This window comes from Setaria viridis, chromosome 1, assembly GCF_005286985.2.
Source record: "Setaria viridis chromosome 1, Setaria_viridis_v4.0, whole genome shotgun sequence".
NCBI classification, from domain to species: domain Eukaryota; kingdom Viridiplantae; phylum Streptophyta; class Magnoliopsida; order Poales; family Poaceae; genus Setaria; species Setaria viridis.
In genome coordinates, this window is record NC_048263.2 from 24,995,463 (window position 1) to 25,066,592 (window position 71,130).

Sequence of the window (71,130 nt, forward strand, 5' to 3'; positions counted from 1 at the left end):
CCGACTGGAATATGTTAAAAGGAGATGATCCATGGAGTTGCGGCCCCAGAAGATCCGGACATTTCTTGCCCCTACCGAAGAAGGGTGGAAGGAGACGACTCCGTGTGTGAGTCTCACTGTCTCAGCATGATTCACCACAAGTGCAGGACAGCAACGCAAAGCTTAAAAGAGTTTCACGCTTTGGGAAAGCGCCATGCATTAGCACTCACGTCCCTGCAGGAGCCCCATCCTCAAAAAGGAAACAGCAGATCAAGCGGGAATCTGATTGTTTACGGACGATCCGGCCCCTCCAAATGGGTTATCCATCACCCACCACCATCCAATGCGGAATGCGGTGCGCGCTGAAATAGCGGGAATGTCGTCTTCCAGACATCAGAGAGACCCATATCCTATTCTCAGTGTCCAAGCTTACACCGAACTCTATCCGAATCGAAAGGCGAAGCTTTCCACTGGGTGGGGTTGATTGATGTGCTTGTCCTAAGTAATGGCCTTATCACCTCCTAATTGCCTTCAACTTGCGTGAAATGGACATCATTATTACCACTTTCTCATCCTCACGCCTGCCTTTTCCTCAAGGGGATATGGTAATTTATGCAGCTAAAGGACAGGCCATGGTCTGGAGATAAGAGCTGATGGGTACGGTGTGACCTTGGAAGTGCCTTGTTGGTTATCATCGATCTCTACTTTATTTTCGCTAAAGATGAGCAAATGCATAGTGTCTATAGTCTACTCCTTTCTCAAGAAATGGAAGGAGACTTGATAGTGGTACTATGTCATCGCAAGTCTCCAAATAGTTCTTGTCTTCACTCGAAGGTTAAGTAGTAGAATTAGTTTAAACAATAACTTCAATTTGGATTGAATAATTGTTTAAAACAGTAACGGTTTTCATGAGCATGATACATAATTTTTCTGAAACTGTATCATTTTATTTTTCATGCATTTATCTGATTTTGATAAAGATGGAAACGTTTTAATCCATTAAACCACCATTCAATTGGGTTTTCTGATGTGAACTACTATTTTTATAAGTTCATTCTAATTTGAAGAGAAGGACAAGTAGCACTGTATTTTCGCGAAAGATGCAGGAAATATATAGTGTCTACTACTTCAAGAAATGAAAGGAGACCTAGTGCTGGCCCTATGTCATCGGAGGTCTTATGATGATTATAATTTCATTGAAAGGTTGAGTGGTAAAATTAGTTTTACTAATAAATTACACTGGATTGCGTATTTGTCTAAAACAGTAACAGTTGTATGAGCATATATGTATGTAATTTTTTGACAATCCATTATCTAATCTTTCATTATTTTAATTATCTCACGTTAAGAAAGATGAAAACATTTTAATTGGTGAAGCACCATTCAGATAAGTTTTATTCCCGTCTCATTGTTTTGAGGCCGAGAGAGCTTGTGACGCTGTGGACAGAGTTTGATGCCTCTGCAGATGCTGTCTTCTTTTTTGATGTGCTACAACCATCTGCATATTCTTCAGAACTTAAAGTCTCCCTTTTTCCCCCTTCTTCTTTTTGGAGGGAAGAAAAATTTCTGGCAGCATAGGCATCTGCATTTTTTTAAGGGAAATAGCATGACTGTGGACAGAGTTATGAATGAACTACAAATAGCATGACTGATTCCTTCACGCATCGATGGCGTCCAGGACGCGTGCGCCCGTGGCGTCGGATTCGGAAGTCGCAAACCATTGTGTAATCGAGAATTTTTTTATTTTTTATATTAGTATTTTGCAAAAATATATATCCTAATAAAAAATTATAAATCAATACCTATACCGTCGTTTGAAACGGCTATAGCCAAATAAAACAGCTGAAGGTGCACTGTAGCAACCTTACCGTCGGTTAAACCGGTGGAATCTCCCTCCTCGAGGCAAGGCAGTACACTTTCAAAAAATCATAACTAATTCATATGAACTCGGATGGAGATAAATATAAAAATTGTAGATCTCGAATAGATCTATAACTTTTTAATTCAAACTTTTGTCCTTTGGTGTAATCTTGGAGTTCAAATATCAACAAAAATTTCAGATCTCAAATTCAAATTTTAGATTGAAACTGGACAGCACACTTTTAAAAAATTATAACTAATTCATATGAACTTGGATAGAGATAAGTTTTATATGCAAATTATAGCTCTTGATGAGATTTATAATTTTTTAGTTCAAACTATTTTCATTTGGAGTCATCTTGATCTTCAAATAATCGACACAATTTTAACATCTAAAATTGAATTTTAGATCTAAAACTTTTATCAATTATTTGAGCATGAAAAATCTTGAACCAAAAAACTCGTCGAGACCTACAGTTTTCATATAAAGTTTATCTCTATTCAAGTTCATCTAAATTAGTTATGATTTTTTGAAAATGTGCTGCCTAGAGGAGGGAGATTCCACCGGTTCAACCGGCGTTAAGATTGCTACAGTGCACCTTCCGTTGTTTCATTTGGCTATAGCCGTTTCAAATGATGTTATAGGTATAGATTTGTAATTTTTTTTATTATGAGATATATTTTGCAAAATACTAAAATAAAATATAAAAAGATTCCGTAATCGATGAGAAAACCTGGGCTATCTACATGGACCGAGTTGTTCCGGGAAACGCGCGTCCGACTCCGACCAAGCTCAACCAAAAGCCTGGCACCAATTCAACAACCCCACGCTCCAGCGGCCCGGCCTATATATGTTAGGGACGTGGCACCCGGCCCATTAAACACACAAGCTGACAAGCACGCGCCAGAGTTTCTCCAAGCTCTCTCTCGCGCGCACGGATTTGCTGAAGGGAAACATGTAGGCTCCTCTAGCATTACATCGGAAACTTGCGAGTAGAGGGGTCATAGATTGTTACCACTAGACGTGTAGTGCAGCGGAAGAAGAGTTGGAGCAGAGCCGGTCCAATGTAGCCGCGCGTCGGTGTAGAGGAAGTAGTCGATCTCGTCCCACGAACCGATCTCCTCATCCTCGTCCCAACAGCAGCCTTGCGCCGCTGTAGCTGATCAGCACAGCAGCAACAGCAGCAGTGCCTCCACAAAGTCCACACGTACGGGGAAGGAACGCCATGCGCCAGTGTGCTAGCACTACACGCGCAGCAGGGGTCTCGGGCTCAGGTCGAGAGGAAGTGGCGGCTAGGGTTGCGGCGTGGTGGAATCTAGCACCCCTAGCCCCACCCCTCATATTTATAGAGCATACTAACGGGCTTCCAGGCTGAAGGCCCATTAGTTACCCTAATCTCTCATGGATCAATTATCATGTATGTCTTTAGTCCAAATTGTTATGATTGCCTCTTGGGTACATCACCAACAATCTCCCACTTGCACTAGAGACAATCATATAGGCAAGCTTTTCCAATATTCAAACCCCTTAAGTGTGTGACCCATTAGGTTCATGTGCAAACAGCCATGAACGAAAACTGTTTCCAAACCACAAGTCCGCAGCGATACCTAGCAGGACATACTGACTCCTGAAGGTACATAAAGATTTTATCGGCTGAACCTAGGTACATTCGTTCACATACTAATCCCTTTACCCCATGATACCAGTCAAGCTCAAGGCAAGATACGTGCCACCCTTGTAATAGTTCGACCATTCACTCGATCAAATAGTGGATTCAATTCATGACTAACCTTTAGTCATGGTGATTAACTCTTTAATCATATTGGCATGGCCATGCACTTTCCAATCCAACTATCTCAAGGGGCCCAGAGATATCTCTCTTGTTATTTAGGAAGGGCAAATTCCATCTTGATCCACTCACATCCCATTCTATGTTTCATGATGCACCCAAAGACTATTTTTATAACTACCTAGTTACGGAGTAGCGTTTGGTAGTCCCAAAGTGCACCACTACACATAGTGAGAAAAAATAGCGATCTCAGGTCTAAGAATCTAGTAGGTGTACCACTCGAGGCCAACTAATGGCATGTATAAAATAACAATCTCAGCAATGTCTTGGGTGGGTCAATCCAACACTATGTTCACTAACATGTGTTCACATTATTAATATGATATCTCCATATCTATGATCCGTGAAACGTGATCATCAATTAATACATGTGCTAGTCTGTGTCATTATTGTCCCACATAATGATATAGACTAGGGATCATTTAGAATAACATCATAATCAACAAAGAGTTCCACGAACCAAGTCACGTACTTGTTAATCAATGTAAATGATAGTTACTCAAGGAACGAATAACACTTTATTCAATAGTACATAAACATATTCATGACACAAGTCTCCCACTCCCACTAGGATCACTGATGTAAGTATCTAATTCTCATAGATTTGGTGTGCGCCTCATGCTTTGGTTGTGGAAGAAGTTTCATCAACGGATCAATAATATTCAAATCTGTGTGCATTTTGCAAATCCTCACTTCACATCAATCAATGATCTCGCGGATGAGGTGATAGCGCCGCAATACATGTTTGGACTTTTGGTGTAACCTAGGCTCCTTTGCTTGTGCAATGCCTCCGCTATTATCACAATAGAGATCCACTAGACTAGACACACTAGGAACAACACCCAAGTTAGAAACAAACTTTCTGATCCAAACAGCTTCTTTTGCAGCTTTAGAAGCTGCAATATACTCAGCCTCCATTGTCGAATTAGCTACCGTCTCTTGCTTGGAACTTTTCCAGCTCACTGCCCCTCCATTGAGGTAGAACACAAAATCGGACTGCAATTTGGAATCATCCTTATCTATTTGGAAGCTAACATTGGTGTAACCTATTACAATGAGCTCTTCTTCACCTCCAAACACTAGAAACGCATCCTTAGTTCTTCCAAAGTACTTAATGATGCTCTTCACAACTATCTAATGAGCCTCACCATAATCTGATTAGTACCTGCTCGTAATAGTTAGAGCATAGGAGAAATCTGGACGCGTGCATATCATAGCATACATGATGGATCCAATAACCGAAGTATAAGGAATCGCTCTCAACCTCTCTTGCTCATCAGGTGTCTAAGGACACTGATCCTGGATAAGAGTAATGCCATGTGACATTGGCTAGAAACCTTTCTTAGAATCTTGCATATTGAACCGATTCAATATCTTGTTAATGTACGTGTCTTGGCTTAATCCAATTAGCCTTTTTGATCTATCCCTATAGATCTTTATGCCCAGAATATATGCCACCTCTCATAAACCTTTCATTGAGAAACTCTTTCTTAATGAAGATTTAATGGCCTCAAGCATTGGAATATTATTTCCAATGAGCAATATGTCATCTACATGTAGGACTAGAAAAACAAATGTGCTCCCACTGACCTTCTTGTAAATACAAGGTTCTTCTAAGTTCTTGATGAAACTAAACCCTTTGACCACTTCATCAAAACGAAGATTCCAACTCTGAGATGCTTGCTTCAATCCAAACTGGACTTTTGAAGTTTGCATATCTTCCCAGCATTTTTTAGGATCGGCAAAACCCTCAAGCTGTGTCATGTACACATCCTCACTTAGGTTTCCATTAAGAAAAGTCATTTTTACATCCATTTTCCATATCTCATAATCGAGATATGCAGCAATTGCTAGGAGAATCCGAACAGACTTTAGTATCGCGACAGGTGAAAAAGTTTCATCATAGTCAACACCTTGAATTTGCTTGAAACCTTTCGCCACTAATCGCGCCTTATAAACATGAACATTTCCATCCATGTCTGTCTTTTTTCTTAAAAACCCATTTGCAATCGATAGGTCTCACACCATCGATTGGATGAACTAAGCATTCCATGGCTCCAAGCCATTTCTCAAAGTTAAGTCCCATCATTGCTTCCTTGTAGGTCATGGGCTCATCATTGTCCAATAATAATATGTCACGCTGCTCCGTAGTAAGGAGTGTCAACTTTTGAGTTGCGCAACGTGCCCTCGTAGACCTTCGTGGGGTTGGTGCTTAACAACAGGTTCAGGATGCACAACATCTTGTACATCCTGTGTAGGTTCAGTGGGTGCTGAAACGTTTTTAGGTGTTTCTTGAATTTCTTCAAGTTGCACCTTACTCCCACTAACTCCTTTTAAGAGAACCTCTTTCTCCAAGAAGACACCATTGCAAGAGACAAACATTTTGCCTTCCGCTCTATTATAAAAATAATATCCTTTAGTTTCCCTCGGATACCCCACAAAGAAGCATTTGCCTGATTTTGGAGTGAGTTTATCTGACATCAAACGTTTGACATAAGGCTCACATCCCCAAACTTTGAGGAAAGATAATCCGGAATGCTTCCCGGTCCACATCTCATATGGTGTCTTCTCAACATACTTAGTTGGGACCCTGTTCAGTGTAAACGCAGTAGTTTCTAGAGCATAACCCCAAAAAGACAGTGGAAGATCAGTCTAGTTCATCATCAACCTAACCATGTCTAACAAGGTTCGGTTCCTCCGCTCAGAGACCTATTCCATTGATGCGTTCCAGGCGGAGTCAACTGTGGAACAATTCCACATTGTTTTAGATGATCACCGAATTCATGGCTCAAATATTCACCTCCACGATCATATCACAGAAATTTAATTGTCTTGCCTAGTTGATTCTGTACTTCATTCTGAATTTATTTGAACTTTCCAAATGATTCAGACTTGTTCCTCATTAGGTAGATATACCCATATCTACTAAAGTCATCAGTGAAAGTGATGAAGTACTAAAAACCACCTCTGGCTTCAGAACTCATTGGTCCACATACATCAGTATGTACAAGTACCAACAAGTCACTTGCCCTCTCACTTTGACTAGTGAAAGGAGCTTTAGTCATCTTCCCAAGAAAACATGACTCACACGTGTCAAGTGATTCAAAATCAAATAAGCTCAACAAACCATCTTTATGGAGTTTTTCAATGCGTTTCTCATTTATATGACCTAAGCAACAATGCCAAATAAAAGTGGGATTCAAATCATTCGATCGAGCCCTTTTTTATTAATGTTACAAATAGATTTGTTTTCAAGATTAAGAACATATAATCCATTCACCAATGGACAATGAGCATAGAAAATATCATTATAATAAATTGAACAACGTTTGTTCTTTATTATAATCTCATAACTATCAACTTCTTCCAAACATGAAAAATAGATAATGTTCTTACTCAAAGAAGGAATGCTATAATAATTATTCAATTTCAAAACTAATCTTGAGGGTAACCACAAGTGGTAAGTGCCGACCACTATGATAGCAACCTTTGCTCCATTGCCGACACGAATATCCAACTTGCCTCTTGCCAACCTTCTAGTTTTACTTAGTCCTTGCAATGATTGCAAGTGTGCATCATTGATCCAGTATCAAATACCCAAGATTCACTAGAAGATGTAGCAATATTAATTTTTATAACATTTATACCTGAAGTGGAAGTCTCACTTCCCTTCTTATCCTCCAAGTACTTGCAGTTTCTAGACCAATGTCCCTTGAGATGACAGTGGAAACATTCATCATCAAGAGAAGGGCCAGATTTGCCCTTTGGCTTTGGCTTAGAGCTTGGGGACTCATTGGGAACGACCTTTACCTTGCCTTTGCCTTTGGGAGGCATCCAATGATTCCTCTTTTTGTTCCCCTTTTCAACCATCATCACATGAATGGGGTTTTTCATAATGCTTTCCTCGGCTGTTTTAAACATCCCATGCAACTCAGCCAACATTTTCTCCATGCCATTTATATGATAGTTCAGAATGAACGGCTCATAGCTCGCCGAGATCGGTTGGAGAATAACGTCTATAGCCAGGTCATCCTTAAATTCAGAACCAAGTTTGTCAAGAGTCTCAATGTAACCAATCATCTTGATCACATGGGAACTGATCGGGCTACCCTCCACCAGCTTGCACGCAAACAAGGACTTTGACATGTTGTACTTCTTAGCCCTAACTTGGTTCTCAAACATTCCACGCAGCCCCTCAATCATAGTGTGAGCATCTACATGCTCATACTATTTCTGCAGATTAGGGGACATGGTGGCAAGCATGAGACAGCTGCAGATCAGGGGACATGATGGCAAGCATGAGACAGCTCACATTAAGTGCATCATCACAGTGCTTCTAATAAGCTCTGCGAGCTGTGGCATTCGCATCAGCAGGGGAATCATCAGGGTATGGTTGCTCAAGAACATACTCAGTTTTCTCTTGCCTAAGAACAATTCTCAAGTTGCAATACCAATCAATAAAGTTAGATCCATTGAGCTTTTCCTTCAGAAGCACAGATCGCAAATTGAAATCAAAATTGTTACTATAAGACATGATCTACAACATAGGATAAAAATGTAAAGTTTTAGCACTAAGTTATGTACAATCTTCTATTAACCAATTTAATAAAAGACACTTCCACTATATCAACATCGTCTTCCCTCTAACGACATATAGTGGTCCAAGATCCATATTCACTAAAAGCCTAGTGAGCTTTGGCTTCACTACTAGAAACTTAGTGACATAGGTAAACAACTATTTGTTAATCATATCTCTATATCACTGTTATTTGGTGGGTGGCATCAATGCCCCAGCTCCCAACGCCATGCCATAAAGCCCAAAACCGTTTTGATAGCTTTGCTAAGTAAACCAATACTATGCTTGTGGATGTCTAACATCCAACCTATTCATAGTGATAGATGATGGTACTTTGCTTTGGCAAACCTATCACACCACGATCAAAATTTTATAGGTGCAGCTATTGGTAAATGGCATCAAAACTCAACTTTTCTGAGGGAAGCTATTCTATCATGACAAAAACATCCACCACATGTAAAGCATGAAAACAATAGTAAGACATGAAAGTAAACATCACAGGCATATAATCATATTATATTGTAAATAGTATGGCCTTTGGAATCATAGTGGTCTCCATCTCCATGGTTCCACCATGATCTCCATCACCATGCCTCCTGTCTTGTGGTGATCACCATCGCCACCATGCTTGAAAAGGCCTCCATGAATATATGTAAAGCTACTACATCTAATAGCTGATAAATAAATTACATGAGGGATGAAGCATCACAAGTCAACACGCAGCTCGATACAATAATGGAACAACCTTAACCTGGTTGTGTTAACTTGCAGCAACGCAAGCTGCACAAATGTTACATACAGATCATCACATGACATTGAGGCCATACCATTCACATCATACCCTGCAAAAATGAGTTAAGCGTAGAACTTTCTACTGAAACACTATGAGGATATCAACCCAATTTTTGAGCCATTCAGAATGTCTCAATTTCCACTAGATCAATCATATTGATCAGTGTGACAGGTGTATATGAGAAGACCGCAATATATGACCTTGATCTGTTGGCTCAATCTACTGACTGCGCGTATGACTAGCCCCGATGGTGATTCCAGCCGATGGGGACAAGTCACGCGCGCAACAAAGAAGCATCACGAACTAATCTTTTTGTCAAATAATGCAATCTACTTGAACCTATTCCATCCCCTTATGACCAATTGATCTAATCAATTCGTGCATCATAAGATCCATCACATGAACTTAACCATAATAGATCACATCTACTGCCATCACATATCACCTATATGTGCAAGATCCAGACCAAAAACTATGCAAGGCGACTTTGATACCACTGAAGGGAAACGGGTAGGCCACTCTAGCATTACATCTATCGTATCACCTATGAAACTTGCGACTAAAGGGGTCATGGATCGTTACCACTAGACGCGCAGCGCAGCGAAAGAAGAGTTGGAGCAGAGCCGGTCCAAAGTAGTCGCGTGTCGGTGTAGAGGAAGTAGTCAATCTCGTCCCACGAACTGATCTCCTCATCCTCGTCCTAGCAGCAGCGTTGTGCCACTGTAGCCGATCAGCACAGCAGCAACAGTAGCAGTGCCTCCATAGAGTCCACACGTACAGGGATGGAACGCCCTGCGCCGGTGTGCTAGCACCGCGCGCGTGTCAGGGGTCTCGGGCTCAGGCTGAGAGGAAGTGGCAGCTAGGGTTGCGGCGTGGTAGAATCTAGCGCCCCTAGTCCCACCCCTCGTATTTATAGAGCACACTAATGGGCTTCCATGCTGAAGGCCCATTAGTTACCCTAATCCCTAATGGATCAATTATCATGTGAGCCTTTAGTCCGAATTGTTATGATTGTCTCTTGGTCATATCACCAACATTTGCCCCGGTTCTGACGAACCGGGCGAGAAGTGACCAGAAGTCTAGCTATCAGTGTCGTGCCATGGACCTTGCCGGCGGCGGCGTCAATGTTGCGCCGGTGTGCTTCTGCATGACGTACGTTGATGGCATCCGGGTGCCCATCCTGGACAACGTGGGCCCGTGGCGCACGCCGGTGGCTTCACCTTCCTGCGCACGAGGGCCACTGCGCGGCGGTCAAGGCCGCGAGGTAGATGAACCACTACCGGCGGGTGCGAAGCTGGGTTAGGTGAATGCTGGAGCTGGCCGCGGCCGTCAGCGGCAAGGACGTGCTTGTCGACCTGGGGTACAGCGACATCGATGAGTTTGGCCGGGTGCTCGAGGGCGCACCGATCGCGTCGGGCATGTACGCCACCTACGTGCCCAACTGATCGACGGTAGGTGCTATGTTTAGCGTCGCCCTTCAGGTAGCAGCTAGCAGCTAGCAGCGATGTGCGCTACTGTTTGTCGATCGATTTATCGGGTGTAGCCCTGATAATCAGTTTGGGTTTATTAGTTTTAATGGTTAGGGTTCTGTTTTGGATTCATTTTGGTTGGTTTACAGTGGCTGGCCCATCAGATGGTCTGATTCAAACTGGATTGCTAGAGCAAGTAGTTTGGACAGTTATTAGAGTGTATGTACTGATATTAGGTTGATATGCCTTTCGGCCCATGCGTTACACACCGTTAGTGGACCAAAGCAGTCGGCGGTAGACAGGCAAACCAACCCAACCCTCGTCACTGCGCCAAGGGATCGAGGGCCTCGCCTCGCCTCCCTCCCACCCCCTCCTGAGATCCCGCCTCTGCCACCACGCCTCCACCTCCACCTCGCCCATGCCACGGCTACCTCACCCAATACAACACCAGGCCACACCTCCCACCCGACCCGACCTCCTCCACGGCCATCGCCGGCTGTCCGAGCTTTCCAAGAAGCCGGCGGCCAAGCTCTCCAAGAAGCTGGCGAGGGCGCGAGGCTAGCCAGCGCTGAGCCACCACCTCTCCGCCTCCGTCCTCCGTCAAGGTGTCGCCACTCTACCTCGCTGTCTAGGCGCTTCGCTTGGACACCTCGATCTGTAGCGGGCACCTCCACATTGGCCGCCTCCTCCGCATCCGCCCTGACGCACTGAACAAAGCAGGGGTATGGTCTCTTTGCAGTACATGTGTGATGTCTACTGCCTAATTCTTTCTTGATGGAGGATTGCTCTGTAGTTTGAGCAATCCTACTTCTACCACTTGATGGAGGATTTGTATTTGAGTATGTATACTCTAAACTGCTCTGTAGTTTGTACCTTGTACTACCAGATATAGCTAATGCAACTGGTTAGATCTTAATCTATTCCTTTTCTGGTTCCTCATTTAGGATTCAACACAATTTTGTCACTTTTGTCTTTTGCATTGTCCTTACTAATTCCACAAGTTGCATCTAGGTGTAAACCATTAGAAATTTAAGGTGGTACTGCCCTACAGGAACAATGGGAAGCAGCTCATGCAAGAGTTGGTAGCTAGTTGATTCTTTTTTTTCCTTTAACAAATAGCCAGCTGATTCATGGAAGCATACGAGAGAGTAACAAACATTGGAAGTTGCAACTAGGACAAAGGATACAGCTGCCTATTTGTGTAATTCCATTTTCCCCCCTTTCCCTGTCAACTTTTGATTTATGGGTGCTTGTTGAAAGATAGATAGCTGTAAATTGCATTCTTATTTCTTTCTTTCTAATCATGTATCTGCTGTATCTAGTTCTACGTATGGAATCCACTTACCGTGCAGATATTTTATCTTTAAAGGTTTCTAAAGTTCATAAATAAGTTAATTCTCAAATGTATTTAGTTGTACCTGCCAAAAATGTCAATGAGATATAGAAGTCCAATAATTAATCCCTTCCTGTTACTTCTATTTGAATCAAAACACTAGCTAGTCTTGGATAAATTAACAAATACTATGATGAACAATGCACTAGGGCGATGTATTTTACCTTTTTTTACATATGAATCAAAATGTGAGCTGCACTATTTATGGTTGTAACAGCTCATTATATCACTCCTAATTTCAAGATCAAGGAGAAGATAATAAGCTTCAAAGAGGTCAAGTATCCACACTCAGGGTTTGCTATCGAAGAAGCACTTATGAGCTACTTGACTGAATGGGCCATACGAAACAAGGTGTTTACTCTAACAGTGGACAATGCTAGTAACAACAACACTGCATGTGACCTGTTGGTAGATGCTCACAAGTATGAGTTGATGTTTGAGGGTGCACATTTGCATGTGAGATGTTGTGCGCATATCCTGAATATTTTGGTTCAAGATGGGATGAAAATTTTTCATGAGGGGATAAAGAAGATTCAGGAGCTCTTAAAGCACATTGTTGCTTCACCCTCAAGAATTCAAGTTTTTAATGAAATTGCAGTGGTGAATGGTCTTCCAACAAAATGTGGTATTGCTCTTGACATACCAAACCATTGGAATTCCACCTTCAAGATGGTTAAAGAAGCAATCAAGTGCAAGATCGTCCTGAATAGCTATGCAAATCAACATGCAGAAATTTCTCTAAATGAACAAGAATGGAGCATAGCTGATTCAAATCTATAAGTTTCTTTAAACTTTTGAAGAGGCTACAAAAGTGATATCAGCGGATAGGAAACCAACTTCATACATGTTCTTGCCTTTGATTGTTTCAATTTGGGATACCTTGGATAACCCTTCTTGGCAGACAAGTGTGGCACTACAAGATCTGGCTGCAGCCATGAGGATCAAGTTTGAAAAATACTGGGGTAGAGATTTTGATGAGTCAAACCAGCCTATTGCTCGCAGAAACAAAAAAGATTATGAAGTCAACCTTGGAATTGTTATTGCAACAATGTTAGATCCGAGGGGGAAAGCAGAATATGCAGAGTTCTTCTACCAGAAGATTTGTAGCAATACAGATTAGATTCATTCAATTGTTAATGTTGCTCTAGTTTGGATAAAAAAAATACTTCCTGGAGTATGAGCAATGCTTGAGGAGAGTTAGTGCATACTTTGTTACATATTCAAGTGAGGGCAGCAGTTCTATGAGCTCACCGGTGCTTGCGAAAAGGTAGATGGGATCAGAATTTGCAAACTTCAAGTCAAGTCAGAGAAAGACTCGTGCACCAAAGTCTGAATTTGACATCTACTTTGAAAAAGATTGTGTGGAAGACATTGAAAACTTTGACATTTTGGCTTGGTGGAAGGCACATGTTGAGATGTTCTCGGTCTTATCAGTTATGGCATGCGATTTCCTCGCCATTCCTCTCAGTACTGTTTTTTTCGAATCAGCCTTTAGTCTTGGAGGTAGGATTCTTGGGGAGTCAAGAAGCTCACTCACTCCGGAGATGTTAGAAGCCCTTGTGTGTGGGAAAGACTGGTTATTCAAGGAAAAAGATGCAAACAATGAAGGTATACCCTCATTCTATTTTTGACATATGTGACTTTACACATTCTCATGGTCATTTGAATTTACTTACCATAATATCATTTGCGGTAAAGAAACTAGTGAAGATTAGCCTACCAACATGGTCACCTTTATCACTCCATCAAGTACAGCACATACATCTTGTTGTTTATGATAAACATGCTTCATTCAATGCTGACCAAGTATGTTTTTTTATCAGGTTCAAATGTGTCAATTCCATGTCAGGATCTTAGTCAAGTTCCTACATTCATGTGAAGGTAACTATTTGAATACAACTGGTTGAATGGACTTCTTTGTTTCCATACAACTGATCGACATTTTTTCTCTATCTATTACTGTTTACTTCTGCTAAATGATCTGATTTACTTCATCTATTGGTAGTTTGGCTATTTCCTATTGCTATGATAAGTTTGAAGACAGGTCTGTCACATTTGCATACATTTGTATATAAGACAATTTTCCTTCATTTTATCTATATAATTGCAGCTCTTGTATGATTTGGTGCTTACAATGTGGATTTGTAGCAAAGTAACTTTGTTCTTCCTTCTTTTCTTGCTAGTAACTCCCTCCATGAAATCAAGGATTAGCCCCCCATATTCAATTCTGAATAAATCTGACTGATTTAATGGACATTATTGCCAAATAGTTTACAATCTACTATAGGAAGTGAATTGCTAATATATATGGTTTTAGTTTGAACAACCCATATAGCTTATGTTGTTTGAACAACCTATATTGCCAAAAGTTTCTAATGAATTATTTCAAGAGATGAGTTCTGAAGCTATTTAATTTTTTTATTGCTCTTGTTTCCTAAATGAACAGACCATGGTTAGCTTGTCTGACTGTCTAGTTGGTTGTTTGTTGGCGTTCTAGCCATATTGCTTGCCTCTACATTTTGTTTTATACACCGTGAGCTTGAGTATTTATGTTTACCTTAAGGTTTAATAAGATTTACTATTTACCTTGAGGTATGGTTGGTTAGTAACAAATGAAGTCATCTAATAATGTGACATATGTTCTAATAATGTGACATATGTTCTGTCAATGATTATGCCATTCAGCTTATCTCATTGTTGGAAATGGCATCCGATTTGATCACAGTTCCTTGTAACAATAGCAGGAGCTTGAATTAAACATAAACCTGCATTCGGTTTCAGTTAACATTAGTCCAAACTATTAACTTGTCTTGTAACTCTGCAGCTTCGTCAGGTGATGATCAACTTAGGAGAGAGTGATAGACCAGAATGTGGAGGAGATGATGCGGGAGGTGGACAGGTTGCGTGGGTTACCCCTGTGCAGTTCTTATTGGGAGAAAGTGACTGAATAGAACTTGTTTGACCACTAGTAGCTATCATATGGGTTTTTATCATATGTGACCAGTAGTTTATATAACTTATGTGTTGGAAAGTTTAGGGTGGTATGGTGTTTGATGGTGGAGGTTTGATTTGGAGTGGGTTATATTTATTTCCTGGTGAGAATGGATTGGTGAGGTAATAACTTGGGTTACAACCCGGCTAGAATCGGGTGTCCGATTTATTCTTTCTTTGAATCTTTGTCGTCGTGGGTCTTTAATGTGTGTGGGCTGGATGTTGTCTGTTTATATGGGAAAAAGAGGCTGACGGCTGGATGTTGTCTGTGTAATCTAGCTAGTTTGATGTGGTAATCTTGGTACGATTCTACTGTTATGGTTTCGATCTAAAAGGATTGATGCTCTTAACTGACAGCATTCAGGTCTCTGAAGAGGCGAAGAAGAAATATGCTTTTGAAAATTGAAACTCGCCTCAATGCCATAGAGATAGAGGATAGAGCCTAATTTAGGTAGAGAGCTGTACCTGGATTATTCTTTACCTTTTCTTGCTCAGTCTTTAATTTTTCGTGTTTGAGTTGGCTCCGGTGAGGATGAGAAAAAGGTTGGGAACAAACCTTTTTGTGTAACGACAGTATTATATCAGTCCACATTCCACACGAAAGAATGTTATAGAGACTTGAAGCTTGCCAAGAAGATTTGAGGCCTGTCCTGGGGCTCGCTTACAGGCAAGTGGGCCCAAGACGATCCGTTTCACAGGCAAGCACTGGGCTCGCTTGGGCCACTCGAGCGCCAACAACACAGCACACGATACACGGCTTTGAGGCCCATCATCAGAGGTTGAGGCGGTGACGAGGAAGCCCAGTTAGACGGAACTTGGAAGACACAACTATAGATGTACATTCGGGCCACCCGGCCCAATCCAGCACGGGCCTAGCAAGGCCCGTTAATTTTCGTGCCGGGTCTAGCCCGTCATGACGGATTCATCGTGCCGTGCCGTGCCAGCCCACGAGCCTCACCGGTGGCCCAAGCACGAGCCCGCAAGGCCTTTTTTGTGCTGGGCTGGCCCGTAAAGCACGGCCGGCTTTGGGCCCAGCGAGGCACGGCGGGTCCCCACGTCGCCGCCGCCGCTCCCCGCAAGCCGCTGCCGGGGCCCTCGCCACCGCCATCGCCGCTTCCCACAACCGGCCCCCGCGCTGGTGCCCGACCTCCCCGCCGCCGCTCCCACTCCCGCTCCCCGCACCGTAGCTCGCCCTCTCGCCGTCACCATCGCTGTCGCATCCGCTCCCCGCAGCCGCCTACTCGCGCCACCGTCGGACCTCCACACCGCCGCTCCTACTCCCCGCGCCGCTACCGCCGCGGCTCTCCGCTCAGCCAGCGGCGGTGGAGGAGGCCGCGAGGAAGGAGGCGGCGCCGACGGCTGTGGAGGTTGCGAGGGAGGGAGGCGGCGCCGGAGGAGGCTGTGAGGGAGGGAGGGAACGCTGCACTGCTGCCCGTCGGGAGATGGCGGTAGGGACTAGGGAGGGAGGTGGCTCCGGCAGTAGGTGGAGGGGAGATCGGAGGGGAGCCGAGGATGCGATAGGGAGTATGGCGGCGAGCGATGGCGATAGGGAGTCGGGGAAAGAAACTGGGAGGTGATAGGGTTGCTGGGTTGACCAGCTGGTATTTATACGGACCTTTATCGGGCCAGCTCCTTTACACCGGGCCGGGCCGGGCCGCTCGTCATGCCGGGGGTGGCGGCCCACGCCCGGCACGAACTACCGGGCTGGGCCAGCCTGGGACCGAAGCTCTCCGTGCCAGGCCGGGCTAGAGCTGGGCTAAAAAATCAGGTTCCGTGCTGGGCGGGCGGGCGGGCCACGGCTGCATGTACATCTTATGGACACAACACGGTGTGTCGGACTTCCGACCGAGCAGTAAGATGCTGACAGCGCACGCAGCAATGGTACCATCAGGCGATTTAAAGGAAGGTGCGGCAGTGCGCCGACAGGTCGCGTCCGAAAGATCGTCATCAGAATATCAGATCATCAAAAGCATGCGGCGCCACCGCCGAATACGCAGGAGCCTCCAAAGGTAGCGTCACTTCCCGATCGCTTCGTCTCCACTTCCCCGTCGTGCTCTACTCCACAGCAATGCACTACATTGACCACCTGATACATAGGCTGATGCTGTGATGCAGATGCCGCTAAGGACAAGGAAGATGTGTAATAATGTGTTTCATTATTGGCCGTGCCTGGTTCGTTTATTTGGTCAGACCAGCCACTAGCGACTGAACCTGGTCATAGCGCCATTATCCATAGTTGCATCGCTGTCTTCTTCTCTCTTGAGGAAGCAAGGTGCACACGTGATGGAATGCGTTTCTTCAGGGTTATCGATGCAACTGTCAAGTTACTCACTAATCGTGGAGAGACAGGAGATCAGCGGCGCCGTGGAGCACTGCATTTGGGTGATTTTTGAGTCGTCCGGCACTGGCAGGCTGGTTGGCTGAAGCAGCCGATCGTGTGAGGGGGGCAGAAACTTTCGTTAGTCATGTCCCAGGCTGCCCAGCAGCCTGTACATATATGCGCAGTAGACGTCATTAGTCAGGTCAGTCGTGGTGCGCCAACTGCCAAGCTGCAAAATCCTGCTAGATTCTGAGCTAGCCTGCTGCCACAAGAGTTGCAGAGGGGAGAGACCCGTGGAGACGACAAATTAAACTGATTTTTTGGAAGGGGCTGAGAGAAGTGATACAACATGCATCCCATGGAAACTGATTGATGCTACTCCACTACTACCCCATAAGCAGGTCATTAGCTTTGAGGCTAACTCGCTGGATTTTATTTTGAGCGCGTATGCTCACGTTTGCACCGTGTACGAAGACCCACATTAACCTCTATAAACATACACGTGTACATACTACCTATAGGAACATTTCTAAAAGACTGGATTGATTGACGAAGGGGGTGTTTGGATCCCCGGGCTAAATTTTAGCCCCTATCACATCGAATGTTTGGACATTAATTAGGAGTATTAAACATAGGCTAATTACAAAACTAATTTCACAACCCCTAGGCTAAATCGCGAGACGAATCTATTAAGCCTAATTAGTCCATGATTTGACAATATGGTGCTACAGTAAACATTCGCTAATGATGGATTAATTAGGCTTAATAGATTCGTCTCGCGATTTAGCCTAGAGGTTCTGCAATTAGTTTTGTAATTAGCTCATGTTTAGTCCTCCTAATTAGTATCTGAATATCCGATGTGACACGGACTAACTTTAGCTCCAGGATCCAAACACCCCCGAAATCACCATGAACATCTTCGCTACCGAGCTTCATCAATCATCAATGTGTTTTCCGCATATGGATATATTGGGAGCATGGCAATGCATGCATATCACATGCAAATGTGTTTATCAATCTTTTTTTATCGGACCAAGCGGTCAATTTGGGCCTAAGCCGACCCACAATCAGTGATAGCGGTAGTAACTAATTTCAGCACACACCGAAATCTGCGGCCAACAATATAGTTACCACTGATATAATGGACCATATAAGTTCGATCTTTTTCAAAAAAAACACCACCTAAGTTACTATCATTTCTTCACTGTACATCATTGCGATATGGACAACTAACTGATGACAGATAGTAATGTGCAGTCCAAAGTCCTTAACTGTACCATTGCGATAAGTTACTTATCTTTTCACAATTATTACACGTGGGTAACTTATAGAAAACTGACCTTTTATCCCGGTTGGTAGGGAGCAAATCTTCCGAAAAATCATCCGGGATAAAGCAATCGAAACAAAAGGGGGGTCTTTAGTCCCGGGTCACTCAACCGGGACTAAAGACCCCTTTTATCCCGGTTGGTTTACCAGGACTAAAGGATTTTGCGCCCCCTACACGCGCTCGTCGCAAGTCACAAGTCACGCAATTTTTCACGTGAATATGCGCGTGCGCAGTGCATGAGATTCGAACCTACGATCTCAAGCCTCGCGTGTAGCTTCCTTGCTATCCCACCTACACAGCACACCTGACTATATAGGGGATGCAATCCTTTTGTATTAACTCGTGGGGAACCCTTTAGTCTCGGTTAGTCCCGGTTAGTAACACAAACCGAGACTAAAGGGTCCGAGGGCTTTAGTCTTTTTCAGCCACCCGTGAGGGATCCTTTTATCCCGGTTGGAAATACCAATTGGGATAAAAGACCCCCTTTAATTCCGGTTGGTGTTACCAACCGGGACTAAAGGGTCGAGGACCTTTTATCCCGGTTGGTAAAGGGGGTTCTTTTATCCCGGTTGGTGTTTCCAACCGGTTCCAACCGGGATAATTTTTTCCACTAGCCTTTGCAACGGGGATAAAAGGTCCCGGTTGGTGAGCCCCCCGCCAGTGGCCGAGCTTTAGTCCTGGTTGGTGAACCTTTAGTCCTGAACCAAATATTAACCGGGATAAAAGGGAGTGGATGGAAGATGAGTTTTCTACCAGTGATTGGTGCTCGTAGCCTAAGAGGGGGAAGGGGTGAATTAGGCAAACTTAAAACCTTAACCTATGGCTTCAACTATAAAGCATCAAAACATTAACTAGATCATGCTATCTATATGTTGATCTAGTGAAACTTCCAGCCCACAAAGAGTTTTGCAACCTATAGCCAATCCTAGCAAGAGCTACTCTATGAAAGTAAAGGCACGCAAGTTGCAAATACAAATTGCGGAAACGTAAAGAAGTGGGTTAGAAAGGATGCAAACTTAGCACGACGATTTATCCCGTGGTATCGGTAGGCAAATGCCACCCCTAGTCCATGTTGGAGCTCCATCCAGGATATTCTCCCGGTCACAGTCTCTTCCGATCAAGGTTTTGGGCTCGCCACAAAGTCTCTCGCCAAGTCGGATGAGAAGCTTGCCACTAAGGCAAGGCTCACCACTCCCTCTCTTCCGATCACCTTGACGTCGTCCCCACTATGGAGCTTCTCCACGAAGGAAGGGGTCTCCTCGTCCCCCGTACACGGTCGCCGTCGCCGCTCCACACCAAGCTGGAGGGTTGAAGACTTGTCGGCAAGCCACTAAGGTCCTAAGGCGCCGGCACACCAAGCTTGCAATGGTGGTTCAGTAGCTCATTGAACCAATCACAAAGTAGCAATACCTTGCACTCTCTCTCTAGGCCTATCTTAGCACTAATGACTCTCTAAGCATGTGCTAAACCTTGGATCAATCACTTTTGCACTTTTTGTGGCATGGAGATGTGTTCTTGATGAGTCTTGGTCTTGAATGCACTCCTGGTCACTCAAACAACTCCAAATGGGCAAGTGGAGGGGGAGTCATTGCTCCAACGGCTAGTTAAAGTATACCATCGGATGTTCCTATGGTCACTTTAGGCAGGCATCGGAATATCCGGTGTCCCCCTACTGATGCAGGTAGCCGTTGGACCCCTAACAGATTTACTCCGATGCTTCATCCAACACTTCATTCCGATGCGCCATCGGAACATCTGGTGCTGAAGAGCTTCTGGTCAAAACCTCTCTGTAACTTCGCAAAGTAAATATGCTTCGTTCGGCGGTCATCTCCATAAGGCATCGGAACATCCGGTGCTATAGGTCTTTTTCTGCCTTCTTTGAAAACTGCTCCGACGCTACTAAAAAACCCACCGTCGGATCATCTGGTGCTTCTTGGAACTCAAGTTGATTTCCCCGTTATACTAATTGCTCTGATGGTTAGTCCGATGGTTGCTCCGGTGGACCATCGGAACATCCGGTGGTACTGATTTTTTTGAATTGAATACCGCCACTTGAGCACCAAAAATACCGTCTTGGATGCTCTAGAATACCATAAAATAATCCCGATACCATGGCTTGGTCACTTGAATACCACCATTTGGATATGGAAAATACCACCATTTGGATCACTTGAATACTATGATTCAGACCTTACCATGGTTTGGTTTGCATATTTTAGGATCTAGAAAACCTACAAGGTACATCCTTGACAAACCATTAATCCCAATGACTATATTGTTACTTAATCACTAAAACAGGTCTAATAGGACCATGTTCATTACACCGTGCAATATCTGCCTCTATATCTACGTATTCAAAACCATCTTCCAAAGCGAACCTGACTAATGTGGCTTCGTTCTTTAGGCGACATAGCCACGACAGCATCTCTCTCTTGCTCTCTCGCTAGAACCTGACTGCATATATCTGCTTCGAACTGGTGGCTGTGCCTTTGCGTAGCGACGGCCGGAGAAGTCCGATCGCCGGAGCTCGTAGACCTGCGCCGGCGCCGCCTTCTTCAGTCACTTTCTCGCAGGTGATGCGTCACTAATCATTTTTTTCTCCGTCCATTTTGTCTGATTGCCTCTCAGTTTGCTTCCATGAACGCGCACACATAGTTTTCAGTTTAATTGCACCACTTCTCGCTGTACATGTATCATGTATGCATGTGTGATTGGCAGCAGCAGCAGCAGCACATATTTGCACTACCTCTTGGTAGATGATATTTTGGGAGACTCATGCATGAAAGCAAGATCTAGTGACGCCGTAGTGGTTAATTTATTGGAAAAAATCCAAATTACTCCCTTCGAAAGTTCAAATAACCCTCTAAACTATGTTTTGGTTCAATTTACTTTTTTTTTCAACTTACCCTGTCATGCAATTTGCCATTTTTGTTTCTCCTAAGGGGTTTTATGAGACAACTTAAAAAACAACCATAGGAGTTTTTAATAATTTGGCTGTCAAGTTATGTGGCAATAATGCATGAGATTATCTATAATACAGCACTAATAATATACTTGCCTTACCATACATGACATATGTACCGAAGGTCTAAGGATTTGCTGCTCCCTTCCTGTCATTTACTTCAAGATCCGGCATAATTTGACCAAAATAACTTTATTTATCTGTAGACCAAAAACTGACATTTTCAGATATAAAAAAAATATTCATCTCTATCAAATAGAAATATCGTGTTTGTTTGATAACTAAGCATTACTATTTGGAGGGTTGTTCTTTTACAGAATATATTTTTTACCTATTGACTAGTTAAGAGATATTAATAACAATTGACGACCGATATACGCCTCTATTTGAATCTTAAATTCTACTAGTAAAATACACACATGTTCCAAAGAGAACGAAGTATATATGCAGCCCAGGGCCGCACAATCTCTCTCTGGTTCATTCCGTGGAGAGCTTGATCTCGATCGTGAGATCAGCTCCGTCACTTGTTTCCCGCCCCCACCGCTGTCTTCTTTCCTGCTGACTGAAGACACGGCATCATTCCGTTTCATCTCGTCCAGAACAGAAAGAAGCGGCCACCACTGCAACAACAACCAACCAACAGGCAACAGCTGATGACGACGCATGCATGCTGGACGACCAAGCCAAACATGGCCAGCGAAAGATCTTAATCCTGCGACGTCGCTGACAGGTGAAACGTAATAACTAACCGCATAAACCACGTAGCACCAATGGGAGGTTTAGAGGGAGAGACGACAGAGAGGCAGGCCACCTCCAGCCAGTTCCGTTCATCGTCTTCGCTCGCAACCTCGCAAGGCGGTGCCGGGGCAGAGAGATCAGAGATCGATCTCTCCAGATTTGGCACCGGAGAGGCTGTTCTCCCAGCGGGGAGATACGATGGCATCTGCTGCCCCTGTGAATGCCGTGCGTATAAGATGGCGACAGGGCAGCAGGCGAAGGGATTTGCTATCCTTGAGCGCGGCGGGGCAGATATAAGCGTCTCTCCAGACCCTCATCCATCCGGATCCCGGGTATCTCCTCCGCCGTCGTCCCCGGCCTTCTCCTCCCCGGGATCTCATCTCACAGCTTTATTCGCTATTAATAATTTATCTGTTTCTCGTCTAGTCAAATGTATAGTAGAAACATTGTTCATCCATTGCATTTTCTGTTTATTTGTATTGAACTTCTGAACCAAACGGAGCCCATCGTTTCACATTTCTCCGTGCCGAGATCATCCTCCTGGCTAGCTGTTGACAGAAGAAGAGTGCCTGATCTGCATAGTTTTCTTTTCGGAATATTTTGAGAATTTGAGTTTCGGCTTCTCACAAGAATATTTGTAACAGGCCGAGCACCGGGATCTGAAGCCTATAGAGGTTCCGTAGATCGACCATAAACCCCGAGATCACTCACCAGCGAGGAACGAAGAGATGTCGGCAGCCGAAGCCGCCGCCGAGAGCCCCGCGGCGGCAGCCGAGAGGCTCAAGCGCCATGACTCGCTCTACGGCGACGCCGAGAAGGTCTCCGGCGACAAGTGCCACGGCTCCAGGGTCAGGATCACACGTTTAATTTAGCTCACTTCCCGTCGTGCGCTACTTAAATTGTTCACAGATAGACATCATCGGTAACACGGATCGGGATGGCGCGCCGTCGTGCAGGGCAGCTGGGCGCGGACGCTGATGCTGGCGTTCCAGAGCGTCGGCGTCGTGTACGGCGACATCGGGACGTCGCCGCTGTACGTGTACTCGAGCACCTTCCCGGACGGCATCCGCCACCCCGACGACCTCCTCGGCGTGCTCTCGCTCATCCTCTACACCCTCATCCTCATCCCCATGCTCAAGTACGTCTTCGTCGTCCTCCACGCCAACGACAACGGCGACGGTGAGCTACCTACCTAGCTGTCGTCCTCCGTTACTGACATCGATCACTACTCTTGTTCAACCGGAGCAATGCACTGCGTGTGATTGACACGGCATGGTTATGGTCCATATGAATGAATGAAACAGGCGGGACGTTTGCGCTGTACTCGCTGATCTCGCGGTACGCCAAGATCAGGATGATCCCGGACCAGCAGACCGAGGACGCCACGGTGTCCAACTACGGCGTCGAGGCGCCCAGCTCGCGGCTGCGGAGGGCGCAGTGGCTCAAGGAGAAGCTCGAGTCCAGCAAAGCCGCCAAGATCGGCCTCTTCACCATCACCATTCTCGGCACCTCCATGGTCATGGGCGACGGGACCTTGACGCCAGCGATCTCTGGTACGGAGCGAGATGGCAATAATTATTTGTGCCAATCGGAGCACGTCGATCGATTTGTGTTCCTGATGGATTCTGTTCTTGCAGTGCTGTCGGCAGTGAGTGGGATCAGGGAGAAAGCGCCCAACTTGACTCAATGTATGCTGCATCTTTCACATACCAGTTACTGACTCGTGAGCCTGCTTATGGCATGGTTGATGGCTAGCTTTAGAACCGGTTTCCGATGCCGTTTTTGCTACAGTGGAAGTGGTGTGGATCTCGGTGGCCATCCTGTTCGTGCTCTTCTTTGTGCAACGCTTCGGCACCGACAAGGTCGGCTACTCCTTCGCCCCCATCATCTCGGTGTGGTTCCTCCTCATCGCCAGCACCGGGATGTACAACCTCGCCGTGCACGACGTCACCGTCCTCCGGGCCTTCAACCCCATGTACATCCTTCAGTACTTCAGCAGGAACGGCAAGGAGGCCTGGGTCTCGCTTGGGGGCGTCATCCTCTGCATCACAGGTATGTCTTCAAATAGACCTACTGTCTGTTTCGAACATTTGATGATGCAAAACCCCGTGCTTGATCTATCAAATTCGATGTCCATTCGTGGAAACAGGCGCCGAGGCCATGTTTGCGGACCTTGGCCATTTCAACATCAGGGCCATTCAGGTGCCAACAGCCATAGCCTAATTTGATTTAGTGTTTCCCTCTGCAGTTGTCGGAACCGGAACATCTTGTTAGCTGTTTATAGTAGCTACTCCTTACCAAATTATTCGTTCGCTCTTGCAGATCAGCTTCACCTGTATCCTCTTCCCCTCCGTCTCACTATGCTACATGGGTCAGGCGGCCTATCTGCGCAGATTCCCCGAAAACGTCGCTGACACCTTCTTCAAGTCCATCCCGGGTACAGCCGAATGATCGATCAATGGCTTGTTTGGCTTGTTCATGTGTTCTAGTAGTAGTAAGAAATTATACATATATGCAAATAAATGTATGTCAAAGCTGAAGACGTGAGCTAAAACAATGCAGCGCCCATGTTCTGGCTGGTGTTCGTGGTGGCGATCATGGCGGCCATCATCGCGAGCCAGGCCATGCTGTCCGGCGCCTTCGCGATCCTGTCCAAGGCCCTGTCGCTGGGTTGCTTCCCGCCGGTGGAGGTGGTGCACACCTCCAGCAAGTACGAGGGCCAGGTGTACCTCCCGGAGGTGAACTTCCTGATCGGCGCGGCCAGCGTGGCCGTCACGCTGGCGTTCCAGACGACGACCAACATCGGGAACGCGTACGGCATCTGCGTGGTGACGGTTTTCTCCATCACCACGCACCTGATGGCGGTGGTGATGCTGCTGGCGTGGCAGACGCCGCCGGCGCTGGTGGCCGCGTTCTACGCCGTCTTCGGCTTCACCGAGTTCTTGTATCTGTCGTCGATCCTGTCCAAGTTCGCCGAGGGAGGGTACCTGCCCTTCTGCTTCTCGCTGGTTCTCATGGGGCTCATGGCGGCGTGGCACTACGTCCACGTCCTGCGCTACTGGCACGAGCTGGAGCGTGCGGTGCCGGCGGCGGAGCTGGCCGCCGTGCTGGCGCGGCACGACGTGCGGCGGGTGCCCGGCGTGGGCCTGCTCTACTCGGAGCTCGTGCAGGGGATCCCGCCCGTGTTCCACCGGCTGGTGGACAAGATCCCCTCCGTGCACGCCGTCTTCGTGTTCGTCTCCATCAAGCACCTCCCGATCCCGCGCGTGGCGGCGCCGGAGCGCTTCATCTTCCGCCGCGTCGGACCCATGGGCCACCGCGTGTTCCGCTGCGTGGCGAGGTACGGGTACACGGACCCGATGGAGGGGCACGGGGAGTTCGCCACGCTCCTCCTCGAACGCCTCAAGGTGTTCGTCCAGGAGGAGGCCGCATTCGCCGGCGGCGACCGGACGGTGGCGGCGGCGATGGAGGAGGAGCAGCGGTTCATCGACGGGGAGGCGGCGCGCGGGGTGGTGTACCTGATGGGCGAGGCGACGGTGACGGCGGCGGCGGGGTCGTCGGTGGTGAAGAGGGTGGTGGTGAACAACGTGTACGGGGTCCTCCGGAAGAACCTCCGGGAGAGCCACAAGGCACTGTCCATCCCCAAGGACCAGCTGCTCAGGGTCGGCATCACCTACGAGATATGACCCGATCCCTTCTTGATTCCTAGGGCTTGTTTTCCTGTGCTAGCTCTAGCTCCTCCTTAGTTCTAGCAGTTGGAGTGACTGTTCATTAATCTGTTGTGCACAATGTATTTGGATGGGTAGTGACTAGTAATAGTTATCTCTGTTGCAAATTGCCAAGCTTCATTCCATTCCATCTACCATTCACCAGCCGGCCATTCAGTGCTCACATATCACAATAGCCTGAATAGCCACTGCGAGAAAGTGCAGGGGAAACAGTCAGAAGTCGCTGCAGAACAGCAGAAACAAAACATTCCTTGTAAATTGTACTCCATTCATGCCGTCCTTTTCAGTTGCTGTCTTGCAGAAACTGTAAATTTCTCTGCTCCTTTGTCCTTTCCCTTGTCTGCTGATATTCAGAAAGATGCAGGCCTCAGCTCTGAAACTGTAAATCCATAAGCTGCTGAACCAGGACGCCAGCATAGGGCAGTCCGGATAACGGCTTTGGCGCTTTGTTTGTTCTGTATTCGGTGTCACCGAACGAGCCAGGCCCTCCCTTCATTATCAGTAAACAGTGCATGGCTCCTGGAGAGAAGATGAAACACAGGCACAGCTTGCTCCAGACTCCGGAGTGAGTAATGACCAGACCCAGCATGCTTCTAATGATTTGTTATGTACAGTTCCAAAGGGTATCAGGGTATCAGGCAAAGCTCAATGGCGAAGTGGACGCCGCTCGATTGAATCGAGTTGCAGCAAATGATGTTTCCCTCATGGTTTCGCTACCAGTTATGAGCACAGAAGCCCCATACTTTTGGGCTTCACAAGAACTCGAAAAATACCTGATAACATCCAAGAGGCGAGGTTAACAGAGGTCATAAGGCCAATCCTGACAATATCACCAAATAACCGACAAATTAAAGTCATGTGTAGAACTTTTGAACCCTGCTATTCACCATGGTAGCAAGACGCCAAATCGGTGAACGGTTCATTTGACATACATTTCAGCCTCTTCTGGTAACACAGCTTCTGAATTGGAAGACATGACGTAGAACTCTTCAAACCTCCAGGCTTCATGCAGCTCAGAAAACTCCAAATACTAAAACAAGGGCAGATCTCACAGTTGCACCAAAGAGAGGAGGTTGATACCACGGCAAGCCGGATATAAAAACTGCGGCCAACGTTTGTCTCTTCTGCCGGATCTCACAGTTGGCATCCTCCCTTGTACCGACGAAACCGTCCCCTGCCTGCTCTTCACACAGATCGCCTCAATTTTATTCCTCCATCTGATTGCGACATCATCTCAAGAAAACAACGTTATCAATTTACCACCCAAACAATCCATCTTGACGCTGACAAGCTAGTTTAATCCCCAGGGTGAAACATGACATACATTAGGGCCTCTCCTGTCGATAATTGCAAGGCATACAGCTTTCTAAACTGTAAAAGATCAGCAGCAAAATTACCATCTGCAGTCCACAGTTTTATAGATCTTTCTGGTCCTCCAGATGGGTTATCTTTCTGGTCCTCCAGATGGGTTTTCTATCAAAAGAGTGGCACACCAGGCATAACAGTAACCAGAGTGCAATGAAATGAGCATACAGTAGAACATAGCTCAAGACTACTCTTTTTCCGTGGAGCTTTGCTTAGCAAACTTCAGGATACTGACAAATTCTTTAGAAACAATAAGCGGAACATTCGTGCTGATGAGGCAATCAGATTCGCATTCCATGGGTTATAATAATAGCGTCAGCATTGCAGTCATGATGCTGACTGAAAGTTAAATCAACCATTTCCCTATTGTCTAATTGCAACCCCTTGGTTCCGTTGTGCATAAATCACCATCCCCCTTCACCTTGCTGGCACCCTCTGCAACCAGTATCTGGACTTCCAAGCAATGTCACACACGTCGGAAGAAGAATCCCTGAACAACTTCCAGCAGCAGGCGAAGCTAGAAGCTTGTGCGGCTGGGTCAAGCAAAGGTGACACTGTCATGCCTGCAGTGAAAAAGAGACGAGGTCATCCAGGAAATCTAGGTATGGTGCTTCAATTTTTCAACTAGCACACTAGGTTTCTTAAAGCATTTAATAACATCACTTTTCAACTAATGTTGGTCATCATGCCATAAACAATGAATACATGCCTAATTTTTTTTCCAATCAAGATTGCATGACTGCATGAACACACGTGCAAGTGCAATATAAGAAACTCATGAATGCTATGTTTAAAAGAATGATCTTGGTTATTACTTACAATTTTATGAGAAACTAAACAAAGGAGATAGATGAAGAGTGATCCAAATTTCTGAAGTGCAGTAGAAACTATATGTAACAATCTTACCTTATCCTTCACCTGAGAATCCAGGTATGCAAGAAAAATGTTATTATGCAATGTTGTTTCCACTTTTTACTAAGACACACATGATATAGTGTTTTCACCTTAGATTATAGTTTTCAACAGTTTTTTTTTGTTTGGCCATTAGTATCAGCTATATACCTATCCCCGCAATAGATTGTTTAACTTTGTTCACACTCATTCCCACCAAGAATTGAGATATATAGATGGAACCAAAGGATTCTTAGATATAGTATCATAGTATCATAGTAAACCAAATCTTGCACTTTATGGCACTGTGATTCACTGACAACCGAAGTAGCAAAGAAACATGGACTGTTTGATAGGTCTAAATGTATGACATGATTAGAAGTCTCAATGTATGACATGATTAGAAGCTGAAGTGATAAACAAAGAGAACTTGAATGAGCACTTCAACCTGTAACAACCTAACATTGGTTTATGATATTCCTCTGGCAGATCCTGATGTGGAAGTAGTGGCTTTGTCACCTAAGACACTCCTTGCAACAAACAGATATATATGTGAGGTCTGCCTCAAGGGCTTTCAGAGAGACCAGAACCTCCAGCTCCACAGGAGAGGTCATAACCTACCATGGAAGCTGAAGCAGAGAAGCAGCACAGAAGCTAAGAAGAAGGTGTATGTCTGCCCTGAGCTCACCTGTCCTCACCATGATGCCAGCCGAGCTTTGGGCGATCTCACAGGCATAAAAAAGCACTACTCCAGGAAGCATGGGGAGAAGAAGTGGAAGTGTGATAGGTGTTCAAAGAAGTATGCTGTTCAATCGGACTGGAAGGCACACACAAAGATATGTGGTACCAAGGAATACCGATGTGACTGTGGAACAATTTTCTCAAGGTATGTCACTCTTCAACCAACAACACCATAGACAGTAGTTAAACGAGCTACACTTGGCTGTAGAATGATCAATGAAGTTAACTGTTCTTGTATCACACTGTCATACTTCTGCACGTGTGACTCAATGAAAGAAATGCATGATTATGACTTTATGCATATTATTCTGTTACACAGGCTAAATATTTCAAGGTATATAGTAGTTAACAACTGCAGCTACCAAAACAAAAATGGGCAAAGGATGGGTCCTTGAGTGCTGAGTAAAGCATATGTGTCAGCGCTAGCCATGATAACAAAGGTTTATGTGCTTAAAAGGAAAATATACTCAAAGGAAACTCAAAGTCTGTTCATGTGAAGTACAAGAACTGGAAGGATACTTATTTATGTGTTGCCTACGAGGCTACTCCAATTTAATTAAAAACAAATGAGCTTACCAGTTCCCATAGATGTCACTGTGTCAGCAACTGAAGCAATGCAATGCCAATGAAATATTGAGTTTTGGCATTACTTGACATCATTTAGCACTGATGGGTGTATTATATATGAGCATTTATATCTCACATTTCAATATGAGCATTTATATCTCACATTCAACATATGAAAATTCACGCCTTCAAATTTCTATTGTATGTTTATGCAGAAAGGATAGTTTCATCACACATCGAGCCTTTTGTGATGCACTGGCTGAAGACAACTCCAGGGTTAACCACAGCCTTGCAACAATGGTGGGAAGCCTGCATGGTCACCAGCAGGATATCTTTTCACATGGAGTACCTACCTTCCCCGCTTCACCAACTGATGTGATAGCAAACATGTCTAGCAATGACCATAATTCAGACAGTCATCTGAGATCTTTGTCCCCTTACGCTCTCATTACAAGGAACACAGCATTGTTCTCCAACCAGATATCACCCAAGGATTCAGGCTTTCCACTTGATGGAAGTGCATCAAGCTACCCTTATATGTCCATGAATTCTCCATACATGTCTGCAACTGCACTGCTACAGAAAGCTGCAGAGATGGGAGCAAAGACCAGCCAGGATCCTATATCACCATTGCTCCTAAAAAGTTTCCCAAGTAATGTGACTACTCGTGATCATATGGACATATCTTCTGGAAGCCAAGGAGATTCCCTTGGGAATTCAGCAGCTAATAGTGTTGGCATCAAGACAGCTGAAGATGAGGGCTCTTACATGAGTGGTCGCAGTAACATTCTGATGAACTCACCATGGGTGAGTAGTTACAAACCTACTACAGTGCCTTTAATTGGACTGATGAATCATCCATTTGCCATGAGATCAGAAAAGGAGAGCCCTGGCATATTTCCTGGAAGTCAGATGCAGCACAGCAGGCAGGAAAATATTTCAGGGGTAGGAGATGCTGGACTAACACAAGACTTTCTGGGCTTAGGAGGCAGTGGGAATTTGGAAATGAGTTCTGAGACTTACAATGCAGATGTGACAGCATTGAGCTATTCTGATGAGCAGCAGAAGCCACAGGAACATATCTACTCTTACCATCAGTCATCTCTTGACTCAACTGCTTTGGAGAAACCCATTTGGGAATCCTAATGCAGACATTTTACTTACTCTGGTAGTTCAGCTTCGGCAAGCTGTCCTTGAAGCAGCAGTAGCCGTTAGGCTGGTATTAACACGTGCCAGGCAGTAAAAGCCTTGTTCTGTTAGGCTAAACAGGGTTTAAGAGAGCATTTCTATAGGATGATTAAAAGGGGTAGCTCAGTATCTTGTCTGCATCAGAGTCACCAAAAGGATAGCTTTAAGGAATTTCTGTACTTTCATTCAAGAGATATCAATAAATACTTTGCATTCTGTTGGAAAAGGAAAGCAGGACATGTGGATGCAGACTGTAGAACAATCCATGGGGATCAACAATTTATTTTATTACAGTTACAAATAAGAACCGCATGCAACGGATTTTATTGCTTTTTTAAAGTAGAAAACGTCAGATTTATTGTACTCTTAATATTATGAGGCTTTAGTTATATGAATGTGGTGTTTCCACTATTTTCCCACAACTAATGCCCTGCTCCGGAAGCCATGATCCAAATTCGTTTGGACCCTGAAGTAAATTCACAATGTTGCTTCGTACTCATACTTTAATGTTTTCTACATGACTTCTTTTTATGAATGCACCATGAATACCAATCTATCTACATAGGGGATAAAGTGCAAAAGATGCCAAATGTGCTCCTAGCATTAAGAATACCCATACATCAGAAAGTTCCATTGATGTTGTAACCGGAGAAAATCCAAAAGAGCAAAGTGATGCTAGTGATGGTTGAGCCATGCCTGATCCATAGACCATGGGCGGGTCAAGAAACGGTACGCCAGCACTAGATTGCAAGACCTATTTTATACTGAATCTGATGAAGACATGTCAGTTTTGTTGGCGTGAGAAATTTTTCAGTCGTATACTGTATGCAAGTAACACAATGCCATGCATCGCACATTTGTACTACAGAAACATTTATTGACCGAGGTCACAAGCTACACTTTCAAAAATTTGTATCATCCATAACTCCGAAATATTGAAATGAGATGTCTAGGCCAAACTTGTAGCGACTAAAAATCTAATCTGGTAACTGAAGTTACCTCGATCTAATCCCCAGGCTCAGAGCAATTTCTTCTGGTATCCAACCTGCAAGCATCAGAAATTTCTCTAAGGAATTTCAACTGAAAGCTTAGGATGGGATATTTTTTTCCTTTTGCTGTAAAAATCAGATTGAGGTCTCTCTACCAGCACTCCAGTAATATCGGCAAGTGGGGGGGGGGGGGGGGCGGATCCTCGCCGAGGGGAGAGCCGACTAAGTTAGGTAGGCGCTGTCTCCAACGGCGCCGGAGGATGGCGACCGCCGGCGTGAGGTTGAGCAGCCTCCGCCGTCTCCGCCATGGCCGCCGGCGCTGTCGGTGGAGGGTCCGTCTCACCCGAGACTAGCCGAGGCCCGAGGGGTTTTCACTTGGGCCCTTTTGCATGCTCTGGGCCTTTTAGGCTTGGGCTTCACACGGGCAAGCCGAAGCCCATCCGCAGCTGGATTCCGTACACGTCGGCCACTCGGCGGCCGTGCAAGGCATTCGTGAGCTCGTGACAGCAGACTGCCATCATCGTCCCGTTGCGACCAAACCACGGACCAAAAATGATTGGGAAGCACGTTTGTGTGTGTTTGATTGACGCGTCAAAAGGGTCAATGGCCTAACCACACCCACATGTCACCGTATTTGTTTGGCACACTTCATCACACAGGAGGAGAAAGAAAGTGCACATGTTTGGTGGAGCTAGCTAGCGAGATCAGTTCGAACTCCACACTCCACTGGTGGTTAGCGAACGCGGACGGCCTAACCGACGATATAAGAACAAAAAAGGCTTTGCTTTTGCATGCCAAAACTCGGTAACAACCGTCGGTGCAACAGCTAGCACCTCGACAGCGCGCAGTGGGGATGTACATGCCCCAGGGCCTAACCCAGTAGTAAATCCTCCATTTCCGGCAGCCAAACGAACGTGGCATTATGCAGGCTGTGCAGGCCAAATTCCACATGCAAAATGACCAGTGGGCCCGACAAAAAAACGACGTGGCAAGAATCTGGCCTTGTTTGACCTTCGGGTACGCAGTGGTAAAACCAGTAACCAAGCCTTGTTTGACCATGACCAGCGACTCCCGAGCCGTGGCGATTTGGTGAAGGATCCTCCTCGGAGCCCGCGCGCTGGGTCAACGTTAGGACCCGTTTGGTTCCCTTGCTTATTTTTAAGCAAGTGTCACATCAATGTTTAGATACTAATTAGAAGTATTAGACGTAGACTATTTACAAAAATCATTACATAAGTGGAGGCTAAACGGCGAGATAAATCTATTAAGCCTAATTAATCCATCATTAGCAAATGTTTACTGTAGCAACACATTATCAAATCATGGACTAATTAGGCTTAATAGATTCGTCTCGCCGTTTAGCCTCCACTTATGTAATCGGTTTTGTAAATAGTCTACGTTTAATACTCCTAATTAGTATCTAAACATTTGATGTGACGGGTGCTTAAATTTAAGCAAGTGAACCAAACCAGACCTTACTCACATCGCCGTCGCCACCGGCAGCCGGGGCCGAAGCAGCGACTGGTGCGTGGATGCTGGAAATGGAAGCTCCCTCTCCTCGCTCACATGCTCCATGCCTCCATGCTTAAAAAAGTGGAGGAGATCGGTCGAGTAGTAGGAGAACTAGCGAAGGCACACAAAACCAAAGGGAAAGGGGAAGAACGGCTTGATAATCAAAGGTGAAAGATGCCCGACAACGCGTCCGTACTTCGGAGACGGGCACTGACGACCCGCGTGCAGCTACAGGAGAAATGGGAGCTCACAGATCGTGCTTATTCAAAATTAGTTCTATTTCTACCTAGATATACTATACCTGTATCTTTACTGACGGATCATCCACACTTTATATAGCTAATTATTGTTCATTTAGTAGATGTACAATGTGCATGTGATGATTTTATCAACCTCAAGATTTACTGGCATAGTAAATGGATGTTTATGCGTGTTAGTGTCATCCGCAACCACATCATAGCATGCGTGCGTGAGCGTATTTGTTTAACCATGTTTCTAAAAGAAACCATTCAAAATAATTTGGTTTATCATCAAGTCTTCGTAAGAATTTTTTACATGCTAGATTTGAAAATGGTTATGTTCTTAAATGATGATCCCTTTGTTATTAAAAAAATTGAGTCCCTTCTTGTCTGCGGTAATACCATCATATCCCAAACGAAGACTCCAACCACACCACCATGGAAGACGATTCGAAGCCTAACATGTTAGTCATCTAGGAAATTTGGAAAGAAAGGAACTCATGAGTATTCTAAAAAGTCAAAGCGTCTACCATTTCCCTTTCGTGAAAATACAAGCTAAGGCAGATGTATGGATGAAAAGGGGGTGAAGGACCGATATCCTTGCTATTACAAATTAGATCTAATAATTTTATTTTTCACCAGTTAGTTGGTTTGTACTCTTTTCCGCTATACCAACGAAATAGGCATGTTTGTAGCCGTTCGTTCAAAAAAACGTTACCTATAATTACGATGTTGCCATAATATGCTGAAAAACCGTATAGGAGGGAAATCCAAAACAAAGATGTGGTGGAAAAGGGAAAAGACAAAAAGCAACTGAAACGACAGTTGAAAATTACCGCTACAACATAGAAATCTGAACCTCCGTCCCTCAAGGTTGGTAGCTTAGCTTAATTGTCCCTCAAAGCTAGCACCAAAAAATTGCAAACGAAGCAAAAGATGCTCCAAAGGTGACGGAGCGAAAGTCCAACCCCCAACCGATGGCTGAGACCTTTGTTTCAACTCGCAGAAACGATTACCACTGCTATTCCTGTACTCCATCAGAAGAAGCACGCAACACGAGAAAGAAAGAAAAAGAAAAAAATATTTTTCTCTTGATGATGATGACGAAAGAAAAAGGAATTGGCCGGAAAAGCAGGTTTTGCCCCGGCTGTCCGCCCGCCTGTCCCTCTCCCGGCCCCACCCTTCAGTGGCCCGCACGATTTGGCATCCGACGGCGCGCGCGAATCTTGACGTGCCCACCACCTCTTACCTTTCTCCCCCCCTCACCCCTGCCTTCCTCCCCTCCCTCGGGCCTCCTCGTCCACCACCACCACCACCGCATCGCAGCTTCCTTCGTTGCTCGCCTCGCCTCCTCGCCGCCGCGGCCACCCGAGCATCCCCTGCTCTCAGCCGCTGCCTTCCGCCGCCTCCGCAGACCCTCGTCTCGCCTCGCCGCACCCGCCCTCCTCCTCTCGCGTCCTCGGCGGACCTCGCCGTCAGCGGATCCGGCCGGCGGGGTGCCGTTGTGCGCTGGCCCTGCAGCGCGCGGGCAGCAGTGGAGCGGAGGGCCCCCCTGCCGCCCGCTCCGAGGAGCAAGCACGCGGCACGATTTGCTGGTGAGTTCGTGGAATCCACCCGAGCGTTCCGGTCCCCAAAATCAAAATTGAAATGCGCGCACCAATCTGGGAGCTGTCGAAACCCATTTCCCAATCGTTCCGAGGTTCAAAACCGTTAGGTTGCTCGCCCGTTCCCCCCAATTGTTATTGTTATCGTTAATGTTGCTTCGCTGCACGCGTTTACTGCTCAAACAATTCTATCTGTTTCGTGGGTATTGCTTCTTCTAGCTTGTGTTGCCGCTCGGACTAGTTAGATCTGAGACGGAAATGCCATGGTGCCCATTCCTTTACTTCTGCAAAAGGATTCGCTCCATTTCTCCGTTTTTGATTAGATCTGCCTGGTTTCTGATTCCGTGCCTGGTGCTGCTGCCTGCTGCCTTCCCAATTTAGTTGCTTAGATTGTCAGGTTTGCGCTGTGCTTGCTTAGGATCGTGGGTAGGCCCCCGTTTGGTGATGAACTCACGACAGGTTGCTGGAATGTGAGGTTGTTTCTATCTGGCAAGGACAATAAAAGATTGGTTTGTTGAAAAGGCGAAGGGCTTAGTGTAGCATGCCATTGTTAAGCACAAAACTAGCTGTCCTCCCCAGGAATGTCCATCCTCCACTTTGGCAGCGAGTTGATAGGCCCTCTTTGAATGCCTTGTCAAATGATACCCTCTCTCTTTGAATGTCTCCTGAAATGATGCTATCCTTGATGGCACTCATCCCGATTGTGTGTGTCTGATACGGCATTTACGCCATATTTGCAGGCTGAGCTCCACACTGGTTCTTGGAGGTTTGTGACACACTACTGGGGTGAACACACCCACGGAAAAAAGGAAAGAAAAAAGGAGAGAGAAAGAAAGATCTCAATGGTTTGAAGTCTTCTGCCAAAAGCAAGAGCAATGTGCTGTTGTAGAAGGGGCTTGTTGAAGGAGCATCCCATATATTTGTAGCAGATACCTGTACGCTTGACTCATGGGTGACTGGGTTATAGGGGCGTTGATAAACATCGTGGGGAGTGTTGCCATAAACTTTGGTACCAACCTTCTGAAATTGGGCCATGATCAGGTGGATATTACTTGTCTTTGAATTATGCTCTTAGTTCTTTCTTATAATGTACTGTATATATGCTTCAGTGCGATGGTCAGGGGAAACATGCTGCTGCCCTAGTTCAAGCCACGGGGACAAAGGAGGGTGGAAACACTTAGTCTAAATCCTTCTTTTTTGCCAAAAGAAAAAAACTGAACCCTAGTAATATGTTTTCTGGTTACCAGTTGACCTTTAGCTGATTCCTCTACAGCTTTCATGAGAAAATGTTGTATTTACTCCCTCCGTTCCTGTTTATAAGGCGCACACGCATATCAAGATTCAAACTTTACCATCTTTGACCAATAATTTACTCAACAATTTTTTGTTTTTCAATATAAACTTGACATGGTTGGATTTGTAATCAAATGTACTCTCCAATGATTATAAATTTATAACCATAAATAATATAATATAAGATAAATGAATGGTCAAAGTCTAATTTAGGAGACCGTGCCATGTCATATCACGCCTTATAAACAGGAATGGAGGGAGTACTAATTAGGATCCTGATTAGCTAGTTCTAATGCACCTGAACATGTTGTAAGCTATAAATTTTGACAAACTATAGGGCATCACATCAAATATAGCTTGATCTCCCAGGCCAATTTTGGTAACAGCTAACCTTTGCTGTGTTATTTAAGCATATTTTCTACTCCCTCCGTTTCAAATTGTAGGTCATTTTAGCTTTTCTAGGTTCATAGACATTATTATGCATCTAGACATAAACTATATCTAGGTGCATAGCAAAAATTATGCACCTAAAAATGCTAAAACGACCTACAATTTGGGACGGAGGGAGTACATCAATACTGAACATCCTTTGAAATAAATGTGGTTGTGGTGATATATATGTGAAGATTAAAAAAGAATGACCAACCTATGAAAAACTAGGTAAGAAGGAATATGCACTCAAGCTCATGTTGAAGAGAGCTTGAACTTGGGTGGTGAGGGTGTTCACCCACACGTCCCACCAACTGAACTAGGATCAGTTCCCCTATGTGGATATGATGTTGTTTTACGTGGCGGAACAAATGTTCTGTTTTACCTGGTGGAACAATAAAAGATTCTTTTTGTTTTGTTTGGCAGAGAGAAAAGCTTTCCGCAATTAACAACAGTGAGGGCAATGAAAAATTTGTTCCAAAATCAGTCATGCATTTCCAGACTTGGAGAATAGGTAATCCTGTGTCTTATAGAACTTAGTTACTAAGTTTAGAGTCCTTGGTAAATTAATTAAACTAACTTCAATGCTACATCTGCATTCAGGTATACTCTTTTTTGCTGCTGGGAACTGCCTCAACTTCATGTCCTTTGCATATGCTGCACAGGTTCGTTATGATCTCCTCAAAAGCAAATTTAGTTTAACATGCAGAAATAATTATGTTTTATACAGAAAAGTCATGAATGATTTTGTGTAAACATGTCATGACATTGTGGATTGGCTAGGACTAGCGTTTTCCCATTAGTTCTTGACAAAAAAAAAATAAGAGATGCTTACTCATAGTTTCCACCTCAGCTTGCTTCTTACTTAGAACTAATAATGCATCAATAATGTTTTCTTTTACATTTTCAGTCTAGAGTTGTAGTGTGGGAATTGATGATTTATTTTGTTATACTTCAGTCACTTCTTGCAGCTCTTGGATCAATCCAGTTTGTGTCCAACATTGCATTTGCCTACTTTGTATTGAACAAGACTATTTCGGTGAAGTATGTATGTTTCTTGCTTTCTGGTAACTGGAATGAAAATTACAATCAATACATGGAGTCATGGAATCATGAGATTAATAAAGGTTTTGCTCATGTTCCAGAGTTATGGTAGCCACAACATTTATCGTCTTTGGCAACATCTTCTTAGTTTCCTTTGGCAACCATCAATCACCTGGTATGGTTCCATCCACGATTTCTATTAGAGTACTATATATAGTCCTTATGATAAATTTAAACCTACATTACTTATTCTTGTTTTTGTTCTTAAACATCATCATCATGTAATTGTAGCATCTAGTCTTAACTTCGGTTTTTTCATGGTTCCTAAGTAGATTTGCTGATACTAAAATTATGTTGACAGTTTACACGCCGGAGCAGCTGATCGCAAAATACAGCAATTTGGTGTTTGTTCTTTATTGCATGTCATTGGTATTTGTGGTTGCATTCAACCATTATCTCTATAGGTGAGACCTTGCTCATATAATCCATTCCAGTCTCTTCACTAACAGGGTCATGCTCTCCCTTACCAGTTTTAAAACTTTGTTGCAGGAGTGGAGAAACTATTATTTCAAATAGCTCAAAAGATGCTGGTACATATTGGCGAACAATGTTGCCATTTTCTTATGCTGTTGTATCGGGTGCTATTGGATCTTGCTCAGTCTTATTTGCAAAATCATTGTAAGTTATATTGTATTTCGTCAAGATCCATGCATCTAGTGTTACTGATTCTTTCAGGTTTATTTGATGCTGACTACCATGTGTTGTTTTCCCCTCCTTCCCAATTCCTGTCCAGGTCTAACATGCTGAGGCTTACTATGAGCAGCAGATACGAGTTCCATAGTTTGTTCACATACTCAATTGTTCTGCTTTTTCTGTGTACTGCTGGATTTTGGGTATGACTAACCTTAATGCATTGTTCCTGAGGGCTGAGCCTATTGTACATGCTATTTCTTTATGCACTGATTTCTAATTCAACTCCCCTATGGGACAGATGGCAAGATTGAATGAAGGGCTGTCATTATTTGATGCAATACTGATTGTTCCAATGTTTCAAATTGCATGGACCTTCTTCTCTATTTGTACAGGATTTGTTTACTTTCAAGAATATCAAGTGAGTTCCTGTTCGTGATATCAATGTGAATCTTGTGTTGCTCAATTAGAAACTGAAGGTTCTGTTTTTCCTCTGTCAGGTATTTGATACACTCAGGATAATTATGTTTGTATTGGGCATGACATTCGTCTTCTTAGGGATTTCCTTGCTAGCACCTGATGACAGTAAAGGTTTGTAAAAACTAAAAAGTTGATTTTCATGTGCTTTCACACAAACATACAAGACTTTGACTCCTGGTCAATTTTCAGCAGCTGACACCAAAGATGGTTCGAGCGCCACTGAGGACTCAGTAATTGATATGGACAGGTTCTTTTCCTTGAACCTGTAGAAAGTTTCCAGTTTGGCTCCATTGCATTTTGTGTTCAGTAAAATACTTGAATTTATGGTTTAACATATAATATAACCTGGACATTGCAGAAACGGAAAGATGCAGATGGAGGAGACAGAAGCAGATGATAGCAACTCCTTTGTATCTTCTGTAAAAGTAAAAGCAAAACGTGTATTGTTGAAGGCAAAGGTGATTGTCTTTCTTCCAACAGCTGATTCTACTGTAGATCTGTTACTGGTCTGCCTTCCTCATCTGATCTTATTTGCAGTCGGCATGCTCTATGTCCCTTGGCCTTGGGGAGGAGTCCATAAGCGCTTCGTCGGTGCTTGCAATGCCTATGGTCTCGTCAAGAACAACTGGCTTCAGAGGCAATGACCGGTCGAAGTATGTCCCCTTACGAACCACAGATTGGAGTAATCTATAGCCGATGGTGATCTATAGATACACAGCAAAGGTCTTTACTTTTGATGTTGCCTAGCGGATGCCAGTAAAGTTTTTTGTTGCTTCCGAGGGCAATTATTTGTTCTCCGCCATAGTTAGCTGTAACACCAGTGTATAGTTCAACGTCTTTTACCCCCTTGAAACACTGTCCATACCCAGGTTGTAATTCTTGGAAACAGCTGCCTGTGCTACATACATGTGTAAACACGCCGTTTTAGGTTAAAAACTCAAGTGATTCGATCCGTCTCCCGTTTGCCCAGCTATTACAGTGTGCTTGTGATCAGTTTGATAATAGTTTCTGCACTACCCATAAAATTGATGTAGAGATCTTTCGCTGTCAGATCCCACGCGAAATGGACCAGGTCAAGTTTTACAGGTTGTGGCAAGGTCATGTGGAAAATCTTCCACGATGACAAGGTCAAAACGTGCTTTTCTGACGAGTCGGGAGAAATTGCCTGGCAGAAGAGCTGGCTTTCTTTTTGTGGTGAACTGTGATTGGAAGTTGGTTACGGCCCGCGCAGCGCCAACAGCATTCTTTCTGGTAGTGGTAGGACAGAGGCCGTTCAGAGATGGCTCTGAAAGAGTAGGTTCTTTCCCCAAAGATTATGTTTCCACTCCAAAGGATCGTATGATTCTAGCAAGACTTGTACCCTACTGCTACTGTTTTATGAAACAAAATAGGAATTCGCAAAATGGAGGACCTCCGGGGTTCCAGATAGCCGAAGTCCAGAGCTACTGCCTTGTTTAGTTGCCTGTTTTTGGGTGTCCAAAATCACTGATGTAGCACTGTAACACATTGTAGCGTTTCGTTTGTATTTATGAATTATTGTCCAAATATTGACTAATTAGGCTCAAAAGATTCGACTCGCAAAGTACCCTACTCACAAAGTTTTTGATTTCGTCTACATTTAGTACTCCATGCATGTACCGCAAATTTGATGTGATGGAGAATCTTCTTTTTGCATAGGGTCAAAGTTGGAAGTTCCGGGGAACTAACTCCCTTGTATGTTGTACTATCTGGGATCAAGTTCTTCCTTGCTGCCCTCCCTACCCTATCGACTACCAGATTTTTTGTGCAGGCAATAAATCAGTGGTCCTCGAGGCCGGTAACGGGAACGCGTAGCTGTCTGACAGGAGGGAAACCGAGAAGTTGCCGCGCACCCTCCTCCTCGGCGCCGTGGCGATCGACGAGCCAAGTTGTGGAGCTGCTTCGTTGGGCTGCTGACCCGTCCCGCTCGTTCTTACTAGTAGCTGCCCAGCAGCGTCCCCGTCTGGAGCAAATGCGCTGATGTACTCGTCCTTCCTTCCTCGAAGACTTCTTGCTTGCAGTCGTCCCCTGCCACCGCGTCATCGTGCCCGCCGCACCTTCTTAACCTCCCCAGCTGGCCACGTCCCCTCTTCGTCTCGATCTCGTCACACGCCACACCAGTGCACAACATCTTCTTCAGTTCTTCTCATTTCCTCTCTCCTCTTCCGTCTGCCGTCACGAAATAGTGCACACAGCTTCTTCTCAGTCCTCGCTTCGCTTTTGCTTGCGGGTGCCCAGTTCGCAGATCGCTGTTGATAATTAATGGAGCGCAGTCCGCGCCGGCGGCCGAAGCCGGCGGCGATCGACATCACCTGGGTGTCGTGCCGCGGCGTCAGGTCGTCGCTCCCGTTCCACACGCCCTGCCTCTACGTGTCCGTCTTCGTCGCCCCGTCGTCCGCCAGGGGCGTCCACGGCCACCGCCGGCCACACCGCGTCAAGACGCCCACGGACCGCGCCGGCGGCGTGAACCCCGAGTGGGACGCGCCCCTGCGGCTCTACCTCCCCGACGCCTCTTCGCCACCGGCTGACGAGGCGGAGCTGGCGGCGGGCAAGAACAGCAAGAAGGGCGACGGAGACGACGACGTCCTGCTGCTGCGGTTCGAGATCAAGGCGGAGGTGGCCGTCCTCGGGGACAAGCTCACCGCGTCCGCCGCGGTGCCGGTCCCGGGCCTCGTCGCCGACGGGTGCACGCGCCGCGTGTCGTACCAGCTTGCGGGACCCGACGGCAGGCAGCCCAACGGCGTCATCTCCTTCTCCTACGCCTTCCATGACAGCAGGAACGGCGGCGACGACGACGACGGCCACAGCAGCGACAGCGAGCCCGTCGCCACGCCGCCCTCACCCTGCCCCACGGAGTCGTCGTCGTCCACCAGTCCCCTCGCGCACCCACTGCCGCCTACCACCGCGGCGCCGCGGCTATACCCGGCGATCGAGTGGCCACCGGCGGAGCAAATAATCCCAATCTACCCACCGCCGGTGACGGCAGAAGCTGCGGTCACCAACTCGCGGTACTACCCTCCTCCAGTGGAGCCGGTTGCGGTGTACCCGCCGTCGGCAGGGACGGCGTGGTCCTGCAGCTTGTACCCGCCGGCTGGGGAGGCGGTGCCGGCCAGCGGTATGTACCCGACGGTGGACCTTGCTCCGGTGAGCTGCTATCCGCCGGCGGTGTACGGCGTGGAATGCGGGTATGCGGCGGCGCCGCCGGTGTGAGATGGTCGCTGCTTGTACGCGGGTTTCGTAGTTTGATGATTGACTGTTTCTTGGTGGTGCTGCCCTCCCGCCTCCGCGTTTTTACATGGTACGCGGATCCGGCGCGCGGCGTGTAGTTCTCGTGCCCTGCGGATGTACAGATGTAGAATCTGCTCCTGAATCTTGTACGCAAGTGCGCCCGTTCGGTGGTATTTTTTTATTCATAGTATTGTTAATATTTTAACTTCGGCAACGAAATACGGTTATCATCGTTGAGCTATATGCACGTATATTATCTTGCTCCGAGAAAATAGCCTGACGGGAAAGACAAACAATCCATACCTATTTCATCGGAATCTAATTTTCTGACTTACGTTTCGGATCCATGGTGGTAAACAGAGAGAGAAAATTGCTCAGCTGCCACCTGAATTTGGTCGATTGCTCTGTTTAGCCTCCAAGCTTGCATCTTAACAAATGCATTGCCACCTAGCTCCCCGAGTAAAAGCAAACCGTACCGAGACTAGGTCATACAACAGCGCAAGGTTAGAGCCTATAATGTAATTTCTCCATTTCTGATTTTATTATAAATAAATAAGGAATTCAATTAATTGGTTCTGCCTCGGTATCGAAATATTTACCACTATTAACTTTTAATCACGATGATTCGACCTTTCATCTTATTCAAAATATTATGTAAGTATCATTTTATTTTATTTATGATTATGAAAGATACTTTGAGCATAATTATCTTCTCATATATCTATAATATTTTTTTAAATAAGATAAATAGGAATAATCAAATGTTGTGAGGAAAAGTCACCGGCGATAAATTTTTCGTTAAGGAGGGAGTACATGCCCTCTAACAATAACAAATAAGAGCATGTCCACCTACCTACTAGGTTCTAGTCCTCGTTGGTTTACATTTGAGTGTTTTTTTTCTCCCAAATGAGAGACCGTGTGGTTCCTCTTGTAGTGTACACTGCACAGAAAAGTCACAAGTCCTGGTTCTACACCTAACATTGTGATAGCAACTAAAATAGAATTCAAAGTCAGTGGTAGGCCTTCCGAATTTTTGCTGGAGTACAGACAAGCAGTATACTCTATTGAAAGAGCAAACGGCAAATGGGGTCGATCAATCCTTCTGATTGAATGAAGGAGCATCGGAGGACCTGTGTGGAACACAAGATAAATGGACTGTATGTATGCGGAGCTGTGTGATGGGCTATATCCGCAGGCCACACATATTTGATTTTTTTTGTTTTACGATTTTGCAGAAATAAATAGTCAAACGAAAAATTTGTAGAAATAGATGTATGCTGTTGTACGAAATGGCGGTAGGTCTGCTTCCGCCGGTTGGATCGGCGGTAGGAGGCCCGGAGCGTTGCACATGCATTTCTCGCCGTACGAAACGGCGGTAGCCTGCTTTAGGCATTTCGTATGGCAGTAGTTGGCCTTCCGCCGTATCAAGTGGTGGCAGGCTCCCCCTGCCTGGTTTACTCGGTGTCAGCGGGTTGTAGGATGCTATAGCCGGTTCAAATGGCTATAGCAGAATTATCTCGGGCTATAACTCTGTTTTAATTTTGATGAGTTAATTTTTGTGTAATTTTGTATGATATTTTTAGAAGTGAAATATTTAGTTCCATTGCAATATGTAACTTCATAATTTGAGAGAGGTAGAGTGATTGAACGAAATAATTGAAAATGATTTAACTCCCGGCCATCAGATACATAACTGTTTCCAGCGAGACTACAACGAATCCAAACGAAATTACTAAACCAAGTGGCATGTTGCTAAACCTAGCATGGCATAGGTAATTGAAATAGCCGGGGAAAGAGCCATATCTACTTCCTAGTAGAACGGGCTCTGCGAGGACTGCGACGGCCCAGCTCCATAGTAGCCAGCACCCCCAGAGGATGTTGGAGATGGGGGGGCGATCCTTGTTGTGGTGGTAGGGGCACTTGCACCATGGATCAGTGCAAATTAAGTCACCTGTGATGTCAACCGCCCAAGGATTCGTGTCAACTTCGGACTGAAGATCCTCGACCTTACGCTCCAGATCAAATATCTTGCACTTCAGGTTGTGTATGTACTCCTAGGTTAGCTCAGGAAGTGGTGGATCGACCCACTTGGCGTAGTTAGCCTTGTCCTCCAAAGGGAACTCGTCGATGGGTGCCTCATACTCCGTTGGACCAAACGAACCTAGACAAGTGATGGTTGGAATAGGAGCACCCCCTCCTCTTCCCCTCCTCCCATGACCTCTCCCTCTTGCGAATGCCATAGTTCTTACTCGTGCTCACTGGCGTGGAAGGATATGAGAGTCTTACCTATGCTCAGTGGCATGGAAGGATTTAGGAGGGCGGGTTCAATATAGGGAGTGCTGAGATGAAGACACGCTGCGGCCCCATGTGCTCAGTACACCGTCGTGTTCAATCATCCTGAGAAATGGTACATATAGCTTTTGCAAGTGTAGGGATGTAGGTCTAAGTGTGGAGTCCCATCCGCCTGAGAAGGCATCACGTTTAGAGTTCTTGCAGTCTATAGTGTAGCCTTTTCAGTGAGGGTTCACGTCAATAGTGTGTAGTTTAGGCTTTTCAGTGAGGGTTCACGTCAATAGTGGAAACCACTGTTTGAGTACTGTACTTGCCGCAAAGTAGTGTAATTGGAATAGTGTGGAATCTCAGTACTGAGATGAAATGTTATAACAGTAGAAGCAATAGTACAAGCAATAGTACAATGGCATCCGAGGCGCCCAACATGACAAACCTAAAAGAGCACCTTCGCTAGGATAGAATGCCTTAGGTAATGTAAATCGGTGGAGGACAAGTAACGTTCTACTAGGTGAACCGGGAAAGTTTTTCCTTCCTCGCTATTTTGGAGGAAGATTCTGCCTCCTGCTGCTCCATCTTCTTCTGTCGTTCTTCTTCCTAGAGGAGCTACATCTGATGAGCTTCGAATTCTTCCTCCCACCGTTTGAGTGCTGCCTCTCGAGCACCTAACTCCTCATGTTGTCTCTGCAGTTGATCCTCATTGCCCTTCAAACGGATTTGCCATTGGCAGACGTGTCGTTCTTCCTCAAGCCGAGCAGCACGTGCCACGTCTCAAGCTACTTCCATCCTTCTGTAGTATTGGGCTTTGGTCTCCAGCTGCACTGGCCAAAGGGGCACCCCCCCTATAGGCCTAGCATCGATCCATTCCATAAATGTACATGCCTGCATGTACACTCATTATTAGTTAAAAGAACTGGTACATGTAGAAAACATATGTAAAATGTTTATGAATGGATGTACTGACCATGAAATTATCGTCAATGTCGAGACACTTGAAGTACCCACACCCCCTTTTCCCCTTGGGTCTATCATTCTCGCATACCTACAACCATGCATGGAAGCCGCAGTGACATTTGGGGTGCTCATTCCATGGTGGAACCCCATTTCTCTCTTGCCTCCACAATGACATTTCTTAGAGGGAGACGCAACCTCACTGCAAATGGTGGATTCGGGTTGGGTAGTGTTAGCAGTGCGTTTGAATGTTGGCTGAACGTCTCATATATAGAACGCTACTGAGATGGTCGATGGACCATGTCAATAATGGCAAATGGAAAAGGACATGCATGGACATCATAGCCTGCATCGGTCTAGCTATCAGTGTCTTTGCATTGGCCTACTTGGGAGAGGCGGGGCCCGACCTAGGTGAAGTGATGTCTCGACCAGATGAGCTTTGCCGAGAGGACCGAGAAGAGGGCAAGCACATCTGCTTTCATAGTAAATAGCTTACATAGTACTGTACACTCTAGCGATTCAAGAGCCTGGGCATCGTGGACGATTTTTTTGTTGCAAGCATCAAAACGTACACAACACACACTGGATAACATCGTAGCCTGCACCAGCCTACATAAGGTAAAGGAGGTCCTATGAACTAAATGTGTCCTCTTGAAACGAGGCTCACCGCGACCACGATCACGCCTCGCTGCCCGCTGCGCTACTCTGGTCTGGTACTGGTTGTACGTGAAGGGCTCCGGAGGGGCAACATCGTGAGGCGGACGTCCTGGTGCGGCCGCATGTGGTGTCACGAAGCCCTGGGTGGCACCCTGTGTAGCAGGCATGGGGGCGTCCCCCAACTGCGAAGGACCAAGCTCGTCAGGGTCAGATCCGAAAAGATCGTCCACCCATGCCGAGCTCGACCTCTGCCCCTCCTCCTCGACGGAGTCCTCCGAAGCCCCTCCGCGGTTTGTGAACCCTATTATGCAACCAAGAAAATGTTATTGTATATTTTTTTCCGTATTTAAAGTGGAATAGAAAGCACGTATTCATGATGCACCGAGGTGGTGTAGCTCTGTACCCAGTGGAGCTGAAGATGGCCCCGCTCCACTGTAAGCTCGGTACATCTACGGGGCTGTATTATGAAATTATAAGTTAGTACGAGGAATTGGACAACATTTTGTCAATGGAAAATGAGAAAGTAATGAACACGTACCTGCCGGGTCACGTACTGCAGAACAGTCGACGTGCCGGGAGGGGGGCATACCAACTCGGTGCTGGTGGGACAGTTGACGACGAACGAATGGGTGTCTGAGAAGATGTACCGGGCTCGTGAGTAGGAGCTGGAGAGGACGAACGGGGGTAGGCAGCCCGTGGTGGAAGCACGACGTCCGTGCGACCACCACGGTAGTTGACGGCCCTCAAGAACCTACTGCAGATGCCCAATGCCCTCCTGTACAACACCTCATGGTCCCTCGTAGTCATGTCATAAACGTGCTCGACGCCGTACCTCAATGCCGTCTCGACCTCTGCAATAACGTCGTACTTTTGGCAAGGACAGAGTTCAAGTTAGGCGCACCACATGACGCAGTTTGAGTAAGAAATGATGCAGAAGCTTACCGCGACATCGAAGTTCACGTCCCTCGAACGCGGGGACATTTGCGTCACAGGCGCGGTCTCCGTCAGTGGCTGCCTCGAAACATACATGACCCACGCCCTGATCCTCGGCAAGGACCACTACAGGTACGTTGCGAAAGCATCGTCGTCGTGTGGACGGTCCTCGTGCACCACCTCCTCTGAAGTGGCTGCCCACATCTCGATCCACGGAATCATCCTCAGACCCCACATGGTTGCAGGCCCACCACCACCCTGACGGGTCCACCTAACATAACCATCGTGCAACGGGTTAAAGCAATGAAAAATCTGTATTACAAGGAGAATGATTGGGTGGGGTGTACCTATAAACGACGGATGGGACGACGTGAGTAAAAGGGACTGGGGAGTGCTGGTACTGGCCGAATTGCCTCATCACATGGTGCACTGCGTACTCGTCGACGTGGATGTCGTAGACTAGTGGCCTCGTCGTCATCCAGTACTCCATGTCCCGAAGGCACAACGAAGAGAGCCTAAGGAGGGCACGAGCGTGCACCTCCGCTGCAGTGTAAGGTCTCAATCTCACGTCGGTGTCGACAAGAGCATCAAACTGACCAACGAAGTGAGGGTACAGCTTCTTCGTCTGCACCCCAACCCACGATCCCTACAAAAAATAAATTCATGAAAAGGTTCACTAATTGAAACATGAAAGCATGCATCATATGAATTGAGTAATTGTAGGTGCAGTACCATACCTTCCTCAAGCACCACAACAACCCCATCGTGGGTTTGTCGACATCATTGTGGTCGAAAGGTAGCTCCAAGTAGGGGGCCATGTCAATCCATGGCTGACCTATTGGGAAGCGCTCGTACGACCACAGCTGAAATAGCAACGGGCAGCCAACGAAGATGGGCTCCATCAAGTCTACCTTGCAGCAGCCCGTGCAAAGGCCCCTGTAGGTCGCCGCCAATACAACTGAACCCCAACTGTACTGCGGAACCTCGTCGAGCGAGGCCTCCGCAATGGCCCTCACGTAAGAAAGTAGGTGCTTAGGCACCGAGTTCCCTTGTGACGTGCACAACATGATCCACCCGAAGAGCCACAGTAGGTACGCCTCCAAGTGCTGCGCAACTGTGGCGTCGTCGGTGTCATCTCTGATGTACTCAGTCTGCACAATAATAAAAGTTAGTTGACAAATTGACAAAAGTTAGAGAAAACGATATGGAAAGTCAGGTAACTAAGCACTCACACTCAACTGCATGAGCCACGTCTTCGGGGGCCCGTGTTTCATGCTGAAGGTCCGGTATGGCTTGGCCCGATCATTCCACTGAACGTGGGCAAATCGGGTCAACAACTCCTCACGCTAGCTAACTGGCACATCCACCACAACAACGGCCCGCCCAGCACAAGGAAGCCCAAGTAGGAGGTGGAAAGTGTCGGGGCCATCTCATCCACTGTGAGGTGGAAAGTGTGCATCTCGGGCCACCAATGGTCCAGAAGAGCTGCTAGCAGTGACATGTCGAAGTGGAACCATGTCGACTTCTCCACCCCCCGCGCGTCAACGTCTCCCTCAACCAACCTCGCTAGAGGGAGGAGGCCTGTAGCGCGTAACCTGTAGCATGCATACCATTTATTAGTTCAAACAACACAATGTTAGAACTTTCCATTTATTTAACTAAGTACGACATACCTCGGAATCCAACGGGTGTCGATCGGCATCGTCGAAAGCGGGACACGTGCCTGAAGCGTGCCTAGCCTCGCATCCTGTACGGCTGACATGAATGACCTGTGAAGGCCGTCCAAGATACAGTCGAGCAACTCAGGGGTCTGATACCCCTCTGGAACCTCCTACGCCATACCTGGAACACAAAAAATATAAGTACGCATCGGAAATAATAACAAAGGTAAAATGTAAATGAAATAAAATGCACTAGACATGAGATATTGCAAAGGCAGCGTAAATGAAATAGTACACGATATGCAAATATTACAATGTCTTACTACTACAACCTAGGTTACATTCCACAATCTAAGAAATATATGAGTCTCTCGACATACAACAAACATCACGAATGACGTTACATATGATAAGGTTTGCCTAAGTTACGAGTTCACAAACATACAACACAATGACTTCACAAACATAAAACACAATGAGTTCAAAAACATCCAAGACATGAATCACAGAAGCCTGTCATTGTTGCTACGTGCACGATGACCTCGACCATGCACTGCAGCATTTGCATCACCGTTTAAAGGTCTAGCTTGGCTACTCCCGCCTCCATATGTTGTTGTAGGGCAGTTCTTGTAGGTGTGACCAACTTCATGGCACTTGGAGCAGAGGCGAACATCAGGACTGGCTTCAGATTGATCCATGTTGTTTCGGATGCGTCTTTTGTTGCGTCGCCTGACCCCTTGGAACATTTCTGGATCAAGGTTAGGAATGTAGCTCGCAACATTACGAGGATTGTTTATGAAGTTTCCTAGTAAATGAAATCCATAAATCTCATTCCTCCAAGTGTGCCATATAGTTTCCTTCAGGAAGTAACGTGGCACGAACCGACGAGGCTGAAGTCCCCCTACCTCGATGCATGCAGCAATGACATGGGTGCAACGCATGTGCAGCAACCTTGGCTTCTGGCAAGAGCAAACACACCCTTCATTGCTGATGATGCACTCCTGTGTGTGTTTCTCGTGTCTCCCCCCAATCGACCTTTGTCCCTGTAAACAACCTCGAACCATCTTTCCACGCCTCTAACTTCATTGACACGATGCTTATGAGCCTTCTTAATCGCCTCCTCCATGTACTCTGTCATCTTGTACCCATAAATTTTGTGATTGTCGCGCATTAAGTTATCGGCGATATGGTACCTTTCCTTGAAATACTTCATGGTGCGGTATAGGAAGAATTCCACGATACCAACAAGGGGCAGGCCCCGAACACCGTGCAGGATCCAGTTGTAAACCTCAGCTAGGTTTGTAGTCATTATTCCCCATCGAGCACCTCCCTCGTCATAAAGTAATGCCCACTTTTCCTTCGACTCATGCTCAATCCACTATGAGAAGCGCTTGATGGACCTTCCCCGTCTTTGCTTGACATTCGAACCATCGAGTCTGATGCCCTCCAGAGACACAGGGAGGTCGGCCTCGCTGTTTAACGGCCTCTTGCCTAGATCTTCGGATTGTTTTCTTTGTAAGCTCATCAAGTTTTCTTCCACAGCAGGTTGAATTTTCCTCTCCTGATTCTAGCTGCATAGCCGCTTGAACATTTTCATAAGGGACTTGTTCTTGAATTCACTATGGAAGTTTGCACCCATATGCCTGATGCACCACCTACTCTTCGAGTCCGACCATATCGGCATCCTGAAATGCTGCACACTTCCATTCTATAGGTCTTCGATTGCTTGTAGAATTCCTTTATGCCGATCATGAATTAGATAAACACCCTCCACGTCCTTCATAATCATCTGCTTCATCCTCTCTAGGAACCAATACTAGCTATCTCCAGACTCCTCCACAAAAGCGATCGCCAGCGGTAACACCTGATTGTTACCGTTGGACCCAATAACTGTCAAGATTGTGCCTTTATACCTTCCAGTTAGAAATGTGCCATCAATGCAAATAATTGTACGACATCGCTGAAAAGCCTCAATGCAAGGACCCAAGGCAAGGATTCACCGCTGCAGAACCTGTTTGCCTGGAAACTGAGCACATGGATAGGCTTTCAGGTCGTAGTAACTTCCTGGGTTCCTCTGGCATATGGTGTGAAATAGGAGAGAGAGGTTGTCATACGATGCTTTGTACATACCCCACTTCATCTCCAGCGCCTTCTGCTTGGCTCGGTAGGTTTTGTTGTAACTAATCTTGTACTTGAACTTGTCCTCTATGGCACAAACAATCGACGGGCTCGAAGCTGGGATTCTCCCTTATCTGAGGATACATGTATTGAGTAACAAAATCAGCAGTGAGATTACGATGTGTTCCTTCTAATTCATACAGCAAACATTGGTCAACCACTCTAGTCACCTCCCAGTAATCCTTCCACTTCCCCTTGTATGCGTGCACCCTAAAGGGGCAATTGCTGCTCACACAACATAGATCATACACCGCCGGGTTACTCTTCACCACCTTGAACTGACGCTGCAAAGATAAAGTGGACCATCGCTTCACAGCTGCCTTCACCTCATCCCTACTAGTGTACATAGCACACACGCAAACTTCATTCTCCCTGTACTCCCAAGGGATATTTTTCCCTACATTGACCAGTAGGGCGGAATGGTCATAAGTTGACCAGTTCCGTGGGACAGGGTAAGTATCTTCCTCAACCGATGAGTCATCATTCATGGCACCATTTTCCTCTTCTCCTTCCCTCTCCACCTGCTCAACTAACTCAGGCATGTCTTCCCCCTCATCAGCCTCCCCATTTCGCTCACGGGTTGCAGCATCATCCTCTGCATCTCCCTCTTCTGCCCGCTCTTCATTAACTTCTTCATTTTGCCCATCAGTACTCTCCACAGCTTTCTCGGCTTCAACTTCAGCACCTCCCACATCTTCTTCCATCTGACTGCTAGACCCAGCCTTTGTGAACACTTGAACATACCATATGAGCGGTAAATCGCGCTTCGTGCAACCTTTTACATAAATCGAGTAGTTTAGGTTCCTTCAAGCGGGATCAGCTTCCAAAAGTTTATGTCAGGTCGTCTTCTCACTACAGCCCTAACAGACACACCCACCTGATCTCTATCAAGACCGAAACCCTTACAAAACCACCTGCATATGCCTCCCCAAGTCCTCTCTCTTGCTCTTGGTAAATACTTGTAGAAAGACTGAAATGCACTCAAATCTATCCCTTCTGGACCATATCTAACCTCCCCCGGACTATAGAACACTTGGAAATATAAACTTTCCGACATGCCTGCCAATACACACGACACGAACAGTGCAAGTTACTCTTAATAACTAAAATCAGTTAACTCGAACGACACCTACATTTCAATATACGGTCCAACCTAACCAACTAATTCATTTCATTTTACCAAGTCAATATACATGATACTATCATAGGTACAAAATATTACTACATTAATGTAACACTAAACAGCGGGTCAATATACGTGACAAGAACAAAAGTTCTGACTAAATCTAATAATTCCAACTACCCCTGAACCAATTACATCTTGAATACCTATACATAGTATAACCCTAGCATTGCAAATAATATTAATCTAAAATTAATCTACATAAATCAACAAACTAATTATACTATCAACTAAATACCTAAGCTAAATCCACTAATCCGACTTAGCTACATTTTCCTATGTCTAAAATCCACTAGACTAACTAACCTACATTTTTCTATGTCTCATGTCCACTAAACTAACTACTAGAGCTATCCACTACACTAACTAAACTAACTAAACTAAGGGATTACAAAAATACCTCTAATGAAACGACGAGCGGACCTTCAATCTCCACTCCCTCCCCTCCTCCCTCCCTCCCTTTCTTTCTTTCTTTCCTTCCCTTCTCCTCTCCCTCCCTCCCCTCCCTTCCTCTTCTCTCTGGATCTTGGTCTGTCTCTGGCGCCGGGCGCAAAAGAAAGGGGTGAGCACCCCAAGTAGGCGCGCACGCGCTTTTATAACAGCTGGCCCCGTTGGCTCATTTGGCGGAAGGGGCTCACTTCCACCGTTTGAAACGGCAGCCCGCCAGTTCCGCCAACTGAAGCGGCAAAAGAGCCTTGAACCCCGCTTGAACCCTGCACCGTGTCATCTTCGTGGGCGGTCCGCCGGACGGGGGGGGGGGGGGTGGTAAGCTGCAAGCGGGGTCCTACCGCCATTTCACCCAGCGGTAGGTCCCCTTACTGTCGTTTCAACCAGCGATGCTCCTTTACCACCACTTCGTATAGCGGCATAGGTCTATTTCTGCAAATTTTTCATTCAACTATTTATTTCTGCAAAATCGTAAAAAATATAGAAAAATACAAAAAGATCCACATATTCATTGTAGCATCTGTATCGGTCCGACCCCCTCAAAAAAAAATCTGCATCGGCCCGAAGATTGATTTGGGCTCCATACCTGCCTCATGGGGCTCAAAATGAGGTGCTTCAGATTCAATTTCTGCATTTCTTTCGGTATTTCAGTTAGTTGGTAGAGAGGCATACTTTTTGCTGTGCAATATGTGGAGATGCCATTCACCAGACTACCGGAGTCCAAGGGATACCAGTACCTATCAGAGTTATAAGAAACAAAATGGAGAGAGGCATACATTTTTTCATTGAGAAATGTGAATGGGTTCCAAGGAGAGCACAAAGATTTACACGAGTAACATCTCTAATGTTTATGAAGTTCACAGAGTTTCAAGAATTTAGTAATTGGCAATGCAATTCATTTAAAATCTATTTCTTACATTATTCCCTCATTTTGTAAATGTTTGATGTGTCATAGTAATGAGTGATCAAACTGGTGTACTCCCTCCGTTCCTAAGTCTCCAGCATATTAACCATCGGCACAGTGACCAAGCAGCAGGAAAGGAGTGCCAATTTGCTTTTAATCGCTGCAGTCTTCTTAATGCCCCGGCGTCCGTTCGTTTGCCCGATTAATCACGCGCTGATGCTGCTGAAAACGCCAATTAATGCGCTCACATCCTCCGCGCGCGGGTAGCCGCGCTCACGTAATTTCGCGTGCTCACGTACGTACCCGTGCACAGCCATGCTTTTTCGTTTGATCTTCCATTAGAACAAAATTTAGCCGCCAAAGCATCAAATTTTCATTGTCCGCCACTCCTCTAGTTCGATTTTGCCATAACCTATATAAATCACCATGGAGGATCGCTATGCCCTGGTAATTCCAGCGAACTCTCCCCCTTGCTTCTCTGTTTCTCTGCCTCATTCATGCTGCAGTACCAAAGCAATGCGTGGATTAGGGATCGATTTGAACCTACAGCCACCTGAATCAGGCCAAATCTATCCCATAGATTGGGATGATGTTGTAGAGTTTGATGACTCTGCTCATGAACTCGATTATGACATGGTGTGGGACGATTGAATAGAAGGTGCTCTTTCACTCATTTTTCTGTTTTACCATGTCCTCCTTCTGGTTACGGTTTCATTCTTTCTTTTTTGTTTCATGCCATAGATGACGAAGATGGAGCAGATGGAGTGCAAGGTGATGGTGCAGCCTATGGAGTTCATGTTTCTTCAGACGTAGCAACAGATGGTGTTCAGGTTCCTTCGGTGCAAGGTGATGGTGCAGTCTATTTTCAATATAAGTTCAGAGATCATTTAGATGACTTTTTGGTTCAGTTCACTAGAGTTTTAGTGAACTGCAGGTGCATCAACAAATGGAGGGGATACCGATGGTCTGCAAGGTGCATCAACAAATGTAGGTGATGTTTCAGGTTAGTGTGTTGTCAGACAGCTACAATGTACAAACCATTTTCAGTTATCTGTGATTCAATGTAGCCTGGTTAGCTTCAGGTTTCAGTTATCTATGATTCAATGTAGCCCGGTTAGCTTCAGGTTTCAGTTATCTGTGATTCAATTTTTTAAGCATTATGTTTGCAGGTTCTAGTGACAAGAAAAGGAAGTTCTATCCTGATGATCTAAAGATCACCATTTACCTCGACTTGTTGTCAAAAACTGATCCACCTATTTTTCATCGTGGAGTTTCGAAATCAGTTTCTGAAAAATTTGATGACCCTTTAAGAGTTGTACAATCCATTTGGAAACATGGTCAAGATGGTGGAATACAAGGAATTGTGAACAAGTATTCCAAGAACTGTGGTAGGAACAAGTAGAAATTGATTTGGAGGCCATAAAAAACATTCCTCTAAAACAACGCTCTACATTTCAAGACCTCGCTAATGCTTTAGGAGTGAAGAAAAGCACTCTTTATAAGCGTTCCAAAGAAGGCTACTTTCATCGGCACACTAATGACCTTAAGTTTAGTTTGACCGATGAGAACAAAAAAGCTCGGGTAAAATATTGTTTGTCGATGATGAATGGTTTATGTTTCAAACCATTGTACAATGTTGTGTACATTGACGAAAAATGGTTCTATAGAACACATAAGAACCAAAAATATTTTCTGGCTAATGATGAGGAAAGACCACAACGTTCTGTTAAAAGTAAGAATTTCATAGAAAAGATAATGTTTCTAGCTGTGGTTACAAGGCCTAGATATGATGCAAATGGAAATTGCACATTTGATGGCAAAATAGGGATTTTCCCTTTTGTCAAGGTAGAACCAGCAAAAAGAAAGAGTCCAAATAGGGAGAGAGGTAAGCCATTTTTCAATTTTTCATATGCTTTACATAACTTTGTCTTGGTGCCTAACATAAGTTTGTATGCATTTGCAGGTGACCCTGTAACAAAGCCCATGACATCGGTAACAAAGGATGTGAGCCGAGAATTTATGGTGAACAAAGTTCTACTAGCTTTGAAGGCTAAGTGGCCAGCCGAAGAAAGAGGGATGCCAATCTTCATACAACAAGAAAATGCGAGGACTCACATTGCCGTAGATGATCCAGCGTTTGTGCAGGCCACCCAAGCTGATGGTTGGGACATTAGACTAACATGCCAACCTCCTAACTCACCTGATTTGAGTGTCTTGGATATTGGATTTTTTGCAGCAATCCAAGCTTTGTTTGAGAAAGGTACACCAAACAACATTAACGATATTGTCAAGAAGGTTGATGAGGCATGTCAGAACTATCCGGTGGATAGATCGAACTGAATTTTCCTAACCCAGCAGGGTTGCATGATGGAGATCATGAAGCATAACGGCGGGCAGCACTACAACATCCCTCACATGAAGAAGAAAACCCTGGAGCTGCAAGGACGTCTTCCCACTACTTTGAAGTGCCCTTTGCAGCTTCATAATCAAGCCATGCAATTTGTCAGTACTTAGAATTATTTTAGTCTAGATACAATTAGCATGCGTCGGTACTTAGAGGTGTTATTTTGTCAGATCAGGTTCAGTATGGAGTTGCAATGATCTATTAGCCTAAATTCAAATTGCAAGCAAAATTAAAAATTCCAGATTTCATCCACAACTCATGATAAACTTGTTTACACTGTCTAGATGACATCCAACATCAAAACAAAATCATTGATAAAACTAAACCAAAGCATACCCATGAACAAGGTCACATCCAATCCAAAACAAAGTAACAGAGGCACATGTACATCCTGTTCATGTTGTCCATACAAAAGAGGAAGGTAGACAGGGAGCAGCAAGCTAGTGCAATCTTCTCTTTCCTTGTCAGATTGAAACTTGGCTACCTCAGTTGATGCAAGTTGCATTAGAGCATGAACGCTATCAGCATCATCTTCTTCGGCAGGGGCAATCTCCTGATGATCCTCTTCTTCATCGTCGCATGAATCCGGCGCCCAGTTCACACCACGAACAAGCTTCTCGTCGCCGGTGCCGAACAGACCATCCATGGCTGAAAAGGCCACGATGGCGCTGAGGCTCGATGGCTGAGGGTGCTCGCGGTCACGGAAGAGGCAGTACATAGGCAGACGAAGCAAACATCGAATACGTATAAAAGCTAATGGAGCGGGCAGTGTAGTAAAGAGTGCGCAGATGAAATGAGGCGACGGAGACCGGGAAAGAAGCCTGCGCTACCGAGAAAAGCGGGAAAGAAGCTCAGACGACGGAGACTAGTAGAAAAACGAAAAACGCTCAGGCGACGGAGACTTAGGAACGGAGGGAATATTAATGTTTGTGTAGATGCCCAAAATGACACTTTTTCATGACCGTAGGGAATAGTTATCTTACAATTAAGATGATGCTCGTTTCGTTTCAATTTACAATATATTACAAATTTGAAGGCCTAGATCGTCAAATATCTTCTTTTATTGAAAAAAGAGATAGGCCCCTCCCTGCTGACTTCAGTGAAAAAAAAAGATGTGCAACCCTCGCACAATTTGAAGAAGCGTTGGCACACACTTTACTCCTTATATATTAGGGATTAGCTAGAAGCAGTAGGTGACTAGGTTCTTGTATACACAGCGCGCGCACACATATACATACATACACACACACATACATACATACATACATACATACATACATACATACATACATACATACATACATACATACATACATACATACATACATACATACATACATACATACATACATACATACATACATACATACATACATACATACATACATACATACATACATAGTGTTTTGCTATAATGCACGAATGCACCTAGGCCAATGGTGCGCTGGATCTACCCCACACTCAACCAAACATGTTGTGCATGCGTCCTAGTTAATTTGTATTATCCACCTACCATGCACAGCCACGTTGCATACAAATTCCACCAGACTGCATGCATGCATGGATGGAATCTTTTGTGGGTTCGATTCTTTGAAACAAATTTTCTCCTAAATTGTAAGCCCGATTAACAAACCCCTTGCTGCATCTTACTCAAAACAATGTGCTCAACTAAACTAGATCCAATATGGATATATTTTATTATTTTTACACAAGTTGCATCTCTGTGTATTACTGATTGCAACTCCATATACTACCGAGTTGCAATTAGTTATAACTCTGTGCACTTTTTGCATCTGGTCTCTATAATCAGATTCAGTTGCAATTCAGAGTTGCTATCATATCTGATTGCAACCAGAGTAGCAACTGGGTTGTGTAGTTACTGGTTGCAACTAGTATAACTTGGTTGCAATTGAGAAGTAACTGGTTGATACTAGCTGGGTAGTAACATGCTGCAACCAATAGTAACACGGTTGCAACCAGTAGCAATATGGTAATAACTAGATTTTAACTGGTTGTGACCAGTGATAACTAGGTTAAAAACTAAGGTGCAATTATGTTATAGCTATGATAGCAATTCACACTACAACATAGTTGCAATTACATATTTTTTGAAAAATTATTAGAATATATCCATCATGGATCTCATTTTGTTCGGCACATTTTTTCCGTCAACATGCTTCAAACGGATCTGAAATCGGATCTACGGTTTAGGAGATATTGCATTTTTAGATTCAAATCAAGGAAAGATTCCCTCGCATGCAAAGTTTCTAGTGGTGGATTTCTATGATAACTTAGCTTCACATGATTTATTGTTTCTTAGCATGCGGTAGTGGAATTGGAGCTCAAAAGGGTCTGTGCACCCTTAATATAAAATGCACCTGCATTTTAGCCTCTTTATATATATATATATATATATATATATATATATATGATTATTTTTTTAGAGATGCTGTTATCCGACGGCTAAGCTAGAGGCAACCCACATTTTCTCTCATTCCTCTCGCTCATGTAACACACTCTGCCGACGCGCGCTAAGAAGATGACTAAGGTGGCATACTGGCATGTCGGGCATGCTCTTATTAGCTTAGAGCACACAACATGTAGAGCCACTTTTATCAAAAAAAAAAAGTAGAGCCACAGCCACCTGCAAGCAAAGTTTACGCCTTCCTTGGTCACTCCGGAAGATGCGCACATATGCAAGTATGTTACTACATGTTAGAGGGCGGTTATCCAAAATAAATGATACTCCCTCCGTTCTTTTTTATTTGGCGTTGCTTAGCTCAAATTTAAGCTAACCAGCGTCATGTTAATTAGAACAGAGGGAGTACTCTAAACAGCTAGCAGAGCTGGGCTACTCGCGCACTGCACTACATGGAAATGATATCGAGCTGCCATCAGTTGGATCGAGAACGCGGCGTGATCGAGGCCGAGCTTGCTCGAAGTGGCAGATACGCGGATTAGCCATAGTAATTTAATTATAATCCCCCTTCGCGGGTGGTTGCGGTGAAACGAAGCAAGCGATAAGGGTAAAGCGGCTGGCCGCGACCGATCAGGTTAAAGCTGCTGCCGTTGCCGTGCTTGCGTGCTCGGCGCCGCCGGTCCGCCGGGACGAACAGCCTGCTGCCCCGGTCTTCTGGCCGTTCTCCAGCTTCTTCTCCTCAAGTAACTACGCGGCCGGTCATGGTCGTCATGCAGATGGGCCCTGATGCCCTCTGGCTTGCTGCTAGTAGTAGCTAGCTGTGTGGGCCATCTAGAATGTCCAGTCTAGGTGAATTATATCCTTTTTGCCAAGCATGCAGATGATGGTGCGGTATCTACTGACAAGTGTGTGTGCTTTGCGTGGCCATGAAAATTGATGCTTTGTTGCGCGTTACTCGTAATCGTGATGGCCAAGGTTTTAGCGGATTTTCGAGGGGTCGATCTTTTCTCTTGAAAGGAAATCAACCGTGTTGTGTCGATCTTTGTTTTCCCCTGCTTTACTTAGTTTTTCTTCCAGAAGAGTAGAACGGGGTTACGTTAATTTACTCTCTCATTTTATCCTTGTTTATATTTGTTCCATCATGCATACTATAAACTAGCTACTAAGTTGGATACATAAAGAAAAATACTCATTCCAAACATTGTTTTGATAGTTGACAAATAATCAGAGTATATTTGTTTTTTTTAATAATGGATGGAAATCCGGTCTCTATATCCACGAGTGGATATACACAACCAAAAGTTACAAGAGTACTTAGACTCTAAATTATTAGAAGAGTACTTAGACTCTAAATTTCAAACTGAGAACATAAAGACAGAAAAAAGTTAGAATGACAACTTCAAACTTCTTCTGCATCTTTCCTTCAACCTTGCTTTATCCTCGCAGCAACCATCCTTCACATCTCCTGTCTACTTAGAAACCTAACATCCTGCTGAATTATGACCATCTACAGACTTTACTCAACTCGTCACAAACTTCTTGCACAGTGAGGGCACCTCCACCATGGCCAAACTGGAAGGTATGGATCCCAAAGCAGCGCCTCCAATGAGGATGTGACGTTGAGTCATCACCATCGCTTATCCGGCAAGTCGGAATAGGTTTTCAACTGGAAATCCAAGAGGGTAGGAGTCGCTTTGGCAATGCCTCCATGGAGGTAAATGACATCCGCAGACGACGCCATTGCCATAGGTTGAGAACAAGCACAGCTTTCCCTAACGACTTCGCACCCCAACCTTCACGCCGTTGTAAGGCAGCCGCCCCGCGTGCTCGCCGTCGTAGCCCAAGGGCCACCGCAGCAACCGTGAAACTTTACATATACATAACTGTGAAAATTAATAGGTTAATTTGTTTTTCAGAATTGTATTTTATTGATCGATGTTAAAAAGCCACTTGTTTGTGATTTGACGGGGTACAGTTAAGTCTAGTCGGCATACACAGTCCGAGAGACGACGTTTTGAGCATTTACGCCGCACAAAATCTTGACCTAGCTAGTTTAAATTTCAGTATAATATGTGAGATGATGGAACGAACTGGATGCATGAAAGCAGATGTGAGCGCGCGTGGAAAAATCATGCACCACCACGAACAAGTTGCACACACCATAGCTTGCGGCCGGACAGCTAGCTCGCACAGCTTGCTTCCCTGATTCACCAAAACGTTCCTTGCCCCGAAATCATGCGACTCTCCCTTGTGTCACCTATGACTTTCCTCTCAATACTCCCTGCCTGTTGTTTCTGGTTGCTACCACCGCAGCTGAAGCTATAAAAGGACGCCGGCTTGACCCAAGTACATCCCCAGGACATTGATTCCTCAAGTTACCACACACACACACATATACATGTAGGCTCGCAGAAACCCTAGCAAGAACAGGCACGCCTCGGCAAGGCGGCGGCATGGAGGACCCTCGCCGGCGCTCCGCCGGCTCCACGGCGGCGGGCAGGCGGCTGCGCGGTCTCCTCGCCCTGGCCGGCGACTACCTCAAGTACCTCTTCATGAAGCGGCGCCGGCTCATGCACAGGGTGGCGCGCAGGACGCTGGCGCTCGTCCACCGCCACCACGGCGGCGGGCGGCGCAAGAGCAGCCAGTGCCCGTGGCCGGCTCGCGCGCTGATGGAGCGCGAGTTCTCGTGCGCCGACAGCCCCAGCCCCGCGTTCCTCGCTGCCAAGAGGCTGCTGCTCCGGTCCCGGCTGAGAGGCGGCGGCGCGGCGGCCGCGGCCGCCGGCGCCGTGTCCTCCTGCTTCGGCTCGTTCCGAACGCCGTGCGGTTCGACCGACACGGCGGCGGCGCCATCGGAGCTGACAGAGACCGCGGTGGAGGAGGATCATCAGTTGGAGCTGGAGGACGAGGAGGAGGAAGATGATGAGGTGATGGTGGCCGGGGACGTGTGGGTGCAGTGCGGCGGCGAGCTTTTTGACGTGGACGACAGGGCAGAGGAGTTCATCAACATGTTCTACGAGCAGCTCAGGGCGCAGAGCTTCGCCGCCGCGGTTTTCCAGCGCTCGCCGTGACTTGATCATGGCGTGCACAAAAAGAGTGGTCTTGCATTGATCTCGCGAGGTCTTCGTTGTGTGGTTTAGTCTGGAGGATCGGAGGATCCTTAACTTCTCGAGAATGTGTTTGTATCTGTACATTTTCTATTCACGAAGAGTGAGTGTGCCATAATATACGTTTCGTATATAGCCGTTGAGTTGCAACCGAGCGTACTGCGTCCGTACGGACGGACGTCTATAGAGTCGTATGATCAATCATCAGGTCGAGAGTAAATAATGGCCCACGTCTTTATTCTTGTGCAAAAATATTTTTTTCAGTGTTTCTGTTTATCATTTGCGTGACAGCATATTACTCCCAACACAAACCATGCTTGATCCTTGGATCCGTTTCAGTATTTTGTGGTTTATGCGTGCAGTCGATCGAAGATGTGCCAAACAAAATCATTTGTAAATTTAAACATTGTTTGGATGAATAAGTCGGCATTTCTTGCCAAATAGGCATGCCGTACTTTGGATCGGAGAAGACGGCTATAAAGATCTTCGATAAGCATACATGGATGTTTACGGATCAACTATGTGCGAAGTGTTTCCAAGATTAGTTTTCCTGACAACCCTTTCTTTTTGCAATTGTTGACACCTTTATCAAAATCATCTTCAAAACCACCCAAAGGATCAAATTGGTCCGATTTCAACTTCCATCAGTTGGATGACCTTCAGTTGATCACTAAAACTTAAAACTTAAAGAGTAAATTCCCTCAATACCATTGGAATTTATAACGATTCCCTCAATGCCATCAAAATTTTCTCCTTCCCCTCGCTACCACTATTTCTAATTTCCTTTTCCTCAATTGCCATTAAGTTAGATTTCCCATCCACTTGTGATACTGACAACGTGGTTCCACTGGAACCTTATCTATACGACCATTGACGGAATCGAGTTTTATTAGCAATCAATGTGCGGCTCGCCTTGGTCCTCCGCCGTGTAGTCTCCCCGTTATAGATGGCCAAACGGGTGGCCCGGCCTAGCCTGGCACAGGCACGGTTTGGCCCGGCACGATTAGGCCCGACCCGATTAGGCCTGCACAGTAATCGTGCCGGGCCATGCCAACCCGCGTGCCGAAGGAGGGGCACAGGCATGGCCCACGGCCTTCTTAGGCGGGCCGTGCTAGCCCGTTGGCCCGGTGGGCCTTAGTGGCCTGGCCGTGCTCGTGCCGGCCCGCGGCACGGCTCCGGCTCCTCCTTTTTCCCACTGCCGCCTGCATTTCCTCAAATCGGTGAGGCCACCACCAAATCGGCGGGAGGAGGCGGCGGCGGAGGGCCGCGGGAGGAGATGGCGGAGGGGTGCGGGGATAGTGGCCGGGACTGGCGGCGGGGAAGCGGGACGAGCCGGCAGAGGACCGCGGGAGGCGGCGGCGAAGGGGCGTAGGGGAGGCAGCGGAAGGGCGCGAGAGGAGGCGGCGGAGGGGCATGGGAGGAGGCGGGCAAGCGGTGGAAGCCGGAAGGGTGCGGCCGCGCGGGGGTAGCGGGGGAGTGGGGAAGGCGGCTGGGAGGGGGTAGGGTTCCAGGGAAGCAGCCAGCCGTGCCACTTTTATATGGCCAGGAGGTGGGCTGAAACAGGCCTAACCGGCCTAAATAGGTCGTACCGCCCATTGGTGTCCATAGGCCAAATGGGCCAGGCCGTGCCGGGCCAACCCGCGGGCTGAGACAACGGCCCGAGCTCGACCCGTGGTGCAGGCCGGGCCGGCATGGGCACGAAAGTTACCGTGCCGGGCCGTGCCTGTACCGGGCCAAAATGTCATGCCATGGGCCGGCCCGCGGGCCAAAGGCGAACTATACTCCCCATGCATCGCGACGAAAGTTACCGTCGCAGGCCGTGCCCGTACCGGGCCAAAATGCTATGCCATGGGCCGGCCCGCGGGCCAAATGGCGAACTATACTCCCCGTGCATCGCGCTCCGCCCGCCGGTGCTGTCTCAATCCCAGCCTACGTGCCCGCCCTTTGCCTCTACCTGGCGCACCCCCTGCTCCCACCGCATATATCTGTGCCTGCCGCGCGACCGTCGACGCACACTCGGAGCCGCTCTTCTGCTCTGCTCTAATAGCGGGCGCTGCCGCCGAGGACGCCGCAGCCAGCCGTCTGCGGGCAGTTGCCTGGCTCGCAGAGCCCAGCGATGGGGAGCTTCATGAAGGTGGCGGCCGCCGGGACGACGGCGGCGAACAGATGGAGAGCGCGGCGGCCCGTACCGAGCTGGAGCAACGTCATCTAGTGCCGCGGAGGCAGTAGGAGGTCGGTGCCAGTGCCACCCACGAGCCCTTGTGCATCTCCGAGGATGGCGACGAAGAGCAGCGCGAGGAATAGGTTGTGGCCAGTGAGCCTGGCGGCGAGCGCGACCCCAGCGGCCAGCGACACCCTTGCGGAGGCACACTGAGAGAGGAGGGAGATGGGCAATAAGCGACGAGCGGCAGCAGTAGCACGATGTGGTGCAGCGCGAGCGCGAGCGGCTTGCTACGACGCGCGCCGAAGGCCTGGCTGCAGATGGGCTCCATGACGAGCGCTAGCCCCTAGAGCATGGTGTAGCCGGTGATGTTGGCAAAGCCAACTGCCAGCTTGAGCTTGCCCGGCCACAGGAAGAGCATGCAGATGAGCGCTTGCGAGTACACTACATACCATGCAGCGCAGTCACCGCCATCTTTACTTAAACCCGGCCGGCTGCAGGTGCCATCCAGCACAGGTAACAGGTAGCATATGTACGCCTCTAGCCCAGGTGACGAGCTGAGACGGAAAATTTAACGGAATGACGATCAAGGGAAAGGAAATTAGAAGAAATTAGAAACAGTGGCAGCGAGGGGAAGAGAAATATTCTAATAGTATTGAGGAAATTTACTCAAACTTAAAAGGAGAAACTTATAGAGTAAATTTTTGTATGCCATTGAAACTTATAGTCCTCCCTTGTATGCCATTAAAATTATCCGTTCAATGCAATCAACTTTTATGTTTTCATCCCTGTATGCCATTCCGTTACTTGAAGACTTAAGTCGGACTTAAGTCGCCGTTAGAGCTAGCTGGTCCGTTAGTTTTATGAAAAAAATCACTAAAGTGCCCCTAGGCTCCTTTATGCTCTTCACTATTGACCGAGCTGTGGCGCCGCTTCTCCTCACCGTTTGCCTCGAATCGCGTCGCTTCAGCTTGCTGCTGCCACGATGCTTGATGTTAAGGCCTGCAGCTCTCGGAGCCGCTTGCAGAAGGGATTCTCATCCCGAGCTGAACATGAAGCTGCCACAGCCGAGGAAGTCCGGGTCGCCGTTGGTGATGTTGTCGAAGGCTCGAAGCCGATGCGCAGGTTTCCGGATCGTCAGCCACTCAGCCTGATGCGCAACGCGTTCGTTGCCTTGGCGGCTTGCCAAGCCCATATGAAGGGCTGCAGCGCCGGCAGCTACGCGCGCTAGCGCGAACACCCGAGGCTGCCGTCCACTGCGCCTGCGCACCTGCCGCACGCGCCGTCCACCGGAGCCTACCACAGCTCCCATCTACTGATCTACGGGAAGGGCCGAGCCGGTGCGCCGCCACTCCCATCCTCGGGCAGGGGCAGGGGCAGGGCCACGGCATGCCTCCCGGCCTCTACGGCCTTCGGACAGGCGAGCAGGGGCGGCCACAGGCGCATGGCCGGAGGAACGGGCGGGGCGCGTGGGCGCGACTGGGGCGGTTGAGGAAGCGCTGTTGGAGTCGGCGTCCCCGACGCCAGCGCCATGGAGGAGGCGAGCTTCTTGCTGCTAAATCCGAGCTTCTTCTATAACAATCTGAAGCTGCGTGGTTGGATCTGTGAGGTTGCATGGGTTGGCAATCCATTTTTTGTGCGCGATTGAATGGAGTGTGTCGCCGACGGCGGTTGATTTATATTTGTGCGGCATGAATAGGAGGAGGGAGAAGCGCAAAATGGGGAAGAAAATTGGGTGCAGACCGGATGCAAAACGCATCCGGTGCATACCCAGTCTGCTCGGTCGATGCGTGGAGTCCGCTTCAATCCGTCGGTTGGCGTTGCTTCGCGTTTCCAGAGTTTTCGCGGCTCCTGAACTCGGCTCCAGGACTGCATGTGTACTCAGCTTCGTCGGTTGGCTTTTCACGGAAGCATGGCAATGCTATCGGACCGGACTCGGCTCGAACGCACAACGCCATCGGGAACGCACCCTCATTTTTGCTCGGCTCATTATTAGTAGCTCGAGCCACCTCGTTTTGGCTCGCGAGCTGGAGACCTCTCCGCGACTGGACAGTGTCAGCGACGGTGAGGGCGTGAAGCTACCTCAATGACGGCACGGCGGTGCGAGACGATAGGAAGGAGCTAGGCGCGTCGGATTTGGGGCCGAGCTCATCGGAGTTGTGGCGTTGAAATTGGATCGCCTCGTCATCCACGGCTCCTCCTGCAATCCTGCATGACCCGGCGGCGTGTCGGTCCGTGAGCTATGAGATCTCTTCGCAGAAAACTGAATGGAGCATCTCAAATCAGAATATAGCAGATTTACAAAAGAAATTTATTTTAACAAAAATGATTCAGGCTCCCTCACCTATTACTATTATTAGGTGCTCTCTCATCCGAGATAACGAAGCTGCACAAAAGAAAACGAATCAAATCAAAGCTAGAGCATCTAAACTCCTGCGGCCTTACCTACGTCGCTGTTGATGCCCCTTCATGAACCCTTGCTGTGGCTGTTTTGGTTTGGGTGGGGCTACTGAATGTGTGATAGTTTCAGTTACAGCTAACCATGGCCCCGGCCACCCTCGCTGCCCTGGCCTCGGCCAGGGCCGCCCACCCGCCCGCCACGGCAGCTCCACCCGACCGCGCCCGAGCCGCCTCGACTACGCCGCGTGAGCGTGTCCATATCCCAACCGCATGGAGACCGCACACACAACAAACCGCCGGAGCAAGCTAGGTGATAAAAAAGTTACACAACATGATAAAAAATATGGTGCGCTATACGACACGATAAAAATCATCGTGCACTAAGACACATCGTTTCGCCGTAGCAACACACGGGCATCTTGCTAGTAAATTCAGAAGCAAATATCAGATCGTCAGATCCAAGGTGTCATAACATAGAGCACCATTATATTTATTTAACATCTACTAATATATATCCGCATTTGACGGTTGCATCCATCAACGGAATCATTACAGGATCCGTACCAATAAGTACAATTCCCCTCTACCTAAACAATGCTATTATCCTAAGAGCAACTTAAAACTAACAAGACTGTACCCCACTACCCCTAGGGCTAACGTTGACGCAAACCATCCGTGCTCTGATCCTCTTGGTAGTTGCTACTGCTATGACATATATTACCTGAAGACAAAAAGAAAGGATATTAGGTGGCGATTACAACACAAACTGCAACAAATCATTCAGAATAAGGTGTGTCAAAGAAGATAAATCACCTGATTGGTGACGCTGGAGGATTGGCAGGCGCCGGCACCGCCATCGGTGGCATTATCGGCGGCACTTGTTGCGCTGTCAAAACACATCACACCATGCTTTTGTCAATCTCCTTGTAGACATATCTGATCCACGGATCAAAATAACATAGGGACGACATATGCATGAAGAAAAAGGTTGCGAAAAACTTACTGTTGCAGGAGAAGAGCGTTTGGAGCGGCAGCATGGCGCCGCAGGTGAGTGGGAGGATGATCATGCGGACGGGGTCGATGGGTAGGGGCATGAGGTCATTCATGTCGCCGGTCATGCCGTGGCAGAGGCAGATGGGGGCGTCGTGGATGATCGACTTGAGGCCGTCGCAGCACTCGGCGGGAGGCGCTAGCACGGTGAGGTTGGTCAGGTAGTTCATGCACGGCATCATGCCAATCAGCGATGTCAGGCACTCCGTCGGCTGAGCCGGCGGCGACGGTGGCGGCGGGGACAAAAGGTGGGGTGGGACGGTGCCGCCGGACGAACTCGGCGACTGCGGCGGGGTGTTGTGGAACGTCGAGGGGTGGAGCAGTTGGTCTCCCCCGATTCTCGCTTCGGACGGCTGCACCGTCGTCGCCGCCACCACGGCGAAGGCGAAGAAGAGGGTGACGAGCATGCGGGACGCCATTGGTCTTTTGCCTTGGGGGTGTGCTTGGGATGCTATGGCCGTGGGCTTGTGGCTGATTTCGTGTTGGATGGATGGAGGCGCGGGTTGGTCTGAAATTTATAGTCCTCCTGGTGTCGAGATTGAGGATTTGAACGTGCTATTGTATGAATTTTGGACTTTAGTACTGCTGCTTCTGAACTCTGCATTGGTCATTTTTCATCAGGTAGGCAACGAGTCCGTGGAGCATGAGGTTCTGTCTGTAGTTCCTTGTGCCTCTACGTGTGATGCAAATGGCCTATCGAGCTTAAGTGCATTGTATAATCAGTCCCTATTGCAGATAACACCAACAAGATTGAGTCCGGAACCAACACTGTGCGGAACCAACACTGTGCGACGACGATCCGGCAAAACATCTGGTCGGTATATTCCTGGATCAACGAGTCCCGGACGTTCGATGATGGGAATCAAACATCATCCGGGACGTCATGCATGTACGCGTCGATTCACTCAGCCAAACACACGCTAATTGTATATTGCATCCTTTTTGCTGTTGGCCGAGCTTTAGACGCGAGATTCCGGCCGTTCCTGCATCCCGATTCCTACTTTGAACTGCTGCACCCTCGCCACATCCCATGCGCAGATCAGTCGATCGTATGTTTTTAACAACGGAGAGATGATAGGATTCAGATGAGATTGTTGGAGGGTGTGGGCAGTAGTCACGCTCAGGTAGAACAGTAGTCACGCTCAGGTAGAACAAGCCTACTCTACCGAGTTATCATTCAGATGTCCAGGACTGTCAGATTTCAACATAGAGAAGACCATCTTTATACACGCACAAGTCCTCAATTCACAAAGTCTGAGAACATATTTGATTGTATACGAATGTCTCTCTATAGTCAAGTAAACGTTCTTTTGATTTGTTCCTCTTGGGTGTCACACCTTTTTTCTAACGCAAATGTCACCATATTTAGAGATGTTAAACTACTTCAGTACTAGCGATCATACCAATCTCATTGCCAAAAAATGACTATAGATACTCCTCGATACCTCGATTCACATTATCGGAGAACATGTGTGATTGTATTTGACTGGCTCTAACACACATTATTTTGATTTGTTCAAGTGAGACACTCAATACTCAATGGATCTTGTTCGCGATCGCTTTGAGAACTTTAAAAAAAACTCTGCCTTATGATTATGCAACAGAATTGGACGAGTATCCAAATACTCCCTCCGTTCCATATTGTAGATCATTTTGGCTTTTTCAGGTTCAGATATTATTATGAATCTAGACATATACTGTATCTAGGTGCATAGCAAGATTTATACACCTAGAAAAGTCAAAACGATCTACAATTTGGAACGGAGGAAGTATTTTTAGAGCAGTAATATCTAATCTAAGTTTCAAAAAAGAAAAAAAAAGTCTGCAATCAGCTTGGGTTTACTCTCGTCTCGGTCCACTGCTCTAGGAATTTATTGCATGTAGTTTTATGACCATGCAAAGCAGCAATATGGTGGAAAATCTCTTATCTAATATTAAAGCAAGTAAAGCTTCTGTTAAAAAAATTTCGTTCGACCTAACAAGTGGGTCCCACTTGTCGGAGGGCTCCCGCGTCGCCGCGGCTTAGCCCCCGGCCGCCCACCACGGCCGCCCCACCCGGCCGCGCCAGGGCCACCTCCCCGGCCCCAGCCGCCCGCCTCGGCTGGGGGAGAGGGAGGAGGAGCTAGGGAAGAGGGAGTGGGGCTAGCCGGATCCGACAAAGGAGGAGAGGGAGGACGAGCAAGTAGCTGTGCCATGATGGCTATAAGCAGAGGTAGTTCCTGTAGAGGTGCTAGATGGAGAGCCAGCCGAAGATGGGCCACCAGAGCAAGGAGGGAGCACTGTCAGATCACCGTCGTGGGCGCCTCCGGCGACCTCGCCAAGAAGATCTTCCCGGTGCTCTTGGCCTTGTTCTACGAGGACTGCCTCCCGGAGGTTGTGACCTCATTGCTCAGCTGTGGATGATGCGGTTCCATGAACCTTGCTGTGGCTGTTTCGGTTTGGGTGGGGCTACTGAATGTGTGATAGTTTCAGTTACAGCTAACCATGGTTAATGCAGCATTTTACAGTGTTTGGTTATGCCCGTGGCAAGATGAGCGATGAAGAGCTCAGGAACATGATTAGCATGACACTGACATGTCGAATTGACAAAAGGTATGTTCTTGCTCTGTCATTAGTATGTATTGGTATACTCGCAAAAAAAAAATTAGTATGTATTGGTATACTCGCAAAAAAAAAATAGTATGTATTGGTATATCTCAACAGTCCAACACTACAATAGTTTTGCACCATGGATCCAGTTCTAGCTATCAGATTGGAGAGCCAAAATATAGGAAATCGGTGGCAGAGACGACACGGCGCGGGTGCGCCGCTGGTCGGGTGGGGTTGGATCCTAGCGGCGGGGGCTAGGAAGGGCGGGGTCAAGGGGGCAGTGGCGGATGGTGGGCGGACGGCACGGCTGCTGCCGGGCAGGGTGGTGGAGGAGGGGTGGAGGTGGAGCTTGCTGAAGGAAGAAGAAGAGGATGGAGATGAGCCTTGAATGAGCCGGAAACTACAACTTACATCTAACTTTCGGAAGCTAGAAGAGCCCTAGTTGAGGCAAGGGTCTATTAGCCATTCCCATCTTGATTCGTCCATCTGCCGGTCGTCGACCAACACGAGCTCTCAACTCGACCGCATAACCATCGAGAAAACATTTTGAGACAAGTGGCACCGGCCGCATGGCCCTTCAAGAACATACCCTTAACTGGCAACACAAAAGGCACAATCCTGACAACACGAGGAGATAAAGGGATAGCAACTGCATTTTCATCGGCACCAAAAGAGTCGAGCAGGTTCGATGAACAAATAGAACTACAAACTGGATTCAACCGCAATCAGGTTCAGAAGAACAAGCAAAGCCGTACAGATTCACAAATGAAGAAGGGGTTCGGCGACACACCGGGGGCAGGTAGGGGGTGGCAGCAGAGGGACTCAAATGTTCAACAGCTACAGCTAGTACGGTTTCTTCGGAGGGGAGTCGAAGGAAACAAGAGCTACAGCTAGTACGGTTCCAAGGACGCGAGCAGTCCGATGGCGTTGTGCGTTCTAGCCCGGTCCGATGGCGTTGCCATGTAGCTGTGAAAAGCCAAACGACGGAGCCGAGTACACATGCAGTCCTGGAGCCGTGTACAGGAGCCGCGAAAACTCCGAAAACGCGAAACGATGCCAATCGACGGATTGAAGCGGACTCCACGCGTCGGCCGAGCCGATTGGGTATGCACCGGATGCGTTTTGCATCCGGTTTGCACCCAATTTTCTTCCCAAAATGGAAGAAAGAGGAGCGAGGTTTAACGCCGTTACGCGAAAACCAACGGCAGTGGCACGTAGGGGACGGTAAATTAAAACCGATGGTACTGGAGGGACGAGTATAATTTGGATGGCAGGCATGCAAGAGATTGCTAAACCTATTTGAACTAAGGTTTGACTCTCGGACAACGAGAAAAGGGAGGCAATAGACTCCTAGGTGGTAAGAGCATCTCCAGTGCTAAACTGCTACAATGAACCAAACTGACAGAGTTAGGTTAGGTGGATTTCGTTTGAGAGCTCCAGTGCTATATTCGACTGCTGTGGGGAGCAAATAATAAAATATTTGAAATTGTGGGATGGTCAAGTTGCATGAGCTGTGCGAGATCCCGGCAAAGTCCT

General features: G+C 46.6%; 5 protein-coding genes across 6 annotated transcripts; all 5 read left to right on the plus strand.

Moving 5' to 3' along the window:
- The first annotated feature begins 22,218 nt into the window (after nt 1-22,218).
- On the plus strand, nt 22,219-26,106 carry LOC117852661 (potassium transporter 19). Its single transcript, XM_072293195.1, has 8 exons — nt 22,219-23,106; nt 23,215-23,437; nt 23,563-23,811; nt 23,896-23,946; nt 24,050-24,310; nt 24,408-24,460; nt 24,581-24,695; nt 24,821-26,106. The coding sequence occupies exons 1-8, from the start codon at nt 22,987-22,989 to the stop codon at nt 25,942-25,944; spliced, it is 2,196 nt and encodes a 731-aa protein (XP_072149296.1). The 5' UTR covers nt 22,219-22,986; the 3' UTR covers nt 25,945-26,106.
- An 832-nt stretch (nt 26,107-26,938) lies between these two features.
- Nucleotides 26,939-31,589, plus strand: LOC140222504 (protein indeterminate-domain 7-like). Its single transcript, XM_072293198.1, has 3 exons — nt 26,939-27,953; nt 28,732-29,128; nt 29,766-31,589. Exons 1-3 carry the CDS (start codon nt 27,815-27,817, stop codon nt 30,694-30,696), a joined length of 1,467 nt encoding a protein of 488 aa, XP_072149299.1. The 5' UTR covers nt 26,939-27,814; the 3' UTR covers nt 30,697-31,589.
- Nucleotides 31,590-34,753: 3,164 nt separating this feature from the next.
- Nucleotides 34,754-39,974, plus strand: LOC117852470 (probable magnesium transporter NIPA8). Of its 2 annotated transcripts, none has more exons than XM_034734576.2 (14): nt 34,754-35,073; nt 35,823-36,123; nt 37,231-37,318; nt 37,408-37,469; nt 37,763-37,848; nt 37,950-38,023; nt 38,210-38,312; nt 38,398-38,526; nt 38,642-38,741; nt 38,840-38,959; nt 39,039-39,129; nt 39,208-39,265; nt 39,377-39,476; nt 39,556-39,974. In XM_034734576.2, the coding sequence occupies exons 2-14, from the start codon at nt 36,031-36,033 to the stop codon at nt 39,709-39,711; spliced, it is 1,260 nt and encodes a 419-aa protein (XP_034590467.1). In that variant the 5' UTR covers nt 34,754-35,073; nt 35,823-36,030; the 3' UTR covers nt 39,712-39,974. The 2 variants fall into 2 exon arrangements, with proteins under 2 accessions (XP_034590467.1, XP_034590476.1); XM_034734585.2 differs by having other exon boundaries at nt 39,211-39,265.
- A 930-nt stretch (nt 39,975-40,904) lies between these two features.
- Nucleotides 40,905-42,469, plus strand: LOC117852484 (uncharacterized). The gene has a single exon (XM_034734595.2). The coding sequence runs from the start codon at nt 41,299-41,301 to the stop codon at nt 42,244-42,246; it is 948 nt and encodes a 315-aa protein (XP_034590486.1). The 5' UTR covers nt 40,905-41,298; the 3' UTR covers nt 42,247-42,469.
- An 18,188-nt stretch (nt 42,470-60,657) lies between these two features.
- On the plus strand, nt 60,658-61,624 carry LOC117865425 (uncharacterized). The gene has a single exon (XM_034749625.1). The coding sequence runs from the start codon at nt 60,744-60,746 to the stop codon at nt 61,356-61,358; it is 615 nt and encodes a 204-aa protein (XP_034605516.1). The 5' UTR covers nt 60,658-60,743; the 3' UTR covers nt 61,359-61,624.
- The last annotated feature ends 9,506 nt before the right edge of the window (nt 61,625-71,130 follow it).

What these genes read in the sequence shown, in the direction of transcription:
- LOC117852470 (XM_034734576.2), top strand. Translation starts at nt 36,031, where the DNA reads ATGGGTGACTGGGTTATAGGGGCGTTGATAAACATCGTGGGGAGTGTT. An exon ending in TGGCAACCATCAATCACCTG is followed by an intron (nt 38,024 to 38,209) that starts GTATGGTTCCAT and finishes TTATGTTGACAG; the next exon opens with TTTACACGCCGGAGCAGCTG. An exon ending in TTTACTTTCAAGAATATCAA is followed by an intron (nt 38,960 to 39,038) that starts GTGAGTTCCTGT and finishes TTCCTCTGTCAG; the next exon opens with GTATTTGATACACTCAGGAT.
- LOC140222504 (XM_072293198.1), top strand. Translation starts at nt 27,815, where the DNA reads ATGTCACACACGTCGGAAGAAGAATCCCTGAACAACTTCCAGCAGCAG. An exon ending in AGGTCATCCAGGAAATCTAG is followed by an intron (nt 27,954 to 28,731) that starts GTATGGTGCTTC and finishes TTCCTCTGGCAG; the next exon opens with ATCCTGATGTGGAAGTAGTG. An exon ending in TGTGGAACAATTTTCTCAAG is followed by an intron (nt 29,129 to 29,765) that starts GTATGTCACTCT and finishes ATGTTTATGCAG; the next exon opens with AAAGGATAGTTTCATCACAC.
- LOC117852484 (XM_034734595.2), top strand. Translation starts at nt 41,299, where the DNA reads ATGGAGCGCAGTCCGCGCCGGCGGCCGAAGCCGGCGGCGATCGACATC.
- LOC117852661 (XM_072293195.1), top strand. Translation starts at nt 22,987, where the DNA reads ATGTCGGCAGCCGAAGCCGCCGCCGAGAGCCCCGCGGCGGCAGCCGAG. An exon ending in AGCGCCCAACTTGACTCAAT is followed by an intron (nt 23,947 to 24,049) that starts GTATGCTGCATC and finishes TTTTTGCTACAG; the next exon opens with TGGAAGTGGTGTGGATCTCG. An exon ending in TCAACATCAGGGCCATTCAG is followed by an intron (nt 24,461 to 24,580) that starts GTGCCAACAGCC and finishes TCGCTCTTGCAG; the next exon opens with ATCAGCTTCACCTGTATCCT.
- LOC117865425 (XM_034749625.1), top strand. Translation starts at nt 60,744, where the DNA reads ATGGAGGACCCTCGCCGGCGCTCCGCCGGCTCCACGGCGGCGGGCAGG.